General features: G+C 36.9%; 8 protein-coding genes across 13 annotated transcripts; 5 read left to right on the top strand and 3 right to left on the bottom strand.

Annotated features, from left to right (window-relative positions):
- Positions 1–119: 119 nt before the first annotated feature.
- LOC132174966 (UDP-glycosyltransferase 88A1) lies at positions 120–1,719 on the bottom strand. The gene has a single exon (XM_059586743.2). It carries the CDS (start codon positions 1,666–1,668, stop codon positions 256–258), a length of 1,413 nt encoding a protein of 470 aa, XP_059442726.1. The 5' UTR covers positions 1,669–1,719; the 3' UTR covers positions 120–255.
- Positions 1,720–2,789: 1,070 nt separating this feature from the next.
- On the top strand, positions 2,790–14,885 carry LOC132176556 (integral membrane protein (Protein of unknown function DUF92, transmembrane)). Of its 2 annotated transcripts, XM_088514081.1 has the most exons (5): positions 2,792–3,250; positions 3,960–4,213; positions 9,057–9,180; positions 14,204–14,308; positions 14,452–14,885. In XM_088514081.1, exons 1-5 carry the CDS (start codon positions 2,858–2,860, stop codon positions 14,536–14,538), a joined length of 963 nt encoding a protein of 320 aa, XP_088370207.1. In that variant the 5' UTR covers positions 2,792–2,857; the 3' UTR covers positions 14,539–14,885. The 2 variants fall into 2 exon arrangements, with proteins under 2 accessions (XP_088370208.1, XP_088370207.1); XM_088514082.1 differs by lacking the exon at positions 14,452–14,885 and having other exon boundaries at positions 2,790–3,250; positions 9,057–9,175; positions 14,204–14,302.
- A 3,716-nt stretch (positions 14,886–18,601) lies between these two features.
- Positions 18,602–19,183, top strand: LOC148586731 (uncharacterized). The gene has a single exon (XM_088514298.1). The coding sequence runs from the start codon at positions 18,602–18,604 to the stop codon at positions 19,181–19,183; it is 582 nt and encodes a 193-aa protein (XP_088370424.1).
- A 4,338-nt stretch (positions 19,184–23,521) lies between these two features.
- LOC132176512 (protein ROOT INITIATION DEFECTIVE 3-like) lies at positions 23,522–24,782 on the top strand. Its single transcript, XM_059588741.2, has one exon. It carries the CDS (start codon positions 23,563–23,565, stop codon positions 24,727–24,729), a length of 1,167 nt encoding a protein of 388 aa, XP_059444724.2. The 5' UTR covers positions 23,522–23,562; the 3' UTR covers positions 24,730–24,782.
- A 5,300-nt stretch (positions 24,783–30,082) lies between these two features.
- Positions 30,083–42,953, bottom strand: LZF1 (light-regulated zinc finger protein 1). Of its 3 annotated transcripts, none has more exons than XM_088514624.1 (4): positions 42,567–42,953; positions 39,095–39,556; positions 38,155–38,400; positions 30,083–30,325 (listed from the first exon to the last, which is right to left on the bottom strand). In XM_088514624.1, the coding sequence occupies exons 1-4, from the start codon at positions 42,747–42,749 to the stop codon at positions 30,275–30,277; spliced, it is 942 nt and encodes a 313-aa protein (XP_088370750.1). In that variant the 5' UTR covers positions 42,750–42,953; the 3' UTR covers positions 30,083–30,274. The 3 variants fall into 3 exon arrangements, with proteins under 3 accessions (XP_088370750.1, XP_088370751.1, XP_059441342.2); XM_088514625.1 differs by lacking the exon at positions 30,083–30,325 and adding an exon at positions 36,244–36,261; XM_059585359.2 differs by lacking the exon at positions 30,083–30,325 and having other exon boundaries at positions 37,990–38,400.
- Positions 42,954–44,401: 1,448 nt separating this feature from the next.
- On the top strand, positions 44,402–48,220 carry HEI10 (RING/U-box superfamily protein). Of its 2 annotated transcripts, XM_059587922.2 has the most exons (11): positions 44,402–44,596; positions 44,753–44,816; positions 44,961–45,006; positions 45,800–45,923; positions 46,034–46,106; positions 46,485–46,530; positions 46,681–46,711; positions 46,886–47,141; positions 47,238–47,401; positions 47,567–47,834; positions 48,030–48,220. In XM_059587922.2, exons 4-11 carry the CDS (start codon positions 45,854–45,856, stop codon positions 48,034–48,036), a joined length of 915 nt encoding a protein of 304 aa, XP_059443905.2. In that variant the 5' UTR covers positions 44,402–44,596; positions 44,753–44,816; positions 44,961–45,006; positions 45,800–45,853; the 3' UTR covers positions 48,037–48,220. The 2 variants fall into 2 exon arrangements, with proteins under 2 accessions (XP_059443905.2, XP_059443906.2); XM_059587923.2 differs by having other exon boundaries at positions 44,753–45,006; positions 47,597–47,834.
- A 1,321-nt stretch (positions 48,221–49,541) lies between these two features.
- On the bottom strand, positions 49,542–56,667 carry NADK3 (NAD(H) kinase 3). Of its 2 annotated transcripts, none has more exons than XM_059586916.2 (5): positions 56,438–56,667; positions 51,837–52,091; positions 51,582–51,662; positions 50,768–50,919; positions 49,542–50,668 (listed from the first exon to the last, which is right to left on the bottom strand). In XM_059586916.2, the coding sequence occupies exons 1-5, from the start codon at positions 56,528–56,530 to the stop codon at positions 50,284–50,286; spliced, it is 966 nt and encodes a 321-aa protein (XP_059442899.2). In that variant the 5' UTR covers positions 56,531–56,667; the 3' UTR covers positions 49,542–50,283. The 2 variants fall into 2 exon arrangements, with proteins under 2 accessions (XP_059442899.2, XP_059442901.2); XM_059586918.2 differs by having other exon boundaries at positions 51,837–52,082.
- A 2,370-nt stretch (positions 56,668–59,037) lies between these two features.
- LOC132176052 (zinc finger BED domain-containing protein RICESLEEPER 1) lies at positions 59,038–68,718 on the top strand. Its single transcript, XM_059588164.2, has 4 exons — positions 59,038–59,255; positions 65,877–67,874; positions 68,123–68,188; positions 68,292–68,718. The coding sequence occupies exons 2-3, from the start codon at positions 65,903–65,905 to the stop codon at positions 68,176–68,178; spliced, it is 2,028 nt and encodes a 675-aa protein (XP_059444147.1). The 5' UTR covers positions 59,038–59,255; positions 65,877–65,902; the 3' UTR covers positions 68,179–68,188; positions 68,292–68,718.
- Positions 68,719–70,046: the final 1,328 nt, after the last annotated feature.

Genomic DNA, 70,046 nt, shown 5'->3' with positions numbered 1-70,046 from the left:
TCTTTACCTCCAAAAAGATCCAAGTGAAGGACAGAAAAAAAATCCTAGGATAACAATTTTTTTTTTTATTATTATTGGAAAAATCATAGGAGAACAATAATATATATATATATATATATATATATATATATATTATTCAACTCAAAAGCTTATTTAATACTTGTTTTAGCCTTTTTTAAATTGCCCCCAAACGCTTAACTGAGAAGATAAGATTTTAATCATTTAATAATATTTTAACAGCAAAGATTTGACCCATCACTGCATCCACGACTGACGGAGTTTGGCTAGGGCCATGCAAGACGATCCACCTTCACCGAGAGCAGCCATGGCTTCATTTTTCATAGACAAGATTCTCTCCCTGATCGACCTTCCTTCCTCCGACTCCGGCTCCATCAACTCTCTAACTCGCTTCTCCACCTCCGCCGCACTCACAAACCCACTCTCTGATTCCTTCATCGGCAAAGCAATTCCTATTTCTTCCACCAACATCACCCTATTCAACCTTTGCTCAGCGTAGAGCGGCCACGCCACCAGCGGCACCCCCGCGCACACTGCCTCCAGCACCGAGTTCCACCCGCAATGCGTCACAAATCCACCCACTGATTCGTGGTTCAGCACCGCCACCTGCGGCGCCCAAGACTTCACCACCAGGCCTCTCTCCTTCGTCCTTTCCAAGAAACCCCCCGGAAGCAACAGATCCAAGTCCGGCTCAGGTTGCGCTTTCACCGCCAAGCTATGATCCTGCGTCGGTGGATTGCGTACCACCCACAAAAATCTCAAGCCACTCCTTTCCAACCCAATAGCTATCTCCTTCAACTGATCCAATGAGAACAGTCCCAAGCTTCCAAAACATAAAAACACTACGCTTCGGCTCGGCTGCAAATCAAGCCACCTTAAGCAGCTCGCCGGATCATCTCTTTTATTGCTACTAGCAGTCAGCGGCCCTACGCAGAAAATAGGCGGCGTTGGACCGTCGACGACGCATAACCCATCTGATATCGCTTTGATAACTCTCGGCTCCAGCGACTCAAAAGTGTTGACAATTAATCCTGCGGATTTAGCCATGCTGAATGAGCACTCAAGAAAGCATTTGTAGGCCTCATCGTCACGGTCGAGCACCGGTTTCGGCGAATCCGAGGACGGCATCGGGGGTACGCCGGGAATGTCGAGATGGGTGTCAAGGTCTTTGAAGCTTTTTGTCGTGCTTCTGTCCATGGTGCGGAGATATAGAAAGTAAGCGAGACAACCGGCACCGGAAGTGAAAAAGTAGTAGCCGGGGATGTTGAGGTTCGCTGCAACAGAGAGAGCGTGAGAGCAGAAGAAGTCCATGATGAGCGCGTGGATGGCGTAGCCTTTGGAGATAGAGAGCAGAGATTGGTGGAGATTGGGGTTGTTGAGGCGGAGGAGCTCAAAGGTAAGCGTTTCATGGTTGGGAGAGGCGGTGGGAGGGAGATCAACGTTGGGGAGATTGTGAAAGGTGATGGAGGGCGTGGTGGCAGAAACGGCGGCTATGTATGGAGCCGTTGAACCGGCGTTGTACGGTTGCGGGGCAATGAGGATGTGTACGGTGAGTGAAGGGTGGTGGGTGAGTATTAGTTTTGCAAGCTCCACCATGGAAATCAGGTGGCCTATGGCTGGTGTTGGGTACACAACTATCGCCTCCTCCATAGCTATCTAGCTGCTTCAGTTTTCTCTGCGTGTGAGTGGTTCAATGGAGAAGATTATATCTTATACAGATATTTTTTTGGACCGAGTAATTTTGGTGATGCCAGCAGTACGTAGACATTATTTCATTGTGCAGAGATTGTCCAAGACGAATTAAAGTGACAGCTACGTACGGTAATCTTGCGTACTACCATGAGTATCATAACCGATATGCTTTGATGCATCAGAAACAATTGAAACAGAGTCAAATAATCTCATCCGTCCAAACTCGAGACATGATCGGATTAATTTCATTATCCGCAGTGGGAGGACTGTTGAGACGAGACAGGTGATGAAAGCTTTCACAGTGGAAATCAAAATCAATTTCTTCAAGTACTCTGAGATGTTTGGCTACTGGCTATCCTTGAATGCCAACTACCCATCTCTTCACGTCACCCACGTGCGCTTAAATCTTAAGAATTTTTTGGGACAAACTCATTTTATAAAGATTAATGCAATTAATTATTTTTTTTATCCTTCTAAAATTCTTTTAAAGATAATATATCTTTTAAAATTATCATTAAATTTTAGATAAATTATATTTAAAATTTGATCAAATAATAATTTTGAAAGACATATCAACTTTAAAAGATAAAAAGTTAATACTTAACATTACTCTTTTATAAAACTGGTTCAATAAGAAAGAGTTATTTATTTCTTACAAATATGTTCAAGATCTTGTCCACAGGTAATGTGAGATTATTTTTTGACATCCTCCCTCACGTGCAGACCAGTATTTTCTTGGTCTTTGTCATGGGATAAATAGTGTGGACCTCATTCGTCCTAGGTAGGCTCTGATATCATGAATAAATTTATGGTTCTAACTCATCTTATAAAACTAGTTCAATAAGAGATGATTGTCCATTCCTTATAAACATGCCCAATATTTTGTTCACATGCAATGTGAGATTATTTTTCAACAAAATCTCTCCTAATTCTTGCTTAGAAAAAAAAAAAAAAAAAAAAAAAACAGCTTTGTTATTCAATTCAATGTCGTATAACCATGACACCCCCTAGCGTTGTCACTGTCATTGTAATTGCACATGTTTTTATTGCCTAGTTGTGTTATTTTATTTTCTTTTTGAAGTTTAAATGTGAAACAGGTTAGTCAATCAACCCCCCAAAGTCCCCAACGTTCTTCCTTTCCGTGTAAATGATGGCTGTGTCACCTCTGCTTCATACGCAAGCCATTCCAATCCCTCCTCCACTCCAATCCCACCATTCCCCACTCTTCAATACCCTCCCCAAAAGGACCCTAATTCTCCATCGAAACCCTAACCCTAACCCCAGTAGACCTGCCAAGATGGTGGCCCAAGCAGGCAGCGTGCAGAGCGCAGTATCAGCGGCAGTGAAGCTGATCCAGTCGTCCCCTCCCACATGGCAGTCGGCCCTCCTCAGCAACCTCATCATCTTCGTTCTGGGTTCACCAATTCTGGTCTCTGGCCTCTCACTTTCGGGCATTGCGTCTGCTTTCCTTCTGGGCACTCTCACTTGGCGCGCTTTTGGTTCCTCTGGGTTCCTTCTCGTTGCCACCTACTTCATCATTGTAAGCCCATAAAAAACAGCAAAATCTGTGTGTTCATGGGATTTAAGTTTTTGTACTTTTTTTTTTATAAGAGTTAGTTGGTATTCTGTTAATTTCATTGATTTTGGTTCTGGGTTTTGAATTTTGTTCCTTTTATCGGAGTTCAATTGTTAGTGAATGCATTTGTTTAATTGCTTTTCTTCAACGAACATTTTTCGTAATATTTTATGGTTTGTTGATTATTACAGAGTTTTTTGGACTGAAATTTATTTGTTTCTTTTAACATTATAGTTACTGTTGATTCTATCACTGATTTTGGAGTGAAATTTAACTTTTTTTTTTTATTTTTTTTTATTTTTTTTATTTTTATTTTTTATTTTATTTTAAAAAGGTTATTCTTGACTGCAAACCGACTCGCCATTGCAGAACCCATAATTTCTTTCTTCTTATTCTGCTCACAGAAATGTCTTTCCTTGTTGTTTGTTGATTGCCCAGTGTTTGCATTGATCATATTGTCAGCTATTATTTCTGGGTTTTGTTTTGTTATGAAATATAATCCTTGGGCATTCTCTAAGATGAAACCTAGTTATTTTCTTGTGTAATTTTTCTGAAGTATAAATTTGATTTATGAGTTTTGTTAGGTGATTTACTTTTATAGTGACTATTCCTAAGTGGCTGTACTTCTATGATTCTTCTATTAATGGGTTTACATCATTTTTTTGGGTAATAGGGCACGGCGGTAACAAAAGTGAAAATGGCACAGAAGGAGGCTCAGGGGGTTGCTGAGAAGAGAAAAGGAAGAAGAGGACCAGGCAGTGTTATTGGTTCCAGTGCTGCTGGTTGCGTCTGTGGTTTTCTTTCAATCTTTGGAGTAGGGGGAGCGGCATTTTCTCAGCTTTGGAAACTCGGATTTGTTGCCAGTTTTTGTACTAAGTTGAGTGATACTGTCTCAAGTGAGATAGGGAAGGCATATGGCAAAATAACGTAAGTAATGCATCTCTGGTCTGGTTTGGGTATTTTAGTTTAATGTTATTATTACTTTTCTTAGTTTACTCATAAATGAATGAGAAAATCGATTTTGGACGGATTTCTTAAGTCCATTATCTTTCTTTTGTATACATTATAGGACCAGTATCATTGCTCAATGCTTTTGAAGAATTTTACTAAGTTCTTAACTTTATTTTTTGATGAATCAAATTGAAGAAGCCAATTTGTAGAAGTATGGTGTGTGATATACTAAATGTGAAATCACTATATTGTTTTCTTCTCCTGCACTCTCTGATCATCCCTAGGATTCTACATAGACTTAAGATTTACATTCCTTTGTTTATTTTTGTTTTCTAATTGGCCTTTACTTCTAATCTCTGTCATTGTCATAAATAACATCATCAGCTAATTCAAATGTTCGAATGATACCAGTTTAATTTGTTCCTGGACCAGAGTCCAATTTGGAAGGGATGTGGTTATGGTTGGAATTTTTCAATAGTGGGGCCAACTGTATGTTATTTGATGGAAAATAATAGAAATAGAGAAATTAAAGGATATCAATCTTTGATTAAACTTTTGAATTAAATAATCATATGCAACTTATAGCATACGTCATTGACTAAAGTTTGTTTAGGATTTTGAAGAACTTTTGCAGGTGATTGCATTTCTCTAGAAGTGGGCTAAAAAAAGTGTCAAAATAGTAGATGGTTACGATTGTTTTATCGTCTGTTTCAAACCATGTTAATCTCTACATGTTGTCTCACTATCTATGGTGTCTATCCATCCTAGAAAGACAACCGTGCTTGAAATTTGTACTGTTGAACTCAACTGGTTGGATAGAGTGAATCCTTTCTCTCCAAAATTGATGCAAAAATAAGTGAATGTAATGGTCTAAGCATGATATGTCTCTCAAGTTAGTTAATCATTTTGCAATCATGTAAAGATATATATATTCTCGTACGTTTTTGCTGATGTACTTGGTTATGGGAGATAGAGGTTTAATTTGGTCTAGGCTGGGTAAGTTTGGCAACAAACCTTAGGATGCCAGGCACTCAGAGCTTCATGTTAAGAATTGCTGTGACCTAAAAACCTGAGTTGACTCACCAGCATTGGCCATTGAGAATTAAACTGACACCTAGCTATTCCAGAACTGAATTCACCAATCCCAAGTTGTTAAACTTAGGTGCATGTGCTTGTATCTACCTACACTTGTGTAAATATGTAACTCGTGTGTGTATGTAAATTACTTTGTTTGTATAGGGTCTGTGACCTAGAATCAACCTGACCTAGCTCAATTCCTAGTTGCCAACCACAATCTAACTATGGTTTTATCTTTAGCATGATGAAAACTCAAAATAAATCTGGTTAAAGTGATATTGAGACAATTATTAGGTCCTGAGAAACTTAGATGCATTTTACCTGTCCATGTAATATCATTTTCTGTCATAATTAAAGCTCACGTAATACTTGTTAGCAAAATCAAATGGGTTGAATCTTTTTTCAGAACTTCCTGTCATCATGACGTTTATCAGCATAGTTTTTCCATAATGGAAAAGCATACATGATGCTTTTGCATTGATGGCAATTAACATAAATGTCGCTTAGACCTAATACTTGTTAGCAAAATCAAATGGGTTAAATCTTTTTTTCAGAACCTCCTGTCATCATGACATTTATCAGCATAGTTTTGCCATAATGCAAAAGCATATGTGATGCTTTTGCATTGATGACAATTAACATAAATGTCGCTTAGACTTTTATGAGCAATTATGTCATAGATAGTTGGGCAGTAGTAGCCTTGCTGAAATGAAGCGTCTACTTAGAAAGAAGACATATTGAAGACACCCTTTGAAAACACAACACCTAGCAAGATGGGGTAAAAAGGCTGCCCCTTGTGAGGCATTCTCACATTACTAATCTGATAGTTTTTTCACTTGTTAAAGGCTCAGGGGCCCTCCTAATCCACACCCTGGTGCACTCTAAGTGCCTGCCTATGTTGGGAGCAGGGTGTAGGGAGCTTGTCAGTGCTTAGTATTGTCAACAAGGAAGCATTTAGAGATAAAACCATTTCTAAGTGGTGATCAAATCTTACTTGACTGACCGATCATAATTGGGAATGGTTTGAGGGTTTTACGTGGTAGGACTAATTTTGGATAATGTTGTGAGAGGCACCCCACCTTGGGAGTGGCACCTTTTGAACTGCCCTTCCAAAATACATCTGGCATATCTCTCCTCTGGTCTGAAGATACATGTCACTCTTGCAACTTTTGGGACAATCATGCTCTAGGCATCCTTTTTATTTCTGTAGCCATAAGTAACTATAAGTAAAATCATTTGGGATGGCTAGATGATGACATTGCTGGTTCTTATTGGTTTGTGTGACACTCCTAGTGCAATATACATCAAGTCTCCTCTCCTTTAGAAGAGTATTTGACGGAATAAAGTCCCATGAGATTGACGTTTTTGCTTGGTCAGCAGCCCTAGGAAAGATCTTTGAATAACTTAAGAAAGCGGCATGTCATAGTGGTTGATTGATGTTGTATGTGTAAGAGTAGGGGAGTGTGGATTATCTTTTACTCCATTGTGAAATTGTTAGTGCCTTATGGAATGCTATTTTTAGTCATGTTGGGTTAGCTTTAGGTTATGCCTAGACGAGTGGTAGACCTTTTTGCATGTTGGAGAGGACAATGTGACAGTCTCCAGAGTCCAGTAGTGTTCCGTCCTGCCTAATGTGGTGTCTTTTGAGGGAAAAAAATTGATCGAGGTTTTGAAGAACGCGAGAGGACGTTGGTGAAACTAAAGTCTTTTTTATTCAATATTGTTTACTACTAGACAACTGCTTTTGACTTATTTAAGATGTTTAGCTTTTTTTTGATAAGTAATATTGTATATATCAAAAAAAGTGCAATGCGCCTCTAGGTACATAAGAAAGTATACATAGGTAACCCAACTTATAACCCAAAAAACCCAACAAGTAGCCACAGCCAATTGGTAAAACCAAAGAGAGAGACCCAAAGACTAAAGCCCACACTAGCCCAAACCCAGGCCTAAAAACCCGAAGCCCCTAATGCACCTCTGGAGGAAAGGAAAATGCATTTTTGGTCCCAACACAACCCGGCCGGCGTTGGCACCTCTCCGGAGAAAGTCTCCAATTTTTTTTCTTTTTTAGGCTAGGTGTATCTCTTTGTATACTTCCTGTGTACCAAAGTTGTGTCTTTGCACTTTTTTAATGATATTCCTTTTTCTTTGATAAGTAATTGCATTTTATAAAAGCGCAAAATGTGCAACCCTAGTACACATGAAGTATACAAGAGATACACCTAGCTAGGAGAAGTAAAGAGATCAAGCAAAACATGAAAGCTAGGAATATTTAAGTCAAAGGCAGCTGTCAAGCAATAAAGAGTCTTGAAGAAAAAATCTTTTAATTCTTCCAACGTTCATTCGTGGTGTTCAAAACTCCGATAATTTCTTTCCTTCCAAAGGACACCACATAAGGCAGGATGGAGCCATTCCGCACTGCAGTATTCTGAAGCCTACCAAATTGCCCTGTCCAGCAGGCAAAAAGGTCTACTACATGACTGGGCATGACCCAAGCCAACCTACAAGATCTGCCATACTTTTGGAGCCATCTTTCAATTACTTATAAAAAAAAATTACTATTGATTGGGACCTGTTGATGCTAAACAGAGACTCATTGTAGTACAGGATACTGAAAACACTACGTTGAGTGTTGAGCTTTTCTTGAGACTATCATGAAAGTACGAACCATGGCCATATTGTGGGTAATAAATATTATAATACTCATAAACACGATTTAACTATAAGGAATTGCAGATGATAATCAATAATGTGTAGAAATGAGGAATTTGGAGCCATTGGCCTTTCTATTGCAACAAGTGCATAAAACTTCTAACCATGGTTGTTATTTGGGAACAGTGCTCCAGTAATGTCCTACCCTCTAGCTTTTTTGCAAGAAGTGGCTACCCTGAAGACTTGAATTTGCGCACTTGTGCTTGGCAGCCCAGGGGTCTACCATTGCACCAGACAGTGGCCCATTTGACTATGAAATGGTGTAATTATGAATTATACATGTGAAAGTATGAATCTTGAAATAGTTGTTTCGGTCTTAAAGAATAAAACATGATTATAAGAAATCAAAATTTTTAATTGTGGGGTCTTGAAGCAGTTTCTCTCTCTCTCTGAAAGAAGCTTTGAAAGCTTGGTGCTTACTACCCAAAGCGTGCTTCCATAGGAACAGCTAAACTATCCCTATTGAACTGTGGTAACTATTATGCCAACTGTGTAGTTTATGTTCATATGCCTTGGGCCCATGTGAATTTTTTGCAAGTACTGAACCAAGTATTCAATTTCATTTCATTTGCCTAAATAGGAAGTACATCCTTATTCACTGTTGGTACTTACAAAAAAGGTTAGCTACTCATGGAAATATTGGTTTTTTTGTGCCGATAATTTCCTAGATAATATATATGTAAACTAATATTTGGAGGCTTATTAATTACTCTGATAACACATGAAGATTGTAGTTCTTTTTTCTTTTTTTTGTTTCCTTTTATTTTCTTTTTTACTATAAAAAAAAAGTTCTTGCACTGTACATGGTTAATGGATGTGTAACTTGAATACATGATGTCAAATTAATGTTGCTCAGATTTGATTCTATTATTTGGTGTTCAGTGTATGAAGACCTTGCTTAATGCAACAGATGCCTCCCCAAAAATCAAAATCTTGTTTGGATACTTTTTCCCTTGCGTGTATTTTGATCTTTGCTTCTACAGCAACTTACTTTTCGTTACCAATCATCCAAATTGGTGCTTTTGATCAGGTATTTAATTACCACACTTAAGGTAGTCCCAAGGGGAACTGAAGGGGCTGTGAGTGTTGAGGGAACCATTGCTGGACTTTTAGCATCAATTCTTCTTGCCTTTGTTGGTTGTTTCATGGGTGAGGTACTCTTTACTTTCTTCCATCTCTATTAATGAATACATTTTTTTTTTTGATAGGTAATCAGAGAAATTTTATAAAAAGCGTAGGAGCCCACAAACCCTAGGCAATTTTTTTTTTCTTTTCAAAATTTGTTTTGGATCTTGTCATTTTTCTTATTTTACCTTAAACAGTTCATCCGTTCCCTTTTGTTTGTTTAACCTGTATCCCCTGCGAACCAAATGTGATGAATCTTTAGCACTTTAAGCTCCTCTTTTTACCTAGAAGAAACTGAAATACATTTTTTTTTTTTTTTTGTAAATTATTTTATGTCATGTCCTTCTATGTAGTTTGTCCCCTTCCCCAAATATTGTTAGGGATTAATGTAGAAAGTTACCCTTTTCTTTTTTGCGCCTGTTTGGGTCCTGGGGAGGGGAAGAGTGAGAGAATTGGGGTTTATAAGTCTTGCTTGGAATCTTCACGGTGTCTTTTGGCTCTGAAGCGTCAAGCTTGAGCATTGACTCAAGTGTAACTGGATCCTGGGCATTCAGGAAATTCCTTCAAACTAGTGCAACTGAAACAAAAATGTTGAGATGTATTAGTGTCAATACAAGAAATTGTAAAATGAGATGAAGTCATTAAGATGTTTTGCATGGATGTTACCATAATTGGCTACTACCCTAGTGCAGATCAATTAGATTCCAAAGCAAACTTGTTTATCCTTCTGAATTTTAAAAAATCTCTTCCTATTATGCTTGGCAGATTAATAAAAAAATACAGTGAAGAAAGGTAATTGGACATAAAAATTGGTGGCACACTTTCCGATAGAGTAAATGTACCTTATCAGATTCAGAATTCCAAATAAGCCTCTGTATAGTTTTTGAGCCTGCATCCATTGTGCTGTAATTATTTAACTACATTGTTCTTCTGTCTTTCAATTTTTTTGAATATTACCATATCCCACCTTCTGGGCAAGATTGGTTTGGGCATGTGATCAAAGATTAATAACAACAGGAGCAAGGTAGAGTTATACATCATTGCTGGTCGAGCTTGGCTCAATTTTAGCTCATTAAGGGCATTCACATCTCACTCTCTAAACTTTAGCTAGAAAACCCGCCTTTTCTATTTTAGCTACCAACTTTTTAAAAACATCCGACATCCTACTATCTAAATCTTTATTTACTCTATTTAAATATTCTTCTTTATTCTTACAAATCTGAATTGGTCCCAATTAGTAATATACCGAATGTGAATGGTTTGGCTCGGATTCTGGGTTGTAGGGTTTCGTCTTTTCCCTTGAAATACTTGGGCCTCCCTCTAGGTGCTCCATTCAAGGCTAATTTGGGATACAGTTGAGATAAAATTAGTGGGGTGGAAAAGGATCTATTTATCTAAGGGTAGTCAGTTAACTTTGGTCAAGAGCACACTTTCCAACCTTCCTACATATTTCCTTTCCCTCTTCTCTATCTTGGTAGGTGTTGCTTATCTGTTAGAAAAATTGCAGAGGGGTTTCTTGTGGGGTGGTTTGCACAACCAGCCTAAGTTCCTTCATCTTGGAGGTTTGAGAATTAGGACTGTGCTTGCTTTCAATTAGGTGCTTTTGGGATAGTGGTTATGCAGGTATGCTGTGGAGAGAGAGGCTTTTTGGCGATAGTTAGAGGGCCAAAAATATGGTAGTCTTGCAGGTAGTTGGTGCTCTAATGTTATTATGGAGTGAGTTTTTGGAAACATATTAGGAGGAGCAGGGATGCTTTCTCTAGTTTTGTTCGTATCAAGGTGGGTAATGGCTCTCAGACCAGGTTTTGGCAGAATGTTTGGTGTGGAGATCGTTCTTTGAAGGAAATCTTTACAGAATTATTTTGCTTTGCAAGGGATAGGTATGCATGGTGGCTGACCACATGTTTGCTCATAATGGTGAGTACATTGGGACATGAGTTTTATGAGATTGGTGCACGATTGGGAGGTGAATTATGTTTATGCTTTTTTCAATGCTACCTATTCTGTTAGGAGGGGTTGAGCAGATGAAGATGAGTTATGTTGGATTCCTTCAAAAAGACGATTGTTTTAGGTCAAAACTTTTTACAGAGTTTTCATTCCCAATGTTGACTCCTTGTTCCCTCGAAAGAGTATCTGGAGGTCTAGGGTTCCCTTGAGGGTAACTTTCTTCACCTGGACAATACCTTTAGGAAATATTTTGACTATGGGTAATCTTTGCAAGCGTCTCATTATAGTGATGAATTGTTGTTATGTGTAGAAAGAGCGGGAAAACTCCTGATGACCTCCTTCATTGTGATATCGCGAGAGAGTTGTGGAATTTGGTCTATTAGTTGTTTGGTGTAGAGTGGGTTATGCCAGAAAGGGTGGTAGAACTCTTGGCATGTTTGAAGGGAAGGTTTGGTTGGAAGGATATTAACATTGTGTGGAATTTTATCCCTTGTAGTTTAATGTGGTGCATTTATAGGGAAATGAATGTTCAAAGCTTCGGGGATTGTGGGAAGACGAGTTTGGAGCTGTGCCTTTGTTTTATTAAATCCCTCTTTAGTTGATCTCTGTCAACACCTTTTTTAATCTCTCTAGCTTTGTAGATTTTTGTGTTATCTTTCCTCGTTTTTGATCTTTTTGGGTTTGCTTTTCTTGCATATGTCCTGCTTACTTGGGTTGCACCCCACCGCTTATAATGAATCTACTTTACTTATATAAAAAAATTATTCTTTCTTTACAAAACCAATTCAAATCCATTTCAGAGGAGAGAGAATGGAGAATAAAAAAGTTGTTTTTTTTGTCTCTGTTGAGTGCTATAGTATTCAACAAATTTGTTGAGTACGGTAACATCTTGCATTTGAAGAGCCGGATGTAGCTTCTTTTTCGCTACGGGGCTAGCTAAATTAACTTTTTAGCTAATTTGGCTAGCCGGATGTGAATGCTTTCAGGGCTTGTTTGTAACATGGTCAACTTAAGCTCTAACAAGTGCTTGTGGAAACAGGTTATGAATTTGAATAGCAATCATATATCTTATGGGCCTTTAATGCAGCTTTGGCTAAATGTTGTGGACTTTGTGTGGCTATTAGAACTATGTTTGAATTCTGAGTCCCAACAAGACCTGGCCATGAGCAATAAGTTGTTACAACTTTTTTTTTTGATCGGTAATATCAATTTATTAAAAGCGCAAGGAGCGCAACCCATGTATACAGGAAGTATACAAAAAGAGCCTACATATACAAACTTTTAATTTGAAAATGACGCACATAAATCTAGGAATTCCGCAAGTGTTGAAACTTGCGAAGAATGCCACAAAACTCTCCATGAAAAAAGTGTTTGAAGCACCCTTTTCTTCAACTCTGTAATTCCAAGTTCACGGTCCTCAAAACTCCGTACATTTCTTTCTCTCCATAAGCACCATATTACACACAAATGAGCCATTCTCCAAATTTGCAGACCTATACGATTACCCCTTTGTCCTCTCCAACTTCCAAAGCATTCCTTCAACCCGCTCAACATCACCCACTTAACACCAAACAGCTGACGAACCATATTCCAAACTTCGATAGCAACTTCACAATGCAATAGTAAATGATCAATAGATTCACCACTCTTGTTACAACTTTTTACTTTGAGAGACTAGTAAATATTGACTTTTACTACCTTGTTCATGAACTTAAAATATTCCAACCAGTTTTAATGTGATAGGAATCTTGGAAAAAACAACATTTTTGTCACTTTTTGATTCATAATTATATCAAAAATTAAAATTGTTAAAGATTGAGTTGAGCTCTGAGGTTTGTGAAATCAGGTTGACCCGAGGGCAAACATGGTAGCTAACTTTTAGTCAAGTGTAAGCCAAGTCGGGTTTTTATTATTATTTAAAAAATAAAAAATAAAAAGTAATAAAATTTCCGTTGAGCTGAGCTTAAATGCTTTCATATTAGCTCAGAGGCTTGTTTACTTGCTTAAATAGTAAATTGGTTCAGATGAAAGCTTCTGCTATGGCAATAGAAAAGTTTGGACAGAAGTGGAACGGTGATTGAAACGTTGTGATGTGACCTTACATATAGTTTAGCACTGAAATAGGATTTATAACTGATCCATGTGTTGCAAGAACTTCCTTCTATAAGGGGACAATATGCATCTTTTCTTTCATTTTGGCGTTTCAGCCATAACCCTATATATAAACTGTTCTATTTCTTCGAGAGAATAATAATATGGATGCAATTATCTTAGACTAAGTAGTTGGTCTGTCTTATAATTCAACAGTGATTGGGAGCATGGGGCAGGTGGCTCCTGGGGTTGTGTGTCCTGTTGTGACCTTTTCTTCCAAAACTTAAACTCATAAGAAACAATACCCACCTTTATGTTGAACAAAAAATCTAAAAGTCTACTCTGGCTTCATTATAAGTTCACATTTGAATGAAATATGAACATTTAATATTTCATTGAAGAATCACAAAATTAAAGTGGAATTATCTTTTTCTTCTTTGACCTCTATGACATCCAGAATCACCTATTCTAATGCACTTTTGAATCTAAAATAACAGGTCATGTGCGTTTTGAAATTCTAGTGAGATAATATAATCAGGATGTTCTAATCAAGGATGTTATCTGTTTTCTTAATATATGATCCTTCTGGGTTATCCCAATAATTTATTACTCATTGTATAGATGAAGAATGATCTATAATGCATTCTGACTTCACTGTAGTCTATATTGGTTTGAAACGTGAATTTATTGAAATGGATTTAGCTATATTTTGACCTTTGTTGGGAAACTTGAAAAACTCGTCATGTGGACTTTCAAAACTGTTTTGCTCAGAAGCTTTTTCTTTTAACAAAAATCAAACCAGTTCTATGCTTGTTGAAGACCGAAAATCTGTATCTGGGTTTGCATCAGTAGTACCAGTTCTATGCTTGTCGAAGGCTGTAAATGTGTCTCTCTACAGATTGCTATATACATATGTTTTGACCAGATTATGTCTGAACTTGAAAATTGAACTTTTCAATATTATGAGATATGTATTTTTTGGTCTTTTCATCTGAGGATTTTTTGGTGAAACAGATAAGTGCAGCTGAAGCAATTATATGCATAATAGCTTCCCAGATTGCTAATGTTGGTGAAAGTATAATAGGTGCTGCGCTTCAAGAGAAGGAAGGATTTCAATGGGTAGGCAACCATTCCAATGATTACTTGCTTTATTTACATTACCAATTCTTCTGTGGTATGACCTGATTTGCTGTACTCTGGATCTGGTCTGTCTTCACTCTCATGAGCTCCAGCTCTGACATTGTCTCTGCTCTGTTTCGCAGCTTGACAACAATGCTGTCAATATTATCAATATATCTATGGGCAGCATTATAGCTATCCTGATCCAGCAAGCTGTGTTCAGAAACTGACATATGCAAATGCACCGTCATCTCTCCTAGGGGCTTCTCATCCTTTATGCTCCTATATAGGGGATGGAGATTGGAGACAAGGCAGGTTGCTCTGTTTCCCTTTACTCTGCTATCATATCAATGAAGAATTACAATTTCTCCCAATTTTCGTCTGACAACCTGAGTTCCTGTAACATACATTGAATTGATTTGAAAAATTGAAGCGCCATGGAGAAGGAAGAAAGTTTAGAATCCTTTTATTGGGACAAAACACAGAGATGGTGTTGCAATCTTTAAGTGTCACACATAGCTTAAATGTAATCTTTATCATGTGTATAAAATCTCCTGTGTACTTTTCTTTTGCAAGCGGATTTTCAAGAGTGAGTCATACCCCATGTTTGTATCATTTGGTATTAAAGTCAAACACTATGTCTCGGGTTCGAGGCATAGAGGGGGTGCTACTCGTCATAAATGAGTAAAATTGAAATAACCAAATGCATAAACCAAAGCTATATTGTTTTCCCTCTTAACTTCAAAATTCTAGAAAAAAGAGGTTAAGAGAACCTACTCAAATAATTCTAAATGCGGAGAATAAATTCTAACCCTACCAGGCCATTTAAGAAAATTAATAAATTAAAATCACTCGTTATATTTAGAGAAAAAGAAAAAAGAAAAAAGAAAAAAAAAAAAGGTTTGAAAAACAAAGCTAGATAGGTGCATCGGCTTCACAAACTCATTAGGAAAATTAAGCCTCTCTTTCCAAGGAATAAGATCCTCTCTATTTGAAATGAAGTGGAGATATTTTAATTAGAATTTTGTTTTGTTGCATCTAAGAGCATCTTCAACAGTTTAGGTAAAAGACTAATATTAGCTATATTTAGCTATTATTGCTATTTATTTTTTAGTTCCAACAGAGTAGCTTGCTATTAGCTAAAAAAGATACATTGCTATAATGAATAGCAATTTGGAGCTATTCGCTGGAGTTATTCATTGTAGCATGCTAGATGAATAAAATATTGTTTATTGTTTCTTTATTTCAACTCTTTTCACCTAACATCTTTTATTTCTTTTGAACATCTCTTCACATCTGCTATGTTTCTCTCTTAAACACAAAATTTCTTCACACAAAATTTATCTCTCTCGCTCACAAAATTTCTTCACACAGTTGGATGAAAAAATTGAATGCAGAAAAAATTTATTTCATGGAAACACACAGATGGAAACAAATCAATTGCAATAGGATGAAAAAATTTAATGCAAAAAAAAAAATTATTGCATGAAAACACACGGATGGAAACAAATCAATTACAGTTGAATGAAAAAATTTATTTATGTTATTAATTTTAAGAATTAATACTTGCATGTGAGATGAATGTTTCTCATATGTGTTTATTTTTGTTTTTATGAATGATTTCAATATATGTGTTTGTTTTTCCCTTTAATTAAGTGTTGGCAATAATATAATAAAAAAATAATGAGAAATAATATTTTAAAGCAAGTAGAAAATGAAATAGAGAATCTGTTGGAGTGTGTAGTGAAAAAACAATAGCTAAAGTAAATAATTGTACTTTTTCATTAGGTAAAATACCTAATGCTGCTGGAGATGCTCTAACAATGTAAATTATGTCACATCATTTAAAATTTTTAGTGAGGTGGCAATGTATTCACAATCAGGATCAGCTCAATATATTGTGAGACATAAGGCCACAAGTTTAAGTTGGGCTTTTTTTATATTTAAATATTAAATATATAATATTTATTTAATTTCTATATTATATATATAATTTTAAATTATTCTTCTCACCCTAGCCCACAAGTACAAATACTCGATATGGGTGAAAATGCGGTTACGGTTAACGATTATTGGCTAAAACCACTAACCGTAACCGCCTAGGCGGTTAGTAAAATTCACTAAGCGGTCAGTTAATGGTTAATAACACTAATAACCCCCAACCGCTTTTTAAAAGAAAAAATTAAAAATTAAAAGAAAAAACCAAAACGACGTTGTTTCTATGGTAATACGATAATATCCTATTACATACGAGATGGTTTCTAGATTTTTATACTTTTTGAAAAACGCTTAACAGATAATAATTAGAGTTTATGCGAAGTTAACATATATTTAAATCTAAGCAAACAATCAAAAAAAAAAAAAAAAAAAATCACACACAAGGATTTTGGTGATGAAGAGGAAACCTTTTAGAAAACGATTTAAAAGTAAAACATTTCCGAGGCAGCCAAACCAAGGAAATCACTATCAAAAGATGTTCAGAGATTATACACACTAGGAACACTTACAAACCGAAGCAAAACCTTGACTCTGTAAGATTGACAAGCTTCCAACTTGTCTCTTTGCTCACAATCTTTTTCAACGTAATTCTCTTTTACCGGATCTTTTCAATAGACTTCTCAATGAAGCGCACAATCAAACTAACAAAATCCTCTACAAGGAACAATTTGGCTCTTGACAAATATTCTCTCTCACTACAGCCTCTCATGAAACCTAGCATCTAATTTCGTACATCTCTCTCTTAAACGAGATGTATATATATCACACACCAAAATCCTAGGCACCGACACGCTTAAAACCACGTTGAGTTTTTGGAACTGCTATCCAGCCTTGATCAACAGCTCCGATCGATGAGCGTTTGTGGTCCGATTGAGCTAAAACTTTGTATGGATGTTCATGACACGTGAATTCTCATTGTGATGGTGGAGGTTGGATCCTGAGCATTCTATATCAGTGTTTGAGCTCATGGACAATAGCATCTGCATTTTGGAACCGAATTAAGCCAACAAAAATACCAACTTTTTATATATATTCAAACATAACAACAACGTCGTTTCATATATATATATATATATATATATATATATATATATAGGCGGTTAGTGGTTTTTCTTAATTGCTTTTAAAAGCAGTCAGCAGTTAATGTTGTTACAGTTAGTGCGGGTTGCAGTTAGCGGGCGATTATTAACCGTCCTTTTTTTCACCCCTAATACTCGGGATGACTTGACTGAGGTTGTAGGCGTGAAGGCAAGCTTCCAGAGGGTCAACTTTTTGTAATTGAAAAAGATTATGAGCATATAATTATTTATTTATATCTCTTACTATGCAACTTTCAAATTGATGTTAGAGAAGAATTCACGGATATTGGAGACTTTTCAGTTTTCATGTACGTATATGAACATTGGATTTTGAAAAAAGCAAACATTCCAAAACCCAAGCATAGTTTAAGGAAGTGCCGCATAGCTGAGGGGGAGGGGTTTCTCCCCCTCCCCCCCTCCTCTCTTTCCCCCTCTCTTTCTTTGATCTGTTCCCCCCTCCCTTCCCCATTTTCCTTCCCCCCCCTCTCTTCTCCGATCTGTGTTTCTTTTCTATTTTGTGTTTGTTTTTGGATTTCGCTTTCTTTTCCCTGTTGTTGTACTTTGTTTGCTTGTTTATTTTTTCTTGCTAGGTGTTTGTTTGGGCATGGGTGCCGCTCATGGGGGATTCACTCAAACTTCCCCCCAATTCTTTGAGTGCGCCGCCGATCTCCTCCGCGCCAGCCTTGTCGTTTGCTGTCTTTTGCTGGGTCTTTTCACGCGTCCCCACCGCAATGTGCTTCCAACGCCATCTACGCATCGGTTTCCGCCAAGCACGCGATCGACTTTTCTTTCGGCTGCTGTCATTCGCCTAGTGTGTTCCTATTTTTTAATTTTTAGTTGTATTGCTTTGATTTTCCCTGTATTTTTCTTGTTTTTCTTGCTGCTTGTAATAAGGTCATGTCCTCTCTCTTGATCTACTCGCTTGTTATTTTGGTCCAGACCCTTGGGGTTGTAGATGTGAACGATATCCTGGCTTTCGGGTTCAAGAGGATGTGTGTCGGCATGGGGTCCTTTTGATCCCAAGGTCGAGGAATAAGAGCTACCTATGCATTAGTTTGTGTCTACTTAACGCAGATCTGTTATTCCAACTGAAGATTAGTTATAGGTTAGCGGATGTTTGGCGTCTTTGATGTGTAATCTTTTAGTTACGACTTTGATCTTTTAGCTTCGGCTAGGATCTTTCAGAACTCCCACGTTACTGGTTCAACGAACAAAGATGGCTATAGAAGACTTTGATGCATCTATCGGGTTGGGAGCAGGGGCGTATGCCACACCCACTGGAGGTATTATGGTGAAATGGCAAAATCCACGACTGGGCTGGAAAAAAGTAAATTGGGATGCTTCTTTGGCATCTGGAAAAGGCTGGATGGGTTTTGGTGTGTTGGTGCGGGATGAGCAGGGTCTAGTCATCGCAGCTTTGAGTAGAACCTGTGTGGGCAGTTTGGATTCTCTAAAGGCGGAGGCACGGGCAGCTCTTGTGGCGGTCCAATTTTGCAAAAATTTGGGACTTGATCGCCTTCATTTTGAGGGGGATGCACAGGGGGTAATAAAGGCCATTAATTCTTCAGACCCGGATTGGAGCAGCATGGGGATGATGGTGGATGATATCAAGCAAGAATTACAGTCTCTTCAACAATGGCAAATGTCCTTTGTTCGCAGGGAGGGTAATCAGGGAGCACATATTTTATCAAAAATAGCAACACAGAATTTTATGGATAAGTTGCGGCTATATGAGCCACCAGCATGTATTTCTGATGTTTTACAGATGGAGCAATATGCTCCAGCTGGTTTGAATTAATTAATGAGAAAGCAGTCTTTTCTTCAAAAAAAAAAAAAAAGGATCTTTCAGAACGTTATGTTCTGTGATTGTAAGAGTTTTAATGCTCTTGATTCCTCTATTAATGAGATAATAATGATTTTCCTTAAAAAAAAAAAAAAAAAAAAATTGACATTCCATATTTCTTTTTCAAAATCTATATCTTGGGTATTAATTTTTTTCCTTCTTTCAATTAGTTATTTTTTTTTTTTATCATAATTGGAGGCCTTAATTAGAGAATATTTACTAACTTTTTTACCATAATTTGGGGCCTTAATTAGAAATATTTACTAACTTTTAGCATATTTAGTCTTAAACATTTTTTTTTTAAAATTTTTTTATGTAAAGAACATTTATTATATAATTATTGTTTGGGGCCCTTATTTTACCTTTTTTTTTTTTTGATAATAATTCATGATTTCATTTAATAAATCATTCAGAGGGAAGGAGTAATTGCTCCTCCCTGACAATCACATTAATACATTCTGGGAAGTTATCCCTCCAAGTTCCCTCAAAACTCTCCCTGACAGCCATACGAGCAATGGAATGTGATACCATATTAGCCGCACGTCCCACAGCCTGGACTGTCCAATGAGAGAAATCTAGTAACATAACCTGGATATCTTCCACTAGGTGCCCCACCTTGCTCCAGTTAGAGTCCGCAGAGTTGATAGCATCCACTACCCCCTTTGAGTCTCCCTCTAAAACAAGATGAGACAAACCCAAATCTATCCCTAGTTGGAGAGCCTAACCCCTACCCAAGCTTCTGCAGCCAAAGGTTCAAAAAAACATTCTTGAACCGTACTCCGAACAGCCACAACCCCCCCTTTTGAATTTCTGATCACATCCCCCATACCTACCAGACCCCGTTTGAGGCAAATGGCGGCGTCCCAATTGCATTTCACATAGCCCAATGGCGGGGCAACCCATCTCGAAACCGTTCCCTCAGTGCTCAAATGGGAGCCTTTTGATTTTTCATTTGCTGCAGAATATTCAGCTTGGGAGACCAGTGCCTGGTGGACCAAGACATTCGGATGTAAGAAAGAACCGCCATGGACCACTTCATTCCTTTTGAACCACACCCTCCGTGCCAGCCCCACAAAGAGACCGATTTCCTCTTCGTCACAAGTCGTAAAAACTGCCTCCACCACATGACCAAAAGTTGGTCCAAAATAAGAGCTTTTTTGAAATTTTTTCAGACTCACACTCCAAACGTCCCTCGCCGACGAGCAAGCCCACAGGACGTAGAAGCACGTTTCTTCAGCTAAGCTGCAGATGGGGCATAAAGCATCCTTGGTTACCTTTCTTTTGTTCAGACAGATCTTGGTGGGAAGGATCTCATGGCATGCTTTCCAGAGAAAGTTTTTTATTCAACATTTGGAATTTGTAGCTTCCACAGGGTACCCCACACCTCATAGGTGGGAAGGATCTCATGGCATGCTTTCCAGAGAAAGTTTTTTTCAGCATTTGGAATTTGTAGCTTCCACTGGGTATACTCCACACCTCATGTGTTGCCAGAGTAGTAGAACTCCCCGCCTTCATCTGTAGCTCCTTCTCCTTTGCCGCATGATAGGCACTTTTGACAGTGAATAAACCATTTGACGTCCCCCTCCAAGTAATAACATCACTCCGGTTTGTACAGCTCAGAGGGATTGTCAAAATTGCTCTAACTTCTTCTGGAAAGAACAACTCCTCAAGCAGCCCTTTCTTCCATCCATGTGTATCCCTATCGATGAGTTCAAACACCTTTGCCCCTTGATCTAGCAACCAAGGGGCAGATTGGATAGCAAAAGTTGTGGGGATTGGTATCCACTTATCACCCCATATTTTTGTTTTCTCTCCATTCCCAATCCTCCAAAATAGTCCCTTCTTAAGATGATCACAAGAACCCAAAATACTCCGCCATGCGTATGACGGTTTACACCCCAATTTGGCGTCTAGGATAGAGCCATTACCATAATATTTTGCCTTCAAAATTTTTGCCACTAAGCTGTCCGGTGAGTGCCACAAACGCCAACACTGCTTAGCAAGAAGTGCCTTATTAAAGCATATGAAGTCCCTAAAACCCATCCCTCCTTTTGATTTTGCTACTCCCATCTTGCTCTAACTCATTCAATGTATGCTCGAGTCACCCCACCAAAACTTTTGCATAAGTGAATTTAGTTTAATGCACAAAGCTTTGGGGAGCATGAAGACACTCATGCAATACGTCGGCCTTATTTTAATAGGAGCCTTAGGCAATGTCTAATTTTCCTAATGAAAGAGCCAACCCTGGAGATTTATACAAGTTGTTCGAAAAAAATGCATATGCTACATTATCCCCTATATTGTGAAAAACTTTTGGTAGGAAATCAAATTTAAATTTGACCTTTTGGGTTTTCTATACTTGTTGCTTTGTAATGCTAAAGTCTCTCTTGTATCACTTTTGTGTTCCTCTAAGAATGATGTGGCTCTTAAACTCTCCATTGGACTTGTGATTGATCATTATTGGATTTTGATCAAATGATAATTTTAAGAGCCATATCATTCTTGGAGGGACACAAGAAGGACATAGTTACTCCTTGCTGCTAGATGAGCGGAGCTCATGAAAAGTCATTACAACTAGCATCTTCTTCCTTCTATACATCACGAAATATGATTTAAATGATTGTAGTTAATTAGAGTCATATAATACTTGGTTTTGCTTCTAAACTAAAACGGGTAATATGAGATTAATAAGTCGGGCCTACTTCTAAATCTAATTAATTAATTGGGAAAAGTTATCTTAACTCCTTCGAACTACCACCCCAATGACAATCTTTCCTCCAAACTATCAATTGCGACTATTTACCATCAAAACTACCAAAACAATAACAATATGCACCTAATTCTAACAAAATAACAAAATTACCCTTACTAAAAATTTTTAAAAAAAAAAATCCTAAAATTTATAAAAAAATGAAAAAAGAATGAAAAAGACTAAAAAATAAATAAAATAAAACGGGGGTGCCGGACCACCCCTATGTAACTGGGGATAGTCCGGCCACCACCAGAAACATCTAGGGTGGCTAGGCCACCCTAGTAAAGAGAAAGGGGGTGGTCGGCCACCACCGAAAAGAGAAAGGCCACCCCCCAAAAATATTTGGGGAGTGACTCGGCCACCCCCTTTCTATATTCACTCTTTACTGGGGTGGCCGGCCACCCCATGCACCTGCCGCCCCCTGCCACCAATGGGGTGGTTCTTTCGAACCACCCCACCCCTATTTCTTTTCATTTTTTTTTTATTTTTTAATTTTAAATATATTTAATTGTCTTATAAAATAATAGGGATATTGTTGTCTTATTGAAAATGTTATAGGGATAATTTTGTCATTTTGCTAGTATTATGGGGTACATTGTCATTGTTTTGGTAGTTTGGAGGGGAGATTGTCATTGGAGTGATAGTTTGAAGGGTTTAAAAAGACTTTTCCCTAATTAATTACATGCAGTTGAAAAATATGACAAGCTTACAATTCAGTTGCATGCGATAATAATTTATTTAGGCAAAAATACAAGGAGCTCCATTTATCGGCAAAGTTTTAATTACCCAAAAACCATTAATTAAGAAACTAATTAACACGAGTCTCAAGATAAAAGCAAATTCATGCAACTAACACCTAGACCATCAAGGGTAATAGTTCAATGACCAAATGAAATTTTTAAGTGGTCTGGCCATGCATTTGGGTGTGAGTTCGAATTTTCGCATTGGAGAATCCCCACATATGCCTAATTAGTGTCAGTCGCCTTGGATTCTCATTAATGCCCTGGTAGGGTTAGGTCAGGCTTTGGCTCAATCGAATTTGAGGGAATGCCTATGGTTCCCACTGTCTAAGCCCCTCTTGTGCGGCTTTCAGTGGGTAAATGCTACTATAGTCACGCTCAGTTAGGATAACTACAATTGTTCTCTCCATCCTATCCTTTTGCTCATTAAAGGGTAGGCCGAGGAGACCAATTGTACATATACTTGATTAGTATTAGCCGTATTGAATTTCCATTGATGCCATCGTGGGGCTGGGTCAAGCTATGACTCAGTCTGACTTAAGGGAGCGCCTGCGGTTCCCATCGTCTAATCCCCTCTTGTGCGGCTCCCTACAGATAGGTTCTACTATGATCACGGTTAATTATGATAGCTACAATTGGTCCTCCCAGCCTACCATTTTTTATTTTTATTTTTATTTTTTCAGAAAAAGCCAAAACTTCATGAGAAGCACCTTGTTTTCAACGCCCTGAATCGCATAAATCCCTCCCTAACATGCCCTCCTCGATTTCCCACATCCCACAATAAAAATAAAAATAAAAAGTTTCTATTCTATTTCACATTATTGTCTTTAGCCTACCAGAAAATGTCATCTTCTTCATCTGAAATTGTACTAACTAGCTCTCCTGATGGCCCCATTACAGCCTACGATGCCTCCTCCGGTGCCATTCTAGCCTGCTTCACCGGCAGCCGATCACCCCGTCAAGGCCTCGCCCTTGTCGGGAACACCTTCATCGCCGCCTCTCATATCTCCTCCTCCGCCACCGCTTCCGGCTCCGTCCACCTCTACAACTGGTGGTCTTCAACCGTCTTCCACCACCTTCCTCTCCCTGAACCCGTCGCTCCCCTCACCGCCACACCCGACGGCTTATATCTCTTCGCCGGCGGCGTTTCAGGCAATATCCATTCACTGTCACTTCCCTTAGGGAACATACTCAACTCACTCCCTGCTCATGAAAAACCCATCTCCTGCCTCAAAATCACCGGCGACGGATCTCTTCTCATCTCCGGCGGCGACGACGGTACAATTGTTGTTACACCAATCTTTAGACTCCTCGAGGAGTCATCAGTAAATCCCATATTGCATCGGATTGCTGCACATGCTGCTTCTGTCACCGCCTTTACTCTATACAACACCACGCTAATTTCTTCCTCGCTAGATTGCACATGCAAGTTCTGGAATCTTCTACACGGGACCCACCTGCGGACGGTGGCATTCCCATGCTCGATTTCTGGAGTTGCTCTGCACCCATCTGAGACAGAGTTTTATGCTGCAGGATCAGATGGTTTTGTTTACAAGGGTGGAAGGAGAAATGGAGTGGCGAAATGGGCTCAAAAGCATGATGGGGCAATCATGTCTTTGATGGCGATGAATGGTGGGCGGGATTTGGTGTCTGCCGCAGAAGACGGGAGTTTGTGGGTTCGGGAAGCGAAGACAGGACATGTCATCATGGCTGTTAAAAATGAGACAGAGAGCATCAGTGATATGGTCGTGGCAAAAGGGATTGGAAATGGGAAAGGGAAAGGTGTTGATAATGAATTGGTTGGGAATTTGAGAAGTGTTGGTTTATGTGGTAGAGAGTTGAGTTTTCGTGTTAAGGAGACACTAGAAATGGGAGATATATTGAGTGTGACGGCAAAGGATAGAAGGAGAGCCATTGAGATGCTTGAATCTGCTATCAAAGTGTATGAGAGGCTCTTGGAACTCATTCTCAAAGAAGCCAAGCAAGGTAGTGGAAATGGAGGCGAGTAAATTGTACTAGTTAAGTTTGTTATTTAATTAATAGCAAGTAAGAGAAAGATTGCATGGGAACTTTACTAGCTAATTTTGTTTTTGAAGTATTTACAAAACTTCCATGAACTTTTACGCGTTTTAACTAAGCCTGACGTAGGACTGAGGAGCTCCTAGTGTACCCAACAACTGCCCCTTACGCCTGCTCCGCTAGCCCATAACCCAAATGTGTAGACACAAACAGAATTCCTTGATGGGGGAATTGGTCCATTGATGAGGTCTCACAACTGAAGTCAGACAATGCGAAGCAGGGGATCACGACCCTGCCAAATCACCCAACCCTCCCGATATTCTCAGAGGAGGGCTAGGCAGTGGTCTTGGCGAGCAAAAGGCAAGGAATGATGGTTAAGTATGCACACACGTACAATCCATTCCATTTACTAAAAAACAACTCGGTCATACAAAATCAATCCACAAACTTAAGCATCGGAGAATGCTGGCGGGGGAATTTTGCGTTTTAGACTCAAGTTTCCAATTTTACCAATTTAGTCCATGAGCTTACAAATATTTTAAATCTAAGACCTGTAAACATTTTTTTTTTCTTCAAATAAATAACAAAAATAACATGAAAAAACGATTATATGCTTCTCATTAAAAATTTTAAAATTATAAAAGAATTTAAATTTTAAAAATAAAAACAAAATCAAAGGGGTGGCCGGCCACCATCCACCTCACTATTGAGGGTGGCTCACTGTGACCCCACGTCAAAGAGGGTGGCTCGTGGTCACCCCTAGTAGAGGAGACCAGCACCAGTTGAAAACTACACATTGAAAGAGGCAGTGGCTCAGGCCACTTGACCTAACCAGCCACCCCGACCGTAACTGGGGAGTAAAAAAAAATAATAATAAAAGAAAATAAAAAATAAAAAAAATTAATGAGAAGGATATAATAATCTTTTTGCCATTTTTGTTATTTATTTATAAAGAGAAATGGAAAATTTAACTTAATTTCTCTGAACTTGCATTGTTTTTGCAATCACTCAGGTAAAGTTTAAAAATTCTTAATTTATTGTATTCAAATTATAAAAATATAAAAAATATAAAAGACCTAAAATACCCCCATTTAAAAATTAAACAATTTGTTGTCGGGCTGACCCATGGCCAAGTCATGGGTTCCATTTTTTTTAATAAATTTTTTAATTATTTTACATATTAAATCATTTTTAAATATAGGGATATAATGGACATTTTACCTATGCTCCGTCTGATTTAATCCAAAAACCTACTGGGAGGGATAACATTGCAAGTTTTTTAAAGTTAAATAAATTAAATTGATAGTTTTTGTCTTGGATTTAAAATTTTTGTTAACTTAGGTACAAAATTAAAACTCAAGTCTAAAATAAAAAATTCGAAAAAAGCATAAAAAAAAAAAAAATAATAAAAAAAAAATCTGGAACATCTTAGCATGTTACTTTCTGCATGCTTATGGTGTCAGCGAATCTTCATATCTGATTCCAAATTTACAGACGAAAATGTACCCTCGACCGACTCCAAACATCAAACGTATAGCCGCCGCCCCCGCCTACTCATTTTATTTTATTTTTTTATAAGTACATTGCAAGAAACCAAACAACAAAACAACAGACAAAGAGAAAGGGGAGGATCCTTCCCACTAGCTAGAGGGAAAAAAAGAAAAAGCGAATGCTGCTAAAGTGAGATCTGGCTGCGGCTTAATGTGCCACTGAGTGGGTATAGAAGTTTGCACTTCTATTAATTTTTATAGCTTTCCAGGAGGAAACATAAAGAATAGTTTCTAAGGAATCGAAAATAATTGGAGAGACCCTCCAATCAAAAACGGAATTTGGATGTTCGAGAGATTGAACCACCACTTCAGAGTCGCCTCAAGAATAAATCGATCAAGAAGAAGAGTAGTCGCAAGAGAGATAGTTAGCTGAGCTGCCAGAGCTTCCCCTTACGTTAGGAGAACATGAAGGACTAATCTTGGAAAGCATATGAATAATCTTGCCTTCAGAATTATGGCAAACAGCTGCTTGAGCTGAGAAAGAATCCCGAATAACAGTATCAAAATTAATCTTAACCTAGTTGAGAGGGGGGGATCCATTTTTCCACTGAGACTAGTAATGAGGAATTCCAAGCTTGGAAATGCTCGAGAGAAATTTTATTAATATGCTTAGACACACTACAAGCATCAAAAGAGACTCCATCATGAAAAGCTTTGTTTCTGTAAAACCATAGGATATCACATGCTACAGAGGTGAAAAATTGGAATTTATGTTGATCCACCAGAAGGATACCAAGAGAATTGCCCGAAGAAATAATTAATTGAATCCATTCCAACCAAGAAGAGAAATTAAAAGTTGTTGAATTCAACGGCCAGAAGGATTGATGCCACACTACACGAGCGAATATATAGTCAAAGAACAAGTGTTTCATGGAATCATCCGCCGCTTTGCAGAGAGGGCAAGAGAGATCAGTAATACAAGGAAACAATTGACCTAAACGCTCCTTAGTTGGAAGAATATTCTAGGCAATTTTCCAGAAAAATAATCTGAGCCTATCATTGAGATTTAATTTCCATAGAGATTTCCATAACTGAGAAGAGACATAAGATGAAGAGACATTGGAGGTTGTGTCAATAATAAATTGATAGGCCGAGGAAGTAGAGAAGCACCTAGATGTAGAGGGAGTCCATATATAAGAAGGCTCAAGATCTATAGAGATGCGAATTTTGAGAATCCCTTGGGCTGATATAGAATCAAACAAAGCATGAATGGATGGAGCCTTCCAACGAGTAAGAATGGGATCGATTAAATCCCTTATTTGGAGAGAAGGGAAGTTTCGGTTGGAAGGGAATTTTGGCATAGGCTTGAAAGAGGGAATAAAAGGAACCTAGTTTGAGGACCAAATAGGAGAGGAAGATGTTCAGAGACCTTTAGGCAGGCCCCAGCTGAGATAAAGGGTTTAATTTTCTGGATACCTTTCCAAAGCCAGGATGCTGAAGAAGGATTTGGAGAAGACAGGAAATTCCCATATTTGATATATTTATTCTGAAGTTGTTTGACCCAGAGACAATCAGCATTTGACAGAAGTTTCCAACCCAGCTTGACAACAAGAGATAAATTGAATTCATGCATTCGACGAAATCCAAGGCCTCTAGCTTCTTTTGGCAAACAAATTGAGCTCCAAGATTTTAGAGAAAGATTTTTGGAGTTTTTCTTAGGGAAACCCCACCAAAAATTTTTGAAAATTTTGTCCAGAGAAGAGCTAAAAGAAATTGGCAACATAAAAGAGCTCACGACATAAGAGGGAATAGTAAAAGCAACCGATTTAATGAGCACAGTGCGACCAGCCTGGGACAAAGTTTTCGCACGCCAACCCTCAATTTTACATGAAACTTTCTCCAAAACATCTTTAAAAGCTGCAGCTTTAGATTTGCCAAAGAAAAGTGGTAATCCAAGATATTTGGAAGAAATCAAGGCCCACTTGTAGGGAAAAATACCACTTATACTATTAATAGTAGAAGATGCTATATTTTTACTGAAATGGACAGAGGATTTTGAAATGTTAATCGCTTGCCCAAACCATTGGCAATATTTATCCAAACAAGATTTGAGAATTATCGCCTCTGAGGAAGTTGCTCTTGCAAAAAGAATAAGATCATCCGCAAAGAAAAGATGAGAAATGGGAGAGCAATTTCGAGCAATTTTGATACCTCTCAGAAGATTATGAGATTCTTGACGGGTCAAAAGACAAGATAAAACTTCAGTACTCAGAATAAAGAGAAATGGAGATAAAGGATCCCCTTGACGAAGACCTCTAGCAGGACTAAAGAGACCAAAAGGACTTCCATTAATGAGAATAGAGAATGAAGAAGTAATACAAATCTTAATCCAATTAATCCAAGTTGCATGAAATCCAAGCTTAGATAAGATAGCTAGAATAAAACTCCATTCCATTCGATCAAAAGCCTTTTCCATATCAATTTTTATAGCCATTAGACCTCCTCGGCCCTTCTTGGAGTTGATAGTATTAAAAAGCTCATGAAACAAAATAGAATTATCTTGAATATTCCTGGAGGGAACAAAAGCAGATTGATAAGGAGATATAAAGTGATGAAACAAACCTTTGAATTTATTTGCCAGAATTTTCAAGATAATCTTGTAGATGATATTGCACATGCTGATGGGTCTAAATTGATGCACAGATGAAGCACCCTGTTATTTGGGAATAAGAGCAATAAAAGAGTGATTTTGCTCTTTTAGAAGATGATTTTTCCCAAAGAAATCCCAAATACTAGAAAAAACCACATCTTTGACAATACTCCAGTATTTCTTATTGATGTGGTATTTTTGTGTCCAAAAATATCAATAATAAAAATAACCACTCACAATAGGACGAATCTTTGTAGGATACGGCTATAGAGAGTGTCGAACCTCAAGGACTGCAGGGGTTTTGTTATTTTTGTGTCCAAAATATCAATAATAAAAATAACTACTCGCAATAGGACGAATCTTTATAGGATACGGTTATAGAGAGGGTGTCGAACCTCAAGGACTGCATGGGTTTTGTTACCAAATTCGAAAGATTAAAATTAACTTAATTAAAAAGATATTTGATTTGATTTTCTTTAAAACTAAAGTGCATGAAAATAAATGAGATTTAAAATAAGAGAGAGAGTGTAGGGTATTGACTTCACCTCTATCCGCACAACAATGGCTAATCATAATTAATCCCAGAAATTCATTCTATGCATGTTATAAATAAACAAGAAACTACCTTATTAAAGAATAAGCATAATCTATCTTCGGTTGGTACGGATCGTCCACCTAACTACTAAGATGCGGTACGACCTGTCTTCCCTAAGCATAAATTATCAAATTCTTTAATAGGATACATACAATCAATGAATAAGTGTAACCCATCTTTGGTTGGCACGAACTGTCTACCTAAATTACACTAAACTAGGGTGTAGTACAATCTGTCTTCCCTAGGTATGGCCTATCAAATCCTATTGATCATATGTCAATTAAACCCATTGTATAACCATCATCCTCATAATCACAGAAAAAAAAAAGAATGATTTGAGATCAATAAAAGTAGAATACTTTCTAAGGGAAGAGAAGAATTTCATAAATATTGATTTTGGAATTTAAGAACAATTGCATTTAATATGAAGAACATAAATCAATTGTAGCAATCCTCATAGTTATACAATCAACATGCATAAATTGAAAATCTAGAAATTAAATACAATCAAACCATTGTGCTTGGATAGGGTTACATCAACATCCCACAAAGGAGTTTAGCCGCTCATGATATTCTAAGCTCCAAAGACAATTTTCTGATTTCTAGCTCTAGGAAGTGGTGTGTCTGTTTACAATGTTTAGAGCCCTATTTATAGGGATTAGGAAAACCCTAAAAACCCTCAGAAAACCGGAGGTCAGTCTCATAGTCCAATTGGGAGACTGAAAACCAAATCCACGCTGGAAAAGGATTGCTGTCGTTCAATACACGCTCGAGTGCGCTCGATCCTAGATCCAGAATGCTCAGCTTTTTGCCCTTTTATGCCCAATTTTCAATGGTTTGTCAAATAAGACCTAAAACACAAAAACAAAACAAAATCAAAACAAATAACAATGCTAAGGAATTAACATATGCAAGTTAAGGGGCTTAAATGTGCAACATTCAGCGCTTATCACTTATAAAAAAGGGTTGTGAATCCATCCGGACCCGGAGCTTTAATAGAGTCAATGCTAGATAACACAGAGAAGATTTCTTGTTCCGAAGGAATGGCACAAATGGAATCGTTTTCCCCAGGAGTGATGCAGTTGTCAAAAAGGGACAGAAGATCTTCATCTAAAACAGGGGCAGAAGAAGAAAATAAATTCTTGAAATGAGAGGTAAAACAATTACCAATATCTTGTCTCTCTGAGATCCAATCCCCCGATGGGCGCTTTAGAAAATCAATCGCATTTCTCCTTCTTTTGATAATAGTAGAAGTATGGAAGAATTTCGTGTTCAAATCTTTACAAGTAAGCCAAATTTCTCTGGATTTATTTCTCCACAGAGATTCTTCCTGAAGAAGTTCATCCAAATGTTTTTGGAGCAAAACTTCTTGATCAAAAGAGAAAGCAGGAGGCGGAGACTGCTAGATAATATCAAGCTGACAAAGACAAGAAGCTATCTATTTTTGAATATTTCCAAAATGATTGGTGTTCCAATTTTTTAGAGCTATTTGGGTAGCTTTGAGTTTCTTGGATAAGATAAAGGTAGATGAGCCATTGAAGTGAGTAATCCAAGCTTTGAAGATAATTGAACCATATAAGGGATCATAGGTCCAAAATTCTTCAAATTGTAAAGGGCAAGGGAGAGAGAGGTTCGAAGGAGATGTATCCAAAATGATAGGATTATGATCAGAAATTTGTGCAGGAAGATGTTGCACAGAAAAATGAGGGAATAGATGAATTCATTGAGAGTTTGCTATTCCTCGATCCAGACGTTCCTTGATAAGATGATGGTCTTTTTGTTTATTAGACCAGGTAAAAGGATTACCAAAGAACCCTAGGTCAACCATACCAAAGGAATCCAGAAAACTATAAAATGGATCATTAGAGGAACAGGCATAAGGTCAACCACCATATTTTTCTGATTTTGAGATAATCATATTAAAATCACCAATACACAACCAAGGCCCAAAATAATCCTTACCTGCATCCAACATAGATTCCCAAAATCCATATATATATATATATATATATATATATTTTTCCAGGAGGACCATAAATACAAGAAAGTAACTAAGGTTTATCAGGGGGATCAGAGTAGCACCAAGCATTTATTGTATTAACAGAAGTCGAAATACATTCTAAATCCACACCATGACGCCATGCTAACAAAAGCCCTCCTTTAAAGCCAGAGGAAGGAGCATGCGACATCAAAAAATAAAAAAAAATAAAAAAAAACCTAAGCTATTCAAAACCACAATAGCATGTGAAGTATGAGTTTTTGTTTCAGACAAAAAAAGGATATCTGGAGAATGATTTCGAATCTTACCCCTTAAGCTACGAATTGCAGAGGTACGAGATAACCCTCTGCAATTCCAAGCTAAGAACTTCATGCATAGGGAGGAGGCCTCATCGGGCTCTCCTCCAAACTCTTTAAGTCCATAGGGGATGAAATAACAGGAACTTGAGACGGTAGAGAGACCGCCTCATAATCATACACAACATCATTAAAAATACGACGTCTTCCTCTCATAGCCCTGAAAAAACGACAAGAATTCATCGGGGGAGCAACCACAGAAGCTACTAGAGAGAAACTATCTTCAGCAATTTTAATAGGGGAGGATACCGCCAAAGCAAAATCTGCACAAATATCATAAGCAAATGGCATCGATGGCTGAGGCATATTTCCTAAAATCTGTCCGTGAAGCCCATGATGAGGGCTGGCCATGAAAGCTTGAATAGGACCTTTAGGAGGTGTAGCATTTTGAAGCTCCGTAAGAGAAAGAGCTGCAATCTCCAGATTTGAGAGAGTATCCATGGAGACATTTTGCCCACAACGGGACTTCTTCAGCTGAGCAAGAGGAATATCATCCTCATTATAAACCCATTTTGATTTTCCTTTTGCTCTAGATTGGGTTACTGGGCCTGGAGAATCAGCTAAAGAGATCCTTGATGACGAGCTGGAGATGTATGGAGGTTTTTTTGGGGGAGAAGGAAAGGAGAGAGTTGATGGGGTTACTGGGCAAGCACTTTCTGTAGGAGTAAAGCTATCCAATGAGGAATTAGGAGATGGGCTGGCCGAGTAAGGGGAATAAACTTGGATAGGAAGGGAGGAGGAAGGTGGTGAAGGGACAACTGAGCTTCCACGGGTAAGGCTATATGGTTTGAAACGTGAAGGGCGAAGGGTGTGTGAGGGTATTTTACATGAAAGGGGGCTGGAGGAGATTTTGGGTGTTTGTAAGTGTGTGGGCTGTGTGGAGAGAGATTGAGTTTGAGTTATAAGTGGGCTCAAGTGAAAATGAGGGGGTGGTCCACTTAGACTTGGGTTGCTTGTGTTTTGGGCCTAAGTGGAGAGAAAATGTTTAAAGAGGTTTGGGCTGGTTTGGTTTCTAGTTACCATGGGATGAGACTTTGTAACTTTGTCTTCACTAGAGGGAACCAGCTGGGGGTCGGTGGGGGGATAAATCTAAAAATAAGGGGGATAGCAGATAGAGTTATTAATGATGGGATATTGGATACATGAGTCATCAGATGTCCTAGGGAGTTGAGATACATCACCTTTGTCTTCACTAGAGGGAACCAGCTGGGGGTCGGTGTGGGGATAAATATAAAAATAAGGGGGATAGCAGATAGAGTCATTAATGATGGGATATTGGATACATGAGTCATCAGATGTCCTAGGGAGTTGAGATACATCACCTTTGTCCTTAAGCTTGCACACAGATTGAGTGTTAGATGGATATTTCCATGTGTGCTGCAATGTGGGAGAAGGAGGGCCAAGCAAAGGGGTTGGGTTTTCCACATGTAGTACTGGCTCTAGATTAAATGAAGAAGAAGGAAGACCCACTTGATAGGAGGCCACGTGTGGCACCATATTGATTGAAGTAGAAGCCACATGAGGGGCCAAAAGAGCTTGCTTGGAAGCCACGTGTGGGACCATTTGAGTATGGTTCTTGCATGAAGAAGCGTCATTCTAAGAAGGCTCAATACTGCAAGAGAAGTTTCCCACAAAAGCTGTAGAGGACAAACCTGAATCCGAGTCTTCATGTTGGACTGGTGTTACCAACCTTGAGTTGCTATAGGTAGTAGTTCGGAGAGACATAGCATACTTTTCTGCTGGAACCAGATTTTGAGGAGCAGGACAAACACCTTTCTTATGTTCAACAAGCCCACAAGAAACACAATAATCATCCAACCTTTCATAGTTAAAAGCAATCCAATGAGGTTCCATACCTGAACGTGAAAGATAAAGCCCGGTGCAAGTGGTAGGGATGTGTTGATTTCAACCTTGAAACGGATATATTGTCGACATATAAGACTAACAGATTTGTTAATATCCAACTCCAGAAGGGTCCCTATCCCTTTGCCAATTCTGATGGCATTTTTGGTTGTCATATATTGATGAGGCAGATTATGCACTTGGACCCAAAATGAACATAAGAGAAGCTTTACTTCATCTATGGCAAGATTAGGAGACCAAGGTTGAAGTAGTAGGAGAGATCCTCTAACATTCCAAGGGCCTTGATTGATTATGTGAGTGAAATCGCTTTCAAGAGGAACTGTAAAAAGATACTTATTTGGAGCCAAAACCTCCATAGAAAGAGGTGCTGCAAAACTCCAACTCGAAGAGAGAGTTTGACGTACATGATAGGTATTTAGAGGTTTGAGAGCTAGGAGCTTACCAATAAACGCAAAACCTTCTTAAGAAGCTGGATTACCATCATGAATTTCCAGTTGATCCGAGTTCTCCCATCCCAACGCCTCAGTCTCAACAATGAGAGCTTGGAGATCAACTTTGGACGTTATTGAGTCTTCCATAGAATTTCAGAAAAGGAAAAGTAGAAAAGATACAGGATGATCAGTGGGTAGTGTTTAAGAAAGATATAGAAGGATGCAGGATGATCAGGGGGTTAGTGTTTAAGGAAAAGTAGAGGAATAATGGAGTTAAGGGAGATGGAGAGGACTACGTCCTAGGAGTTTTCCATGAAGGAAAAAAGGGAGAGCTCTGGGTGAGAGAGCGAGTTAATTTCATTGGGCTCTAATTTTTATTTATTCTTACCTTGCCCCCTCCTACTTATTATATTAACATGAAATTGAATTATGCATTGGTGTGCATATAAACACACATGGCCCTCCTCTCAATTTCACCACGTGGCTGCCTGCACTGCAGAGTTACCAGCCATGAAATGCATCCACGTCGGAAATGGATCATCTTCAGTTGAATTCAAATGGAGAGGAACCGGTCCCTTCATTTAGAAGGGCGGAATTGTTATTGTATAATTTTTTTTTACAATTCTGCCCTTCATTTAGAAGGGACGGGCTCCTCTCTAAGAGGATCCTTCTCCATCTACGTCGCACTTGTTTGACCGGACGACTAGGGGTGAAAATTCAGTTTCGGTTCCTGATTATTGGCCAAAACCGGGACCGGAACCGGAATCAAGGTCCCTGGTTTTTTCTTTTTTAAAAACCGAAACCAGAATCGAGTACCTGGTTACCCGATTCCGGTTCCAGTCCCAGTTGGTATCGATTTCAAAATCGGTTAACCGGTTTTAAAAATATATATATATTTTGGGCCTATTTAACAACAAGCTTGGAGGGTTGGAGGGCCACAAATTTGTATTTTGGCCCAAAAATTTTGTATTTTGGGCTCAACAAGTGGCTTGGAGTGGGATTGAGAAGGAGATGATATGCCTTCCTTTTATAGAAAAACAAGCTTGGAGGGTTCCTTTTTTTTTAGCATTGTGGGACAGGAGCAATATATATATATATATATATATATATATATATATATATATATATATATATATATAAATATATCATCCGATTACCCAGTTATAACCGGGTGCCAAAAACCGAAACCGGAAACGGGTTACTTGGTTTTCCAACCGGTTTCAAAACCGGCTCCCCGTTTTCCCAGTTTCCAAGTTTTTTTTTACACCCCTATGGACGACCAACCACAAGTGACAAAGGAACATACGGTACACACGCACGCTTCTTTCTTCCCCTATAGACTATACTTACCCCCAAGTAATAATAAAAAAATTGGGTAATTACATTTTTAGTATTTAGATTTGGGTTAATAACCTTTTTGGTATTTGGGTTTTAATGTTTTTATTTTTTGACCCTAAGTTTTAAAACATGACAAATCTAGTACCTCAGATTTTGAAAAAGACCAAATCACTACCTCCGTTAATTTCCGTCAATCCCCCAATAATGAAAGTCCACATCATCGCCATGTAATCACGCAATATCGCGACACGTGTCCACCTAAAAAAAAAAACTAAATGATTGTCGGTACAGAATATCGCGACATTTTTCCCCCTTTATCCCATTTTTCCCCGATGCAGAATCATCTCCAACGACTTCGAAACATTGGCCACAGTGTTTTCTAAAAGCAAGACTTCATAGCAGGTGTTACTTCCAGGCCCAATACCTTGATTGACATTATCCTTTCTGGGTAGGTCACAATTTTCCGTTGGTAGAAATTTTCGGCAACCCCTAGATGCTGATCAACACCCTCTTCTCCACGTAGGCCAATCTTTTTCACCTGTTGACTACTCCGGCGAGTCTCCAATGGCACACCAACGACTGGAGAAGTCACGCACCTCTTTCTTCATGTTCCTTTTTCTCCAATGACGATGATGATGATGATGATGAGGAAGGCGAGGATGATGACGATGGATATCCTTGTTGATGTTGATGATGATCTTCTTAATCTTCATCTTCCCTATAGAAGGAAGATCTCATTGACGACAACAAAATTCTCCTCCTCTTGTTGAATAGGTTCTCAGATTTTTCAAGATCCTTCACTATGCAAGCATATGATAGATTAGCAAACAACTTTTATTTCCCACTAAAATGGCTCGAAAATCCCGTCTTGCATACCAATTAACAAAACCCATTTCAGAAAAACCATAATTAATTCCAAAAATCAAAACTATAAAATCACATATTCTTCTTCTTTTCTTTCTTTGTATTACAGATTCCCTTCGATTATTTCAACGGATCAGACAGATAATTTTTTTTAAAAAAAAATCAAACTTTTTGCTTAATCAGCAAATATCAAAAAGAAAAAGCTTGTACCCAAAAATTGAAGAAAAATAATAATAATAATAATAATAATTACTTGATGGGAAGAGAGTCTTCCAAAGAACCCAAAGAATCAAATCCTCTTCCGCTGAAACCGCTTAGCACCTCCTTGGAGGAGGTGCACAAATCTGAAGCTTTTCGGATGAAGACTTGAAGATGATTCTACACTGTCGATATAACCCTTTAATGTTATACCGACGTGGATTTATCGTTTAGTTTTTTTTTTTTTTTTTGAGGTGGACACATGTTGCGATATTACGTGATTACGTGGCGATGACGTGAACTACCATTAGTGGAGGATTGACGAAAATTAATGGAGGTGGTGATTCAATATTTTCCAAAATCTGAAATACTAGATTTGTCATGTTTTAAAACCTAGAGGAAAAAAAATAAAAACATTAAAACCCAAGTACCAAAAAGGTTATTAACCCTTTAGATTTTCACTTTTTATTTTTTACTTAGATTTCAATTCATATCACAAATGATACATGACTTATGGATAAATATTAGTTTAGTACCTCCATCACCATTCTATTAGCCAAACTAACAGACTGCAATGAAGGTAGTTTTAGCCATCCCCTGCAGCCCGTCTAGGAGTGGTTCGACCACCCCCATAGCCTCTAGGGGTAGCTTGGCCACCCCCAAAGCCTTTGGGGGTAGTTTCAGCGGAAAATGATCCTCTCCATTTCAAATCCCCACCATTTCCTCTATTTAGTGCATTTAGAAGAGTAATGCACTACCATCATTAAAACTTTTGAACAACACTATCCTTAAAAAAAATACACTAAATGGAAGAAATGGAAGGAGTTTAAAATTGAAAGGATCCTTTTCCGGTTTCAGCCACTCCTTTTTGGCCATTGAAGATGGCCGAACTACCTCCAAAGGCTTTATGAGTGGTTCGGCCACCTCCAAGCGGGCCACATAGGGTGGCCAAAACTACTCCTGTGGCAGTTGGTTAGTTTAGCTAACTGAATGGCGACAGAAGTACTAAATTGATATTTACCTATAAGTTAACTACCATCTTTTATACGAATTGAAACCTAGGTGAGAACAAATAAGAACATAAAAACCTAAGTACTAAAAATGTAACTCTAAAAATAAAACAAAAGTAAAAAATTAACTGTCTTAATTTTTTACATTATTATATTATTAAACTATAAAACAGTTTACTAAATAACATTATTCTTTTAAATATTAGCCAAAATATGCATAGAGTTGAAATTAAATTTGGACCCTTGAAAAACTAGATGACACTATAGATTCTTTTACAGCACCTAAGCCAAATCCAAAGAAATAAACCTCAATACCCTGATCATCGAAGAAGAAATTTCCAGCATAAGCTTACAAACCCCAATTGCGTTTTTGAGGTTTCTAAGGTCATGCTGAAAATAAAAGACCAAAGACAATTGGAAAATTAGAGCAATATATAGTTACAGTGGGAAGTACAGTTAAAATAACATATAGTTCAAATAACAAACATATAGTTCAACCTTCAAACTACTTCTTTATTACACTCTAATGGAGGAGAAGAATACCAAAAACCCTTAAGACACCCAAATTATGGAACTTAGGGACATGGATTAGAGTTGCCTCTGTCGTTTTGAGATACTAACATTATGATGACAATGCTGGGGGTTTTCCGCACGCGAGAAGCATATATCAGGAACAAAACCTGCACCCTCCAATGAATTCTGATAGTTTTTTGGCCAGTAGAGCCCGGAGGCAGTCGGCGGTGAAGGGATCTGAGGCACTGCCCATGAGGCCTCTGGCACCTGACCCAAGCACTCATCATCATCCACTTCTTCCTCAGCAGATCTTAAAATTGGGGAATCAGAGTCCCCAAGCTTGCCACTATCAGCCTGGTGCATTCAATCATCAATAAAAAATGGAAAATATGTGGACCATAATTGATGTACACTTAGACCTAGATGAAACAACAACTAGGCCATTCAAAACCAAATCCACAACAAAGCTATATGGACCATAAGTCTATTCTGTCATAACAAGTATCAAGGGAAAAAAATCATAAAGACTGACAATCATATGGGAGGAGAAGTAAGATATATTTACATACAAAGTCCATATTTATACATATATGTAACATTCTCATTTGAAAAGGAGTTCTACCAATATCCATGTCCTTCCTAGTTGTAGAGAATAATCTGTGTTGACATTTCCATAAGCAACTTATGTCTCACACTCTGACAAACCAACAAGAAGTATTAACTTTAAAAGACTAAAATAGGGATTACACTCCATCACTATAGTTTGATTGTTTAATCCACAATAGGTTTCATGGCAAGCAAGATTCAACACAGAATGCAATCTACATATGTCCAATAAAAACAAGGACAATTTGGATCAAAATTCATTGTTTTATGTACTACAAGCAAGATCCACTTGCCCATCAACCAGTCTGATATAGAAAAGTTGATGGTCATCCTAGCAGAAACAATTTTCACTTCCAAAGCAACAGAGAGAATGAGAGAAAATACTGTAAGATGCTAAAATATGGCACTCAATCTAATGTGCACGGAATAGCTACAAGCATACCTTAGATGATCCGTTGTCCAAGTACCCATAATTCAGATTGAACTCAGTAAGTCCAAGATATTCATCAATAGGCCATTGCGGCATAATTCCAGCCACAGAGCCCCCAGCATATGGCACCTTTGGTGCTGCAAAGGCCCCAGCAAATGGCACCTTTGGTGCTGCAAAGTCCCTAACTCCACCAACATCGTTGGGTAATACTTCATTGTATTGACCAGCCAATGGATATGATGAGTCTCTTCTAGACACAGATTGAAATTTAGTTCCCAGGCCTTTTTCCCCAGAATCTGACTTCACCGAGGAAGAGGTAGCAACATGTTCAGTAGGTTCAAGACCAACTTTTACACCAGTTAGCAAAAATCTCTGATGAGCGGACACATAAGTATTCGCTGAATGTATGGCAACATCACATTTTCTGCAGAGTAAAGCTCGATCTTCTAGACAAAAGAAGTACCCAACTGTCTCCTGTCACAGGAGTCAAATATCAGCAGAAGTTGATTCAACAGAAGTAGATTTTAAATTCACAAAAACAAAGGAAAAAAAAGTGATGATAAGGAAGTAAGGTCTTTTTCATTTAAATCTTTGAAAAACATGAGAGCATATTCATTGAGGATTCACATAATAGAAGATATTGTTAAAGGCCTAAGTTCAACGCTAGACGGAAGAAAAAATGTCAGTTTCCTACAATAAAGATCACAATTTCCAAAATGCTGCTGCAAATAGATATCACTGACAGGCTAAGACCAGGAAATAAAAAATACAAGAGGATACTCACCAGATGCTCATCTTAAAAATCGGTCATCTGAACTAGCTTTCTACAAATCAAGATGTTTACAACAGCAGCTTCTGACAGGAGCAATTACAATAAAAATATCTGCTGGTGTTTCACCCAGGCTTCTAAAAAGGTGAATTTTAATGGACAAAATAAGCATTGCATAATCTTGACAAATTTCAATGAAGCAAACTTCAGCTAAACTTGATGTGACAAAAGAAAAATAAATTGCTTCGATATAGCTAGTTGAAAAAGGAACCTAATAATACAGGGGTTTTCAACAAATGACAACATTCACAATTTATAATAGACTTGCCTGACTTTCAAAAATTGATACTAAACTTTCTTGCAGTTCTAATTAAATTGGAACATTTTGGTGAATTGATAAAAATTATGCAGCGTCATCATTTATTTTGCACCTAAGTTGCACACAATCTTTTTCTTTTCCTTCTTCCTTAATTGTCGTGGTATCCTTGTGGAGTGTACATAACAGCAAGACCAGCTTCACATTTACCACTCCCAAGCCTCTAACTCGCGTTTTGGACATCATTTAATTGGTTCCAGAATGAATTAATTTAAACCTAATTATAAGAAGGTATAGTGTAACTACTTATCAAAATTTTAAAAAACTTATCAAAAAAAGAAGGTATAGTGTAACTTTTTCAAAGGCAAGGAGGTAACGTGTAGTTAGGCTTAACCATTCTCTCTCTCTCTCTATATATATATAACCACCAAAAATAAAAGATTCAAGCCAGCTCCCATCCTAAGGCATCGTTTTTTTTTTTTTTTTTTTGTAAGATATGGCATGGTGGTTAATTGCAATGATTATGCAATACATGGGCTCTTGATGTAGGACGATATTTATCTTTATTTTCGGTAAAAATGAAAATAAAGAAAATATCAAAAATAATATCGGAGCAGCGCCGCTTGATCAGAATTTTATCCGTTCTCAGACAATGGAAGTACAAATAAAAAGATTGTCACGATTCCCACCAATTGTCAATTTTATATTAGGATTTTATTTTATTTTATTAGAACTATTTCCTTTCCTTATTAGGATTAGGTTTACTATTGTTACTAGGATTAGGTTTACTATTACTATTAGGATTATGTTTACTTTATCTACAAGTATTTCTCTTCTATAAATAGGCTAGCTTATTATGTAAAACGCAACTAATTGAATTATTATCAAATCAAAGAATTTTCTCTCAAATACTCTGCGGAGTTTTATCCTTCTTTTAACTTGCGGGCTTGTTTTTATCTTTTTTGAGTAGAAGATGAAGACGTTTCTCCTTGCAGAATCAAAGACGCTGCTCTTTGATTAGTTACCTTAGTTTTCCACTACGTCACTCCTTTTAGTACATTCTAGAATGTCAAGTAAAAGGATTCACACAAGCTCCCATCCTGCAGCACGGTGGTTAATTGCAAAGATTATGCAATACATGGGCTCCTTCCAGTACATACTAGAATGTCAAGTAATACGCTCAAGAATATTTGGCTTTTTGCAAGTTGCTAGCTCCTCTTAGTTCTTAGACATCTTCTCCATGCCCATTTGCCAGATGATTAAGTGTAGAAATCAAGGACAGTAACCAACAAATTCAACAGTTATTTGCTGCCTTTCTTCCGTACATCTCCGTAAAATGACATAAAATATGAAGCTGCCTTTCTTCCATACATCTCCTTATAATGACATAAAATATAAAAGTATAGCTAGCTCACACTGTTTATTAACATCTAGAATAGTAATTTATGACAAAGGAATGGCATCGATCTTATCCACTTTCCTTTATTCTTAAGAATTCAACCTTCTCTAATACTAAAACTAGTTTGACTCTCATTAAATCCCAAAAAGCACCTTTTCTAAGAGATTTTATCTTCTCTACCCGCATCTTGCTTAATCTAGCTAATTAGATCTTGTAATTTAAATAAGCCATCTTTCTTTCCCCAACCCGAGGAAATCAATCCCCACAAGTATCTTTGCCAGCCAACTACCCCCCTTATATCCCAGCTCTAGTCCACTAAAACACAACTGAGTTGGACCCTTCTTCACAATAATTTTTTTTTTTTTTTTTCCTTTTAAAATTTAGACACAATCAGAACTCTCTCCAACACCAATAGCCCATCACCTCCCATCACTGTTTCCTTGATATTCCAACAAGAATTACACAAGAGCATCCATCATAAAAAATGGCATTTAGAGAGCCCCTAAAAATACTACACGGGGGTATAATCTCCAATCTTAAATCTAATGTCCTTGTTTGCTCATACCTACATTTTCATGCCTCACATGCACAGGCATTTCAAACCCCATACTCCATAAATTTATCCCAGCCAATAGCATAGAAACCCTCTTTTCAATCGGTGTAAAACACATCACAACACATTCACTATCATTTGAGGACACCTTAAACCCCGAGAAAAGTTTTTTTTTTTTGGTTCTCCTCTGTCTCGAACCATCATAGTACACAACCCACCAATACCAGGCCGATTGGAGCAAATTCCCCATTGCCTGTGGACCCAAAAACATATAATCAAACACACAAAACAAAAACTCAAAATTGACTCCCATTTCTCAGCAAGCAAACACAGACTAAAGACACCGAGTTCAGAAACAGACCAAATTAGCTTCTTCTCAGCAACCAAAGACAGTGCAAAAGATGAATCAAATGATCCGATGTCGTTTAGATATATATATATACATACCTGGCAGATGTCACACTTGGGCATCTGAGACGAGGAGCTGGAGAGAGGGACCCTCTGGTGCATGCTGGCCAGCTTGTTGGCGGCGTGAATCTTCTTATCGCACGCCCAACACAGCGCCGCCTCGTCCGCGCAGCACAGCACCACCGCCTCCGCCGCCTCGCAAACGTTGCACTGTATCTTCATCCTTCCCCCCTTCCACCTTTGGAAACTTCTCCTTCCACTTTCTGCCCCTCTCTCTCTCTCTCTCTCTCTCTCTCTCTCTCTCTCTCTTTCTCTCAATGAATCCCAGATTACTGAGAATGATGAAGATTTGAAATTCAAGAAAATTGGAGTTTGGTAAATGGGGGGGAGCCGAGACGAGGGGGGGTTTAAGAAGGGGACCGATTCTTTGAGAAGAAAAATGAGTGATATTTTTTTGAGGCTGCGTTGGGGCTTTGTACGCGTGGACGCCTCTCGCTACTGTCGTGACGTGGGACACCGGCTTTGCTGTCTCTGGCTGTAAGAATTTACTACTAATAAAATATCTTGTTAGCCTACACTAAATTCGAATCTTAAGCTTCATTTATTTTTATGTTGGATATTTTTTTGAAAAATGTTTTCTCTATTTTTTTTAATGTTTGGGGATCGAAAATTGTAACCCCATTCTTATGAAATAATTATTTATTTGTTTGGTTTGCACATCATTCTTAGAAATATGTATTATTTCATGAATAACTATTCTTAAAAATAAAAGATTTGAAGTTTTCAAAAAACTCTTTTTTTTTTCTTTTTTAAATTCAAAATTTATTAAAAAAAAAAATTCTCAATATTTTATTGGTGGCTAACCACCTCAGGAATGGCCAGCCACCCTAATAGAATACTGAGGTGGTCGGGCCACCCCAAGCATACCACCCTTGATGTTTTGTTAGGGTGGCCAATGGCGCATGTTGTGATGATTTTTTTTTTTTTTTTTTAAGAAATATAATTTTTAGAGTATGGGTATTTTAAAATTTTAGATCAATTCTAGTGAGAACATCATGTGTTGTGACTAAACAAAAGAATAAAAATGATTATTTCATTCCAATTTTTATATTCTCAATAATACTAATTTCTACTCCTAAAAATCATTCCATATAACAAAAGCAATGTTTAGATAAGAGGCCACTAAAGTTCCCAAGGCCTGGGTTGTTTGAGAAGCCTATTTTTTCTAACTTTTCTAGTATTTTATTTTATTTTATTTGATATTTACTTTTTTCAACTCAATTCAAACTCAAAAATTTTCAACTCAACTAAGAAAATATCATTAACGAACATTTTAAAAATTAAAAAAATATATATATATATAGGGGTGGTTGGACTACCCCTAAAAGTATGGGGTGGTCGATCCACCCCATCAGTTTTGGGGGTGGCCAATCCACACCTTGGGGGTGGCCCAACCACCCCTAGGGGTGGTTCAAAATCACCCAAAATTTTTTTTTTTTTTTTTTGTTTTTTGTAATATATATTTTTAATTTTTAATTATATTTTATATTATTTAAACTGCCCAAACATAATCTCAACTCTTTTTTCTCATCGATATTCACAATTTTGAGTTGAGTTAGCATAGTCTAGTATGCATGTGAGGTTTTTTTTTTTTTTTTTTTTCATTATCCTTTAAAAAGAAAAAAGAAAAAAGAAAAAAAAGGACTGAACTCAAAACCGTTATTGGGCCTGGGCCTGGCAACACAAATCATTTGAAAAACTAGTTCCCACCCGACCCGTTTTCTCCTACACGTACGTTCACTCCGATTCTTGCTCTCTTGGGTTTTAAACACTAGCGGTTGTTGTACCTTTGTGGCTATTTCGTATTCGTCTCCACAACCACTCTCGAAGAATTAAGAACTTTTGGCGCCAAATCTTGTAACCTAGGTTTTGAATCTCACGCTCATTCACACGCATTTCCTCTCTGCTCTCTCTTCGATCCGAACGAACCAGAAGAAAGAAAAAACTCTGAAAGATTCAAGTTCCTTTTTATTTTTCTTGGCAATAAATCTCTGCCAGAGAGTTTCCAGGTAAAAGAGGCTTAAATTTTATAGCTTCTTCTCGAAACTTTTACTCTTTTTTATCTTACAGAAAGTTCTTGAGCTTCATTTTTCTTTTGCGAGCTTTTTGTTGTTTTCCTGTGAATAGATGAATCTGATGGTTTCGATTTTCGTCCGAATTTTCAGAAATTGTTGTGAGAAGCAAGGGCATTGAGGTTTCGTTGGGGACTTTTTCCTGTTGAGTTTCTAGGTATGGCTCTAATGACAAGCGTAAAATCCTATTTTCCTCCGTTTGGTCGCTGAGAAATTTAGGAAAGGAAAATTGTTTGGACTTCTGAACATAGATTATTTACCATTTGGAAGCTGAGAAAATGATACATTCCTGATTTGACAGTATACAGCGCTGTGGCATAGTTGAGTCGACTTTTCATTTGAGAAATGTGAGTGTTTTTTTTTTCTTTTAATTTTTGTATATTTTCCAGCATATTTCGGCACCACACAGAGATCAATATTTTTTTTTTCTTCCAAATTTTGAAATGATAAAGGCATTCTCTGCGAGAAGGATTTAGAATTATGGAGTGGAGAAAGGTTATTCATTTAGAATTATGTACGACTAGAGCCATTGCATATAATTTTCCAAATCCCTTGATCTATGCGTGCTTGATTTGCCACTTCCGTATTTTCTGGTGGAATTTTTTTAGCCCCAATTCCATCTGTATCCTGATTGCCGAAGTTATTGCTGACTTTGGGAGGCCTATATCTAAAATTTGTAATGTATGCACCTTATGGGGAAAAAAAAAAAATCCAATGACCTACTTTTTGACCGGTAAGGTCCTTTATCAATCAACTCTCTATTACTATAGCAAAATTTTTCACACCCAATGTTTTGCAAATATTTGAAAAAAAAAAAAAAAAAATACTCTCTTGCATCTATTCATTTTTAAGTGTCAACTTTCTGGCAGCAACGACTGAAAGTATTCATGACTGTGGCTCTATTATGAACCCTTAAGCAGATGCAGACCTTATTTTGGTTGTCATAATGGCTGTTCCTAGTTTGTAATCAAAGTCATAGATGACATAAGCTCGCCTCTAGTAGGAGACTGTGGGACAAAGCTTTTGCTTTTCTTTACTTACTTTGCAACAAAGCTTGGTGGACCCTCCTGCGAAACTCAGAATAGGAGGCTTAAAATTTATTTGAAGATCTCTGCCCTGATTTATGGTTTTGATTTACAGGTCCTATGAGCCCCATATATGTCATGAAGTTAAAGATTATTTCTAACTGCTGAAATGAGATGCAATTCATGCTGGCGAGAACTCGAAGGGCGAGCCATTTCCACCACATGTGGTCACCTTTTATGTATCCACATAAAGAAATTTTGCCTCAGTTTTATTTTTTTCTTCTTTTTGGTTCGGTAAATTAAGGTTGCCGGTGCTTTTGCATAAAGTTTTCTTTAACAGTATAAAAAGGCCCGGATGATGCCAGCAAGATTCTCAGTAATGATGGAGCATGTCCCATTTGTGACCAAGTGCTCTCTAAGAGGTATATGTTTTTGAGGTGGTTTGAATACTTAATATTCTTCTAGCAGTTGATTGCTTAAATGTGCTGGAATGTACATATAGATGAATGGAACACAAGAAGATGTGGTTGTAATTTGGCATTATGGAGAACAGATACTGACTAGTTGAAATGGGCAACTTTTGACATTACCAATCTAGATTTATTTCCCCCTAGTCACCTGTTTGAGGAATTCTATGGAAACTACAACAACATGCTACAATACCTTTTTACCTGTTTTTGATATTAAGTAACTAGGTCATCATTAGGGTTTTGTGGACTACGTAGTCTTCTTTCTGACTTACATATAGCAACTGTATAATCTCATTTCCTCTTACCTTATTCTGATTTTCAACTTGTCAGTCTGATGAAACCCGTGGATATCAATCCAAACGATGAATCGATAAATGTAAGCTAGCTTATCTCCGAAAATAGTTCATCCATGTACAGCTATTTCATACCTCTTAATTTTTCAATCATTTCCACCCATGCTCCCTACCCTTGCTTTCCTTCTCTACCACTTACTTCTTTCTAATGTTTGCAACATATTCTGTTGCAGATGGCCATGGCTGGAATGTCTCCACAGATATGTATCCTTTTTTATCAAATTTCCCCTTTAGTGAGGCAGAATAGTATAATTAATGTGAAAATTCGCGGCACATTAATGTTAATTCCCTATCTCATATTAAAGTAACTGAGTTGTGCGTTTTGTTAAATGTTGTGAGAGGATATTTTGGCTATGATCTTTCCTTGAACAAACTCAGTGATGAAGAGTGCATACAGAAGTGTGATGTTCTACATTGGGCAAAAGGAATTGGAAATGCAGTTCAAGATGAACAGAATAGTTGCTCAATGCCGGCAGAAATGTGAAGCAATGCAAGAAAAGTTCACAGAAAAACTGGAGCAGGTGCATACTGCATACCAGAAAATGGCCAAGAGGTGCCAAATGATGGAGCAAGAGATTGAGAGCTTGTCCAAGGACAAGCAGGAACTCCAGGAAAAATTCTCTGAGAAATCCCGGTCAGTCTCCATTATTGTCATATCTTTTCCTTGTTGACACTATATTTAGGTAACCTGGTTATTGGGCCTTGGTAAAAAATATTATTCCAATACCAGGCAGAAGAGAAAACTAGATGAAATGTATGACCAATTGAGAAGTGAGTATGAGTCGACAAAACACTCAGCCATCCAACCTGCGGGCAACTTTTATTCAAGAAATGAGCCTGATTTGTTCGCTAACCCTGCTAATATGATGGATAACAGAGATCATATCAGAAAAGGTAACCTTCTGTTCTTTTAATACCATTGCAGTAGGCAGAAAGGAATTTTCCATATGTTGCAAGTTTTCTTATAATAGTTTGGAGCGTTTGGTTTTTCAATGTGATAACGAGAGTGAGCTTAGTTTTGCTAAATCTCTCCAAAACTAGTTGACTTATTTCTAGCAGATTGGCCGCGTTTCACTCCTGACACTCCAGGGCCTAGAGAAGATGTGTGGCCAGCAAGACAGAATAGCTCAAACTCCGGTCCCTTTGATATCTCTGTTGGCTCACCAGCAAAACAAGCAGCCATCCCAGTGGATGCCGGGAACAGAAGGGCTGGTGCTCACCCTGTTTTTGGAACTGGAGCTAGTAACCCCTCAACTACTTTAAGGAACTTGATACTCTCCCCAATTAAGAGGCCTCAGCTCTCTCGTAACCGCCCTCAGATGTTCACGTAACAAACTAACTTAAGTCCACAAAGTTTTACTTTAAAGAAATGTTACTTAGTAGACTGATATGCAACTGGGATAACATGACAGTAACTTCCATATCATTAAGTTGTATGACAGTCGTATAGCAGTCTATTAAATAACATTACTCTTTACTTTAGGACTTATTTCTAAAATTTCATGAATTCTTTATTTTACAGGTTTTAGGCCTGAAGCTGACGGCCTGCCATTTGTTAGATCTTAGTGATGCTGGATATTTTCTCTGTAAATTTTGTTTTCCTTATCCTCATTTTGACCCAAAAGGGGAAAAAAAAAACAAGGATGATGTAAATTTGCTAAAGTACCATGACCCGTCAGTCCTGATAAATTTTCTATTGTAGTTTTTTTTTTTTTTTTTGGGTGATGCAGCTGCCAACTATTAATTACAGAGGATAGAAATATATGGAAATATCAGCTGATCCAACTAGTAATACAGGCTGTCTTGAAAGTTTACCCGGCCATATTCTGATTAATCCCTGTATGGGATGAATAAGAGCATGTGTATTAAAAAATTTGGGGAGCCTGGGCACCACAAGCAATGGGCCAATGGCTTTAACAGAATTTAGAGTTTTTTTTTAACTTGAATTATTGGGGTGATATTAATACATCTTTTGAACTATTTTTCTGCCGAGGTCCGTACATACAATACAACAAAGGACTGAAGACGCTAGGATCAGTTAAATGTTATTAATTTAGGATGAGAATACTTATAAAAATAAAATAAAAAATTTAGGATGAGTATAAATAAAGACTAAGACAAGGATCTATCCATTCGAATGGAATGGATCTTTAAGATTTAAAATTTATACATTTAACCATGTATATGATTTTATATTATTTAAATTTTTTAAAAGACATGTTAACATTGACGTCATATTTAGAGTTAGATGCATCAATTTGAAATCTTATCCATAAAATGAATACTTTTCATTTTATTTAAAATTGAGGGGATCCTATTTTTCTTCGGGGATAGAGTGCTTATGACGCAAGTTCCAAATTAATGATGGGATTGGATTTTGTTATAATTTCGTAAGCAAAGAGAAACTTTGGTAAAAATTCAAACTCTTTTTTGCTAAGGTTACTTATAGCACCAATTTTTAAAAGTTTATATATATATATATATATATATATATATATATATATATATTCTTTCATGGCTCAATCTTTAGTTTGTGGATATTCATTAGCTTAAATGTGCTGAACTTTTTTTTTTTTTTTTTTTTTGACGTATGCACAAAGTGAGGGAAAAGGGAGCAAAAAAAAAATTCAAACTAGTAACATCTGCTTCTTGAATCATAGTCCCCAGCCAACGTTACCCACCATGCTATAAATTTCCTACATTCTGTGCCATTTACAAATCTTAATTTCTAAATTTGTAGTTTAGAAGTGTAATTAAAAGTAAGAAGTATATCAAAGTATGTATTCAGTTACATATTTATCATTCAGCCACATCACTGCTAGGCAGCTCATGAACAGGATAGCATCTTTTCGCATTCAAGTGTGAACCAGGGGAAAATAGGTTGCCCTATTTGATTTTTGTTTATTTATTTTTTGGGGTTAATTGATATAAAAATGGTTTCTCAAAGAATTCCAAGAATAAATATTGGATGCATGCAACATTTCATGCTTCATCAACGGCAGATATCTATCGGGACTTCTATCTGGAGGACACAAATTCATCAAAATCTTTCATTGAAGGCAAGAAAAACTTCCATCGTGAGCATCGAAACTTAACACCAACCCTAACAATCATCTTCCTTCAGAAACAAAATAAGATTGCAAAAACAAACTAAAAACAACTAGAGCTTTCATGTTGGACATGGTAGATGACGTGGAGAGGTTCCAAGCTCCGGGCCACGCAGTAGAGATCAGCCTTGATTTACATGGAAATAACTATAGGAAGTCTAGATTTCAATTTTTTCAAAGAGTAATGTTATTTAGTAGACTGATATACGAACTTGATGACATGACAGTGAATATTAGTTACTCGGTCAGCACTTGTAAAAGAAAAAAAAATCAAAAATTGATTTTTATTGCTACGTTATCCAAGTTATATGGCTGTCATATTTCAGTCTACTAAATAACATTATTTAAAACTTGCCCTACATTCTCCGCTTGAGGAAAACTAACAGAGTGTGGACTATATACATGATATGGCCCCAACTGTGTGGAGAAATACCAAGTCTATATGCTTAAACCGGATTCCTCTTAGAAATCCAGGATTCCCATGAAGCTAACACACTTGTAGCTCAATTTTCTGCAAGGTAAACCTCAACCTCAACCTACATATTGTGTTTCCCAAGACAGAATCTCCCTTGTATAAGTGCCGTCTCCAACTCATCTTTACTATTCCTGTCTTGCATATTCAACTCTTACTTAGAAATGTCCATTTCTTTCTGATAAAGATATTTTGCCTCAACTTTCTGCACTTTTGTTCTCTGATACCAAATGGGGAGGCAAAAATACTTTCAGAATTGGGGCCCTGGAAGATATTTCAATTCTATCCTCATTTTGGACAGGATAGCAAATATGAGAACCATCAATGCATATAACACCCTCCTTACAGAACGATGTGGTCTCCATGTACTGATCAGATTTGATTAATCCATGCATCAAGCTAGAGGCTGCTCCAGGGGAAATGGGTTCCCTTACCATATATTGGAGATCCCGAGATAAAATGGGCATTGGAAATCCACCTGCTGAGAGCATTGCAGCCGTCGAACCAGCAGCTGTTGAAACTCTCAGACCACTTGATCGACAGTTCACTAAAGGGGAAAAAGACTGGTCATCTCTTTTAATTCTGCAGATAAAAAATTTTTCCCATTATTTTGGGATCATACATCACACAAATATTTGGAAACATATATAATCCTATGTATGTAATATACGGGACTCTTACTTGAATGAGAACCGAGAAAGTGCCGCTGGACATGGATGCGCAATTAAGATATCGTTAAGAGCATATGTTGACAGTAGTTCTGAGTTTACACATATTGATATCCTTGTTAATTTGGAAGGAGCCTTATGACCTGCGAGGATGTCGTCTAGCACCTGAAAGAAAGTATTTATCTCTATATAACAAAGCCAGCAATTTGCCTGTTATAAAATGGAATTTGTGCCTTCTGCTGGAAAACACTGTAGATTATCACCAAAATCTAAAGCTAGAATGCGAGGAGCAATTCTATTATGAATATATTGATTCCAGAGATTTAGAGCCTAAATCTCATGTCACGTGCAAGAAGCATCTTAACAAGAAGTTAAAAAATTCTATATCTAAGGTTTCTAACTGTAACATCAATAATTTTCAGCAATACGTCTAAGAAGCTTTCCAAGGGAAAAGGTGGAAAGATTGATTCTGACTAATGCGGCATATGGCTTTGTTTGATCACACTTTTTCTTTCTCTGTTTTGTTTTCTCTTTTCAAAATAAAAAATTAACAAATAATTCAAAATAAAAAACATTACCAAACAGAATAGTAATTTCAGTCTAATAGTAACCTCCTTTGAAGCAAGTCGGAAGTAGTGAGTGGTTATATTGGTAATCACATCAACATTTATTTTTATTTTCATTTTTCACTAAAAAATTGAACATGAAATGAACACTAAACATATATATTGAAGCTTTATTTGTCTGCTGAAGCTGCTTCGAAAACACTCTAAATGAAAGAGTTGAAATAGCAATTATATTTGGTCAAAGCAGTGAGCTAGTTTTACTTGTTGAAAGTTATTGACAGATGCTGCACAAAGATGGCCTGTGCTTCTATTAGCATCAAACTCATTGCTGAACTGTTCCACCTATGCCAAAAAAAAAAAAACAAAGGTAAGTAAACTTTTGCAGTAGGGATGTATCTTTGGGCTGAAAACAAAACTTGGGTATCAGTTGATTCCAGGAATCGCAAAGAGAGACCATGGAAACAAATACATTGACATGAAGGCCAAATTCTACAGGTTTTCCAGAAATAAACTAACCTCTTCAATCTGTGTGGGGTCAGAATTCACTCCAAGAATTGGAACTGTATCATCCATGAAATGGCTGGCCTGCAAAAGAGTGCCATCACCACCAACTGTAATAACCAGGTCTACGTTACGGATGGGCTGTGATAGATTGTTACGGAATATGGGCTCCCAATCAACTGGCCTTTGCTGCAGAATTTCCTGACAATATTTTATGGCATCCATGTGCACCTTACGCCTGTTCTCCAAGTAATCTAACATCTGCAATGCCTTCAAAAGAACTAAATTACTATGATGAAACAAATTGACAAAAATACTAGAATATACGGTGAGAGAAATGAGAAGATATATTCAGGTAATTGAAAGATTATGCTATAAACTATTTTTTGGACCAAGCCTATTGCCCTTTTCCACCTCTCCCAAACCCTCCACACCACCGTCACCTCCCTCCTCAACCCCACTCCTTTAGGCTGTGGCCACCAAACACTTTCCTTCCCCCTCCCCTATGCTGTCAAAAGAAACAGAGCAAAAATTTCGCTCAACTAGTAGGCAGACAGTTGTACAAGGGTTTTTATAAATCTCCAATCAAATAAAAACACAGGTCTGATCTGAGCTAGAAACAAGAAAAGGCAAAGATCTTAAGCTTTTGAAACAAGACCTATCAAAAACTGTTGGGACTTAACGTAAAAAGTAGTAAGCTTTTATCAGAATTTCAGTCTTCTGATCACATTTATTTTGAAGAAAGAATGGCCGAGTGCCCCTAGGTGTGTTAGACCTGTCAGTGAGATTTGTCCATAAGTAATAGTGCCCAAAACAAAGGGCCACGGGTAGTGTTTGAAGACAGCATTTGTTTAGGAGACAGGAGAACTTTTTTTTTTTTGTTTGGGATGGGTGGGTTGTGGGGAGCGCTTTAAACTTGATGGTTATCATAAGGACATCTTCATCTTCTAATTTTGTAAATATTAGAACAATATGAATTATTCATGACTTCTAGAGAGAGAATTTCATTTCACTACAGAGGCTGGGGTATTCAATGAAATTTCTTGAAAGCAAAATGAGTAAGCTTTTATCAGGACTTTCTATATCATAAGGAATAAAACCTGACCTTCCAAATTGCAGGTTTATTGAGCATATCATTTTTTTCCCTCGCAGTCCAAAGAAAAAAAAAAATTATTTCAAATTAATTCTTGAAGCACTTCAAGAAATTTACAAGACTGGAAAGTATTTATGTATATACACGTAACACAACACCCACAAACAGACACACCCTTAGACATGCATAAACATGATCCATCACTAATATCAGCCTAAACAATTGCAAAATTACATGATACTGCTCTCAGGCAATGTTATTAGTAGATAGCTAGGTCTCCCTTCAAGCAGAAACCTGAAGCAAATTTGTGGAAGTCAATGGAGGATAAGCAAAAAAAATGTCTAGCTAGCAGTGAAAGGATATATTTCCAAGTGAAACAATTATTCTGGATCTTTAACCTTGTCTAACATCCCAATCTATTTCCTGGCTCTCTTTGAGAGTATTGTGAACGTTGCAAATAGGTGAGAAAATCTAAGAAGGATGGGTAAGTGTTCAAATAAGATGAGATTTCCTTCAAAGATATATGAAGGCTAAAAGAAATATAGACTTGAGCACTTTTCAGATCTTTAATCAGCAAATCAATCCTAACACTTAAATTCTTATTTTAGGCAAATCCCCTTGCTCATCAACGTGCCATTCATAAACTTGATTTAGGTAGACAAGGACAGACTGAAGAAAGAACAGCCTCAAAGAGGAGAGATAAGAAAAGAAAATGTTTGATTTGAAGGGTGATGATCCAACCCCAAGTCCACACAGGAATTCCAAGCCCCTATCTCACGTTTGGTCCACATGTGTAAAGCCTATGTAACTAATTTTTAGCACAATAAGATGTAAAATAAGCGCTTCTCTAAGAATATGTTAAACATTTTTCTTTCAGAATGATCACTTCTCCTCTAACAGAAGAGATTATTTTTATCAAAATTATGGCAAATGCTTCTTCAAGTGGTTCCCTTTAATCAGTTCTTTTAAAAGAAAAGAAAACTCCCTATAAATCATGGTGAGTGATATAAGTAAATATTTCTCCTATTCAAGGTTAATGTAACCCTCCTCTTTAAAAATTAATGCCAAAATTCCCTCTAGAAACTTGGTATGTAGAAAGAATAACATTTGTACTCTTTAGTTCATGTGCACGAAATATTTTGGGTGAATTACACTTTACTCCCCCAAACTACTACCCAACTTGTACATACACCTCCCAACTACAACTCACTGCGACTCAAACCTATAAACTACCAAAATGTTTCAAGTTTTCCCTTGGGTCAAATTTGGCTGTCATTTTGAATAGAGAATGTCACGCACTAGTCACATGCGCATGAGATGTCCTTCTACAAAAAAAACACCTAGTTTGTATTAAAATATTAACTAAGTAATTAAATTTTACCTTTTTTTATCGGCTTAAGTTTTTAATGCCAGTGATAGTTTAACATAGTAACAAAGTAGAAGTCCTAAATTCGAACTCTATCTCTATAATTCACCTCTCATTTCAATTAAATATTATATATGTTAGGTTTCACTTATTAAGGAAAGGTTTGAGTCTACATGTAAGATGAGTGTTAGAATATTACTTAAATAGTTAAATTCATCTTTTCCTAACATTTCAAAGTTAGGGATAACTAATGACTTAACAGTTTGAGGGACAACATTATGATACTGCCCGTAATCAATAGGTGGCTCCTAATACGGCTTCTGAGGTGAGGTGGGGCTGGTCGTGGCCACCCCCTTTGGGACGTTGGTCACAATGGCCGCAAGCTACCTAATAGGGGGGTGGCCACCGCAACCCCCTTTAGGGAATCAATGTGGGAGTTTCACAGTAATGGATTGGACAGGAATGGAGCACACCATGTTGCATTCGGAAGGGGATCGAGGTTGAGATGGTCACAACCCCCCTAATTGACAGGGTGGCCACCACGACCCCTTCTAGGATGGAGGTGGCTGTGGTCGCAACCCCCCAACAGAGGGGTTGGCTGTGGCCATCCTTAGGAGCCGCCCCTTTGTTAGGGATAGTTTTGTAATTTTATCCCTCAAACTAAGGGTATTTTTTACAGAATAACTGACTCATGCGCATGTGTGGCACGTATAATGTTTTCCATCCAAAATAATGATTATATTTGATATAGGGGGCAACTCAAAATATTTTGGTAGTTTATAGGTCCGAGTTGCAATGAGTTGCAGTTTGGAGGTGTAGGTGCGATTGGGGTAGGTAACTTCGTTGTGGAGGGGGGTAATTCATCCAAATATTTTATTCCTTCAGTTAGAATTTGATATTATGCTTCTTTCAACTGAACAAAGTAATTCAAATCTTATTCAGATCACGGAACTTAGTTACAGCCATTTAAGTAGATATTTAATTTGATAAAATCCAGTGCACGTAATGTTCAAGGGTCAAGAAAATGATGAAGTAAGCAACCCTAACATTTAAATTTGATATTTTCCAGTCGCTGAGCTAATTGTTCAGATGGTCAAAAGGGTTGTCTTTTGGCAATTGAAATATTCCATTAATAAGCGATAACATAAAGTTTGAAAAGAAGAAAAAAAATCCACTCCTTAGATGACATTGTTCTCACAATCATTAATCATATAAAACTCCCAAACGAAAATATAAGAGAAGGGGAAAAACAAACAAAGGTACGACTTCAACCAAAAACTTCTACCTTATTTAAGTAACTACGTCCGACCAAAAAAATATATAACTAATAAATTGGATTGCTTAGCACTGTTACAAATTATCTCACTTGTAAAAGTTCATATGATGTAGTGAAGTTAAAAAAATCAAGACAAAAAGTACTTCAAAAGTGTTACTGAACCGTGGTTGTGGAGCAGAAATAAAAAAATCTGAACTTTCCATTTTATGTAGTTTAATTTTATAACAAATCCAAGTCCAAATAAATTTAGAAAAACTAGTCTCAATTGGATAGAGATCTTTGTTTTCTCAGTTTCAAATGAAAAACCTAAATTTATTTTCTTACATTTTCTTGATAGCAACATTTACATCTTATCGTGATTAGAAAATAAAAAGAATACATCTATATTAAAATAGAAGAAAGAACCTTGGCTTTCTTTGGTTTTAGAAACCATCAACTTCTTATGAGACGAAAAATACATGAATGTTAAGGCAAATGATAACAATAAGAAGAAACCACATCGGATAGCCTCATATGTGGGGGGCTTCACACAAGTTTCTAAACTCCTGTAAGCTTCAAATCGAAACAAAAATACTAAATTCATTTCTTTCCTCACTTTCTCATTCTCATATTCATCGTTTTAATTTTCCAATGAGATTCTTCTAGGACTCCAAGCAAAGCATAGACATATAGCACTGAACAAAAATACCGTCTTTGACAATTTATCAAACAACTCGAATGCCCAGCCAACTACCAAACCAATAGTTACGACAAAACAATAAAAACAAGGAAAACGAAATGAACCCATTTGAGGAAATGGTTCATGTATGAGGGTCCACGTAAAGATTCACGTTCCAGCGAACACCAGATCAAAACGGAGCAGAGCATATAAATGGTAGTACCTGGGGGTTGGTGATCCGAGAATGACCGTTTAATTGGCGCATTGGGTAATAGTCGAACGATTTCAACAGCAGCAACAATCTCCTTCTCGCCATCTCTCTTTCTCTCTTTCTCTGTGTCTCCCGCTCTCTCTAGAGTGTTGTGGAGCAGTGAGTTGGGTTGAATAGAAGGGCCGTAGCCCATGACAACACCATTACCGCAATGCTAATGCAGCCAAATTCTTTTCTCTTTTCTTTTCTTTTTGTTATTGTTTTATATTTATTCTTTTCAAGTTTTTTCACATGACTCCTGATTCCTCCGCCGCAGTAGTTGACTGATGGAAATGTTTCTCGTATTGTTGGACATTCCAGAGGCTTAATACTTTAGAATAATTAGACAAAAAATACTTTAGAATAAGAAATAGATTTAAGAGACGTTTATTCTTCAATTTCTCGTGAATCTCCAATTATTTTATTTTTCAAATTATCATTAAATCACGGAGATCTAAAAACTTGTTTGTGAAATTTTAATTGTACTCACAAGTGCACGAATCGTTTGCAATAAATGATTGCAAGTACAAGGTCGATACCATGGAAAATTTTATTTTTGAAAAATAAATTATATCTAAACTAATATAATCATAATCTAGTTCCGAAAAAAGATTTGATTTTGGGTTTTGAAAATAAAAGATAAAACATAAACTAAATAAGATGAAATAAATCAAAAGAGTTAATCATAACAACATATTCCATGTTCATCAATATTATCTGAAATTCTCACAATAAAAATCTTATGTAATGTTTACTATGCTTCAAAGAGTTAATCAAAATCATCATATGTATCCATTATTTGCACAAATTACAAAAGAAATTCAATTTAAATCAAATTATCAAGTGTATTCGTAGAATAAATCATAAGGGATATCAAATTTTTTTTTTTAGAAAGAAAACCAAGCAATCAATTACATTAAATTATCTTAAATCATCATATGTATCATTGAACCACAAAAGATATCCAAGAATATCATTCCATAAATTGAGTTGAAGTAAAACAATTGAAACATTAAAATCCATAAAATCAGATAAAATTAACATACATTAAAGTATTGTTGTTCTTCATCGGTAAAGCTTCATCCTCAACCTTAGTGGAGAATTTAGATACACATGATTATGAAAAATTAAACCTAAACCTAAAGACAAACTAAGCTAAAAGATTGAAAAGTTGAATGTGTCTGATAAGTAGTCCGTCCGGACAGGCCTTTTTAGTATCCAGATTTTTAAAAAAATTATGAATGAAGATGGATAAATAGTATTTCTTATAAATTAAGCAGTGCTCTATAAATTTTAGAGAAATGTTATTCAGCATTTTCAAGTATTAATTTCTTAACATTTTTATTTTTTTTATTTATTTATTTATTTTTACTTTTTGATTTTGATTTTGTTTTGTTTTTTGTTTTGTTTTGTTTTTTTGTTTTTTTTTTTTTTTGTTTGAAAGAAAAAAACGCCACATAGACAAAAATGCTTCAAGATGAATACTTGAAAATGTTAAGTAGCATTTTTCTAGATTTTAAGGTTTAAGGTGATAAATTTAATTGTGATATTTTTTATAAACAAATATTAGTTTTAATTTTTAGTTCATATATTATTTATTTATTTAAAAATCGTCGTTCTCACTTTTTACTATTAATTTTATCCAAATGACATGCAAAATTCATCTTTGTTGGGTGACATTTAATTTTAATGGACTACATATTTTGTGTTGAGTTACATATAATTTATTTAGGGAATAATACAAAATCAGTCATTATGGTTTATTTGATTTACAATTAGCTACATGTGGTATCAAAATTGATTAAAAGGTCTCTGTCAACAAAATAATTTAGTCCTTACAATCAAATTTCATTCACTAATTTAACAAATTTTGTTAGTGTGACACTTACTTAAATAAGAAAAATATCACAATTTTATTGGCTTTAACGTTTAACACTATCATAATCTGTTCAGTTAGTGAACGGAATTTGACTATAAAGACTCAATTATTTTTTTAGTATACTTAAGGGACCTTTGAATTTATTTTAATATCGCAATGGATTGATTGCAAGTCAAGAAAACCATATGGACTAATTTTACACTTTTTCCATTTATTTATTTTATAACTTAATTATCACAAACAAAAAAATATAATTAAAGAAAAAAAATAAATTAAAAAATCATTTAAACTTATCGCATTAAGCCTAAAATTTTATTGAACTACCTCTAACCTTTGGAGTAATGCTATTCTTCAAACCAATTTATCATATTCATGTCACATTGGTAAATGCAACATGTTTTATGTAATTAATATTTTTTTTAAGTTACTAATATAAGAAACCATTTAAAACACGTCCATTAGTGTAACATGGATGTAAAAAAAAAAAAAAAAAAAAAAACATTATTAAAAGTTACAATAAAATAAAATAAAATAAATTAATAAAGATTCACAAAATTTAAGCCTAACCCTTTTGTCAACCCACGGCTGACATCGGACCCAAGCTTGGGTTACTACTTCAAAAGGGTCCAATTGCATGTACCCAAACCTTATCTTCTATGATTCAATTGAATATGAATATATCCAAATAAGGCGTTGACCCACCCAATGTCCAGGACCAAACCCAACTCACATACAACAAACCAAGCCGAACCAATCTGGGTATACCCTTATCGGACCTAACCCATTTTCTCTCAGACCAAGAACGGGTTCAGTCTCTTTTCAGGGTTACCTTCACAATCCAACCCTAACACAACCGGACCCTCCGATCGGACTTTCCCTGAAGCTCAACGCACAGCTTCTGCAACAGCCTCTGTAAGACCTAATTACAGTTTTTTTATTTTTTATTTTATCGATTACTTCCATTTTTAACTTTTTTCTATCACTTGAGATTTGTTCATGTTATTGGATGCTTGCTTGGAATATTTTGAGATGACCCACGTGTTGGAATTTTGATTGTGTGTTGAATTTCTGGTTGTAGAGGATATTGGAGCTGAAATTATTATTATTATTATTATTTTGTGATTTTGTTGTAATTTGCAATTTTTTATTTTTTAATTTGGGTTTTGGTTGTTGTTGATGAAAAGTTGTGGATAATCTGTTTCAAAGTTAGCAACTTGGAAAAAGCATAATTTGAATTGAGGTTCTAATTCGAGTTATGAGAGGGTTGTCCCTCCCGTATGGGTTGAATTGACCCGTTAGTTTCATGACTGTGTTTGATATAGTGCAGGCTAGCAGGTTGGTTTTGGTTCAATAAGGACCGCTTGTTGCACTTAAGAAATGGTAAACTATGGTTGGTTATCAGGAAGCCTGAATTTGAAATTACTATCATATTTTGGTGACCCAAATTTGTGGCTTTTTCTGTTTTTCCTTTTTTAAACTTTTTGTTGACAATCTGAAGTTGTAGGTGATGTATGAAGCCGGAGGAAATTTTGTTAAAGTTTTATTTTTTTTTATTTTTTTATTTTTAAAGTAATAACCAGTCATATTGAAAGCGTAAAGGTACCCCAAAGTACATCGGAAGTATACAGTAGGATCACCTAACTAGAAAGGGAAAAGCGAACAAGAAAATTATCATAACTAATCGACACCGGAAAGACATGTGCCACAGTCCTAAGGTACGAAGTATGAAAGCAAGAGGATAATATGTCTTCCAAGGACCCCTCCAAGTCCTCAAAACACAAAGTATGAAAGCAAGTAGGCACCATCTTCCAGACCGCGGCACTCCCCCTCCTACCCTGAAGACCACCAATAGGCGAACAAATCGGAAACCCGTCTCGGCATCACTCAAGACAACCCAAACCGACCAAAAAAGGCACTCCACAAAGCATAAGCTACCTCACAATGAAGAAGAAGATGATCCACCATCTCTTCACTCCTCTTGCACATACAACATTTGTTCGTCACAATCACATGTCGCTTCCTTAGGTTGTCTAGGGTCAGAATTTTGTCCAAAGCCGCCGATCACTCAAAGAAGATCGCCCTCGGAAGAGCTTGTGTACGCCACACACTCTTCCAAGGGAATCGCCTCCCTTTAGTACATGCCAAGGAAGCAAAGAGAAGCTTAACCTAGAAACGACCTCTTTTGGAGGAGATCCATTACAACCTATCTTCACACCCTCGTCTCACTCGGGCATAATGCAACACCTGTAAAAAAGAGGCAAATACATCCACCTCCCAATCACGAGCCTCTCTAGAAAAACTAACATTCCACTTATTAGAGCCACCCAGAACCTCCAAATGAGCCGCAACTGAGGCGTCCTTTGCACAAGCAATACTGAATAAATCAGGGAAAGCTACCTTCAGAGCCGTATCTCCACACCACAAATCATGCCAAAAGCGAACCCTAGTCCCATCCCCCACCTCAAAACGAGTAAAGCCTTTGAAAGTGTCCCACCCTTTCCTAATATTCTTCCATAATCCCACCCCAAAAGTTCCTCCAAGCTCCATAGAGCACCACCCTCCCCATAAACTTCGCAACTTCGCATCCGCCACAACCCTCCACCAAGCATCTCTTTCCGATCCATAATGCCACAACCATTTCCCTAGCAGGGCGCGATTGAACACCATTAAGTTTCTAATACCCATCCCGCCTTCCTTAATCGGAGTGCAAACCTTCGACCACTTCACCAAGTGATACTTGAACTCTTCGCCTAGCCCACCCCATAAGAAAGTACGTTGTAGCTTCTCAATGCGCTTAGCAACGCTAATCGGAATAGGAAAAAGAGACAAATAATAAGTAGGCAAGTTAGCGAGAGTACTCTTGATAAGCGTGACCCTGCCACCCTTCGACTAATACAACATTTTTCAACTGGCCAACCGATGTTCTTGTCTCTCGATAACTCCATCCCAAATATGCTTAGCCTTATAAGAGGCCCCCAACGGCATACCAAGGTACTTTACTGGCAAAGAGGCAACCCCACACCCTAGAATACCGGCTAACATACCTACTTGCTCCACATTCCTCACTTGAAGCCTTCTAGCAGCCCCCCATTAACTGCCGCTGAAATCATCCTGCTCAAAGCTTCCATCACAAAAACAAACAACAGAGGAGACAGGGGGTCCCCTTGTCTCAATCCCCTGGAACTACTAAAAAAACCATTAGGAGAACCATTGACCAGAATCGAGAATCGCACCGAAGAAATGCAATGTTCTATACAAGAACACCAAATCCCCCCAAAACCACTCCTCCTTAGCAAATATAGCAAGAAATCTCAATTCACATGATCATAAGCTTTTTCCAGATCCATTTTGCAAATAACTCGTGGCTCCCCAAATCTCAACCAACTATCAAGGCATTCATTAGAAATCAAGATAGGATCTAAAATCTGCCTACCCTTAATAAAAGCACTTTGCGACTGGGATATAATCTTATCCAGAACTACCTTCAATCTATTTGCTAAAACCTTGGTTATGATTTTGTAGATACCTCCCACAAGGCTAATCAGCCGGAAGTCTTTGAGATTGATAGCACCGGGAACCTTCAGAATAAGTGAAATGAAAGAAGCATCGAGGCTCTTCTCGAACAACCCTCCTGCACCTTCATACTATCCTCCCTTACAACCTCCCAGCAAGTTTGGAAGAAAGTCATAGAAAACCCATCGGGGCCCGGCGCCTTATGGTCATTCATCTTGAATACTACCTTTCTGACCTCATCCTCTTCAATGTCTCTCTCCAACCAACTAGCATCATCCTCCAATATGGAATCAAAGGAAATACCGTCTACCATAGGCCTCCAACGGCATTGCTCAGTAAAAAGTTGAAGTTTTTTTGTTGAAGTTTGCATCCGTTTTATAATAGTTCTGTAGCAAATTAATTCAATATGCTGTGGATGATCACAAGCAAGCATGCATATTGGGTTTTGGTTGATTGGGAGCTACATTTTCAATTCTTGATGTATGTGAAATGATGCCTTTAGAGTGTAGACTCTCTTCCTTCTTTTTCCCCTTTTTTTTTTTCTTTTGTGGGGAGGGAGGAGGGAGGAGTGGGAGAGGAGTTGGGGCTGTAATTGCAATTTTTCTTAGTTCTTGCTGCTTGGGATTACTTGTGCTTGATGAAATGTTTCCAGTTAATATTCTTAATTTTTTATGATTATGTTTTTTTTTTTATTTTAATTTTTTTATTTATAATTTACATGAAAGATCGACTGTCAAGTTTCTCATAGTATTATTGTGAAAATGGGTTGATTTATCTAATTTTCTTGTTGTTTGACTTTAATGAAATAAGGGCATGCGTAATGGGCTTGGATAATTGGGTTGTTCTATATCCATCTCTTTTGGTCTAGATTCTTACATTTAATTTGGTTTTATGTTTGTGGTTCATTAAAGTAAAACATCAACTGTTTATGATAAACGAGATATTCTTATGATATTGATATTATTCATGTTTTGACTTTTTTTGATATATATCTTATAGGTGTATCTTAACTGTTGGTGTATTGCATCATGTCACATGCATATCCTAGGGTACTCTACATTATAATGATACAATGTACAAGTGATAAGCCCAATACACTTGATTTGTATCATTTTGATTTACCATTTTTCTTTTTAAAAAAGTTTCTGTGCTTTTCTTTAAAATTTTTATCATAACAATGTTATAATTTGAGTCTTTAAATGTGTCGTTGTTCATTCCAAATGGGATTTCTAAACTAAGATTTTATTTAATTATTCAGTTGAAATGGCTGAGAAGTAGAAAGTAAGAGATCTGATGTATGCCAACTCTAGACATATCATTATAGAAGTAATGGAGGATAAATAAAAATGTTAATAAATAAAAAACAAGTGAAATTAAAGTCAGGTGAAGCATTATTCCAACGGGTATTAGAATGTTATCATCTAATGAAACACCATCTAACACTAGTCTTGAGAATATTTGGTTCTCGCACAAAGATTTGCAAAAATTGAAAATGTTCCAAATTTATTTCAAAAGAATTTAGTTTAGTTCCCAAAAAAAAAAAAAAAAAAAAAAAAAAACTTAATGTTTTTCATTTATTCTGTGACTTTTTGGAATTGTTTATGTTGGTTTAGTGTGCCATAAGTTTTGGATCTTAACCCTCTTGCCTCACCTGTAGTTTCTTATGACCATATTTGGTTTGCTCTGGATCTTTTTCCCCCCACACTGAGAATATGTTTATTACTTTTATTGTGCCCATGAGCAACTAAATTGATGCAGCCATTGAAGAAAGATCAAGTTGCTGTGGTTAAAGTAGTTTTCTGTTCTGGCAACTTAAAACTTTTCATGTGTAGGATTCATGTATAACATTGGATTAAGATGGATTTTATATGGTTATAAAGGTCGATATTAGGAGCCTAGGGTGAATCAGTCATTAATTTGGGTTTTATTTTATAAATTATGGTTTGTTTGGTAATGAGAGGTAGATCTGTAATTTTTTGTAATCCTGGTAAATTAAGGGTATTTTGGTAATTAAGTTGTCTAGAAGTTTCCAATTGTTTTGGGTTTATTTTCAAGTCCGTGTTAGTCTTTTGTTGGGTTTTATCAGGTCTTTTTCTTTTCAATAGTGAAATTAGGAACCCTAGTCCTATTAAGTAAAGTAAGAAAGAGTCGATATGCATATGTTTCATTGTATTCAACGAACTTAGACTTCTATTAATGGAATAGAGAGTATTTGTATAATGACATTTATAAAAAAAAAATTGTATAATGACTTAAGGAAAGCGCTAGTCACATTTACGCTATTACTCCAAAATAACTAGTTAAGTTGCAATTGGAGTTTCCTAGAATCACTTATAAAGTCTAATCTCATTTATTAAGGAACCAATATGGGACATAGCATCCATGAACATCTTTATAATCTACCCACTCAATATGGACAATTCATCTTCCCAATGTGTGACTAATTTCTGGAGTGTCACAGTCTCCCCCATTCAAATCATTTACGTCCTCATCAGGATCTATGTCATAGAGTGTCTCAGCACCATATAGTGTTATTAGATTGCTTTGATACCATTTATAACGACTCAGGGAAAGTGCTATCACTTTAAAATGACTAGTCAAATTGCAGTTAGAGTTCCCTAGGATCATTCATAAAGCTCAGTCTCACCTAGTAAGGAACTAATATAGAAAATGGCGCCTATAAGCATCTTTATAATTCACTCACTTAATGTGGGTAATTCATCTTTCCAATGTAGAACTAACTTTATGTGATGTCACAATTTGAGTATCTAGGCATGTTGGAGTGTGTTCTCTCTCTTCTTCATCTTCTTCTCCAACGCACACTAATACTTACTGTTCAAGGGTTGTGTTCATGGGTATTGTTAATTGATCCCCTGAACATCAACAAAATTTTCTAGTTATTTCCTTATTTAGAACCCCAAATCTGATCTTGTCTCTAATTACCCTTTGAAACAATAAAACCTTACAATTTTCGAACCTTTCAGATAGTAAATTGTCTTTATAAGCATCCTTTAAAGCACAATCCTTTATTCCTACCAGAAAATTCTAGCAAGTGTTTTTCCCTAGTGTTCAGCTTCTTTCATCCATCAAATTTCAATATTTTCAAGCCATAATTCAATCTACAGAACCTAACCTTTTCTTCTAGAATTCTAAACCCTTGATCCACAATTCTCCCAACCCTAAACCCGCCACAAGCGCACAAACAGGTGTTGCCTGATAGGTTGTACATCAGTTTGGTATCATAGCAACAGTCTTCATACAAGACTATTGCTGAAAATTTTTATCTTAGTCCATGATGTAACTATTTTGGATTTAGATTTCAGGTCCAAGGCCTTTTCTCAAGATTAGGAAGGAACTAAGTTTTGCAACAATTGAGTAAAAGGCGTGTCCAACGGAAGCAAAGTTGGAAACTTTGTGTACTATGGAGGAGATAGTGAAAGGTTTTTAGCTGCTAATTTGGGCAAAAATCTTACTGGAACTGTAACTGATTCTCAAACCCAACAGTATGTATTCAAATTTGTCAATAAAGATTATCAAACTTAATTTTGTAGTTTGGTGAAATGTCTGTGAGGATTATTACGGAGCAAACTGGCAGGTGGTTTGGTTTTTGGTTTGCTCCTGAGACGTCATTTCCTACTGGAATTTACTCATTTTCTTTGCTTACACTTGTAATTCCTTTTAAAGTGATATTATAGAGCAATTTGGATGGTTCTCCCTTCTTGCATCTCTTTGAAATATAGAATTCTAATATTCAATTTTTGTTATAGTAATTTGGGTGGCTCAACCTCCTGCATTCATTTCAAATATAACAGTCTGACATTTTATTTGGATGTTAAGAGACCTCTGTTAAATTTCTGAATGACTTGTAGATATTTGATGATCTAATGATGAGTTCATATTTAGAGTAATTGATGGTTTTTCATGAATGTTGTGGCTTTGTTGTGTTATCAATATTGGAGATTCGTAGGATTTTTGTGCTAGGCTTTTATGCTTATTTGGATCGATTTTTCTTCATTTCAGACCTTTGTAAATTTGAAGCCTATGCAATGGAAATAGCAAATGACTCAGCTGTTAAGAAACCAAAGAGGTTAACATCTGTTGTCTGGAATCACTTTGAGAGGGTCAGAAAGGCTGACATTTGTTATGCTGTTTGTATACATTGTAACAAGAAACTCAGTGGATCAAGTAATAGTGGAACAACACATCTGAGAAACCACTTAATGCGATGTTTGAAAAGATCATCCACTATTGATGTGTCTCAACTACTTGCAGCAAAGAGAAGAAAAAAAGATACTTCCCTTAGTCTCACAAGTATCAGTTTCGATGAAGGCCAGAGAAAAGATGACTATATTAAGCCAACAATTTTGAAGTTTGAGCAGGATCAGAAAAAGGATGAAATTGTTAACCTTGGAAGTAGCAAGTTTGATCAGGAGAGGAGTCGGCTCGATCTTGCTCGCATGATTATATTACATGGTTACCCATTGGCCATGGTTGACCATGTTGGATTCAAAGTGTTTGTCAAGAATCTTCAGCCGATGTTTGAGGTTGTGCCCAATGGTGCTGTTGAGCAAGCTTGTATGGAAATTTATGGGAAGGAGAAACTGAAAGTGTATGAGACGATAAGTAAATTGCATGGAAGAATTAACCTTTGTGTTGAAATGTGGTCTTCGCCAGAAAACCTTGAGTATTTGTGTTTGACAGCACATTATATTGATGAGGATTGGAAATTGCAGAAGAAGATTCTGAATTTCCTCACACTTGATTCATCTCATACTGAAGACATGCTTTCTGAAGTGATTAACAAGTGCTTGATGGACTGGGATGTTGACTGTAAGTTGTTTGCCTTGACATTTGATGATTGTTCTACAGATGATGACATTGTCAAAAGAATTAAAGAACAGATCTCACAGAAAAGGCCTCTTTTGAGTAATGGTCAGTTATTTGATGTGCGATCTGCTGCACATGTTTTAACTTCAATTGTTCAAGATGCTATGGAAGCATTGCGAGAGGTGACCCAAAAGGTTCGAGGAAGTATCAAATATGTTAGAAGTTCACAAGTTATACAAGGAAAGTTTAATGAGATTGCCCAACAAGATGGAATCAACAGCAAGAAGAACTTGCTTCTTGATTGTCCAATTCGATGGAACTCATCGTATCTCATGCTTGAAACGGCTTTAGAGTACAGGGGTGCATTTTCTCTCTTGCAAGAGCAGGATCCTTCCTACACATCAGCTCTAACTGATACAGAATGGGAATGGGTCAGTTCTGTTACTCGTTACTTAAAACTTTTTGTTGAAATCACTAATGTCTTTTCTAGCAACAAATGCCCAACTGCAAATATGTATTTTCCTGAGATTTGTGATGTTCACATTCAATTAATAGAATGGTGCAAAAGCCCAGATAATTTTCTTAGTTCCATGGCATTGAAGATGAAAGCTAAATTTGATAAATATTGGAGCAAGTGCAGTTTGGCTTTGGCAGTAGCAGTGATCTTAGATCCGCGATTCAAAATGAAGTTAGTGGAATACTACTACTCTCAGATTTATGGCAGTACTGCTTTGGATCGTATCAAAGAAGTGTCTGATGGTATAAAGGAACTCTTCAATGCATACTCTATCTGCTCAACGATGGTTGATCAAGGCTCAGCTTTGCCTGGTAGCAGCTTACCAAGTACTAGTAATGACACCAGGGATAGACTAAGGGGCTTTGACAAATTTCTTCACGAGACTTCTCTGAGTCAAAATGCAATATCAGACTTGGACAAATATTTAGAAGAACCGGTGTTTCCTCGTAATTGTGATTTCAATATATTAAATTGGTGGAAAGTTCATATGCCAAGGTACCCCATTTTGTCAATGATGGCACGTGATGTTCTAGGAACGCCTATGTCCACTGTTGCACCAGAGTTGGCATTTAGCACTGGAGGTAGAGTGCTTGATAATTGTAGAAGTTCACTGAATGCTGATACTCTACAGGCTCTGATATGCACACAAGATTGGATGCGGATGGAGTCAAGAGGTATGTGCACCATATTTTTACCATGAATATTTGAATTTGAGAAATGTTATATGTACTTCGAAGTGCTTAGTCTTTGATGTAACAGTGAAAATCACTATTAAATTTTAGATGAGTTAATTTGTATATTTCACATTAATGGTGATGTTACTTCCATATTAAAAAGTAAGACTTGAAAGTACACGTAACGTTTCTTTGATCCATTCTAATTGGTAATATATTTCTAATTATTTTTCACTCATCTGTATCAGATTTCAATCCATCCTCGAGCCTTTCTGCCCTACCCCTTCTCATTGAATCAAATTAATTTGCCTAGGGTATGTTTCTATTGGTTTTGTCATCAAAATATCCAATTCTTGTGGTGTTAATTATATATATGTGATTTGTCTTATTTTTCATTTGATCGCGTTGTCTTGCAAGGTTGATGGATCCATCGGCTCGTATGATGCCGTCTGATTGGTTTTTTTACACACAAGGCCTTATTCTAGAAGCTGCTGTAGTGTTGTTAATTATACCCCTACTTCTTCTGCATGTTCATATGTCACAGTTAGGTAAATTTCTTATCATCTGTAGTATTGATCAAGAAGCAATGTATATTTTAGGAGAACAATGAGATGCAGACAATTATGCTTGTATTAGAGGGACCTTCACTCTCTTTCTCTCTTCAAAGTAAAGCTGCTCCACCGTTGATGATGCCTTGGACATTGAGGACGTGTTCAGTGTCCTCCCATACATCATCAGGTGCCGGTTCTTGCTTTTAGGGTTTTTTCTTGTAGGAGTAGGGGATTTTTCCTGTTAGATTCTTGGGCTTTTTTAAGATATCAGGAACTTGATAACCAAAACAGTACCCAAAAAACAAGGATCTTTTGCCTGAAGAATGTGGAGTATGGAAACCCTTTTTAACTTGTACTTCCTCCTTTTCAGTACGAGAAAGGTGGTTTTAGTGACGAAAAACTATCTTAATTAAAGGATAAAAAAATTGTTGTTAAAACATTTCTAGCGACGAAAAACAGTTGTCACATACTCTTTGCAAGTGATTGGTTGAGAGAATTCATTCGTGATGATAAGAGTTCTCATCACTAAAAATCTATTAATAGCGACCAAAATTTTTGTCGCAAAAAAGTAAAAAAAATTAGAGCTTAGGGACTTAATAGATCGTATATTATTAGCGACGACAAAGATTAGTTGCTAATACCGAATAGACACTATTCGTTCAAAGCTTTTGATTTTAGTAAGGTGAATTTTAGAGTGCTAAAGGGTTTTATTTGGACTGGCTAGGATTTTCATAGGCTTATTTGTTGTCGAAAAAGAAGCCATGTCCACTCGAGCGGACAAGGCGACGGAGCGACCTAGGGACGAAATTACAAATAACATAAAAAGACTTAAAAACTTTTTACACCAAATGACTTAAGGGTTGATGTGTCTTTTAACCCAAGTTATTATCACTGAATAAGACCAATATCTTAAACCTAACGACCCTTAATACTGCCAACGCGACCCACAAGAAGAGCTTCTTTCATACTTAATAGCAGTGCAAAATGGTAGGCAACATAATTTTTTTAATTTTTTTTTTTTTTATGAGTCATATATTGGCAACTTGACATGGATGGGTGGCATGAGAAATTTTGAGGATGACGACTAATGATCTCCATATCTAGTGTACAGTCTGCAGAGCAATAAGTATCTGGATAGCCTTTTCACTAAGAAACAAGGAAATCATATGTAGCCCCCATTTGTTCAGGAGATTCTGGACCACAGAATCTCCCAAGGCTATCACCATTCCTTTTCATGTATGGGAAGAGAACAATACCAATTACCAAGACCTTTTTAACACTACCCTTTGATATAATGTTATCAAAAAATTAAAAAATAAAAATCTGAAAACCCTCGTTCAGATTTTGTGTAATTTATACACTTTGATCCTTTGATCCTTAAAGTTTCAAAACCACCTTTGTTTCCTTCTTGAGTTTCCCTTCGTTAACCAGTTATCAGTCAACTATTAATTAATGAGCCAATAATTTATTTAAAAGCCTAAATTTCCCCTTAATTAGTTGATATAAAAATGAAGATACATATACATAGTAAATGATCGATTGATTTCTTTTTCTGGATGAAGATGATGAATGTCAATGTCATTGTCTGGCCCTCCTGATATGAGTTTATTCCTGCTAGCTA

This window comes from Corylus avellana, chromosome 3, assembly GCF_965113065.1.
Source record: "Corylus avellana chromosome 3, dhCorAvel1.hap1.2, whole genome shotgun sequence".
Lineage (NCBI taxonomy): Eukaryota > Viridiplantae > Streptophyta > Magnoliopsida > Fagales > Betulaceae > Corylus > Corylus avellana.
The sequence above is the reverse complement of the archived record's forward strand: the minus strand, read 5'-3'. Positions and strand labels throughout refer to the sequence as shown.

Bases quoted from the DNA above. Each gene is read 5' to 3' on its own strand.
- LOC132176052 (XM_059588164.2), top strand. From the start codon at position 65,903: ATGGAAATAGCAAATGACTCAGCTGTTAAGAAACCAAAGAGGTTAACA. The intron at 67,875-68,122 runs GTATGTGCACCA...CATCTGTATCAG, and splicing joins GATGCGGATGGAGTCAAGAG to ATTTCAATCCATCCTCGAGC.
- HEI10 (XM_059587922.2), top strand. From the start codon at position 45,854: ATGAGATGCAATTCATGCTGGCGAGAACTCGAAGGGCGAGCCATTTCC. The intron at 45,924-46,033 runs GTATCCACATAA...CAGTATAAAAAG, and splicing joins CACATGTGGTCACCTTTTAT to GCCCGGATGATGCCAGCAAG. The intron at 46,531-46,680 runs GTAAGCTAGCTT...ATTCTGTTGCAG, and splicing joins CAAACGATGAATCGATAAAT to ATGGCCATGGCTGGAATGTC.
- LOC132176556 (XM_088514081.1), top strand. From the start codon at position 2,858: ATGATGGCTGTGTCACCTCTGCTTCATACGCAAGCCATTCCAATCCCT. The intron at 3,251-3,959 runs GTAAGCCCATAA...TTTGGGTAATAG, and splicing joins TTGCCACCTACTTCATCATT to GGCACGGCGGTAACAAAAGT. The intron at 14,309-14,451 runs GTAGGCAACCAT...TCTGTTTCGCAG, and splicing joins AGAAGGAAGGATTTCAATGG to CTTGACAACAATGCTGTCAA.
- LOC132176512 (XM_059588741.2), top strand. From the start codon at position 23,563: ATGTCATCTTCTTCATCTGAAATTGTACTAACTAGCTCTCCTGATGGC.
- LOC132174966 (XM_059586743.2), bottom strand. From the start codon at position 1,668: ATGGAGGAGGCGATAGTTGTGTACCCAACACCAGCCATAGGCCACCTG.
- LOC148586731 (XM_088514298.1), top strand. From the start codon at position 18,602: ATGGCTATAGAAGACTTTGATGCATCTATCGGGTTGGGAGCAGGGGCG.
- LZF1 (XM_088514624.1), bottom strand. From the start codon at position 42,749: ATGAAGATACAGTGCAACGTTTGCGAGGCGGCGGAGGCGGTGGTGCTG. The intron at 39,557-42,566 runs GTATGTATATAT...CTCCTGTGACAG, and splicing joins CCAAGTGTGACATCTGCCAG to GAGACAGTTGGGTACTTCTT. The intron at 30,326-38,154 runs GTTAGTATCTCA...TTTGTGTTTTAG, and splicing joins CCCAGCATTGTCATCATAAT to GTCTTATTTGACAAACCATT.
- NADK3 (XM_059586916.2), bottom strand. From the start codon at position 56,530: ATGGCGAGAAGGAGATTGTTGCTGCTGTTGAAATCGTTCGACTATTAC. The intron at 52,092-56,437 runs GTACTACCATTT...GTTCTTTTGAAG, and splicing joins CTCGGATCACCAACCCCCAG to GCATTGCAGATGTTAGATTA. The intron at 51,663-51,836 runs GTTAGTTTATTT...TTTTTGGCATAG, and splicing joins ACCCCACACAGATTGAAGAG to GTGGAACAGTTCAGCAATGA.